Genomic DNA, 66,436 nt, shown 5'->3' on the forward strand with positions numbered 1-66,436 from the left:
GTAAAAATGACGCTTTGAGTGGGAGGGTTTTAGGGTGTCTCCCAGCCCTGCTCCATCCTTGGCATGCTGGAGAGTCCCAGGCAGGGACACCAAGCCAGGGATGTGTCTGTAGGTTTTTGGGGAGTGGTACAAAGCACCCCATCCTTCATTGTTGCCTTGGGGAGCAATGTTGAGCTAAGTGCCAGGTTTGTCCCCAAGCGAGGGCACGGTGACCGTGCTGTGTGACTAAGGAGATTCTTGGCATCTGCTGCGGGAGCAGGATGATGGATAAAACAGATGAATCAGGAGTAGACTGGGGTTTAGGAAATCTTGGTTAATTTGCTGCAGCGAGGGCTTGCTACGCTCACAGGAATTAAAGTGAGAGCGCTCGCAGGGACAGAGGAGGCGCCGGGGGAATACGGGATCAGTCGGAAGTGGGGCCGTCCATAAATCAGCTCTGGTGCTTTCAATAATTCAACCACGCTGGAAGATCCAGCAGTCCACAGAGAGGTGATGTCCATGGCAAGATGCTCAGCCTGCATGATCCACTGGGATCCAGCCCCCAAGTGTCCAAGGCCAGGTTGGGTGGGGCTTGGAGCAACCTGGGCTGCTGGAAGGTGTCCCTGCCTACGGCAGGGGGGTGGAACTGGGTGGGATTTAAGGTCCCTTCTGTCCTATCCCACATTCCCTGTGATTACTGTGAGCCTGAGTTGTATCAACTGTGCTTTTTGCCAAAAGAAGTGAAGATAAGTCTGATTTACTCCTGTACACATCACAAACCTGCCTCTTTAACCAGAGCCAAGATCTGGGAAGAGAGTTGGCCACAGTTTGTACAGCCCATGGAATCTGCCCAGAGAAATGCAAAAGATATTTTGCAAGCCCTGTCAAGGAAATCAGAAGCAGTGGCTTGAGTCAAAATGTTATTCACAATAAACTAGGAAATAATTGCAATGATGATGATGATGATGATGATGATGATGATGATGATGATAACAATAATAATAAATGAATCAACAATTTCTAAGCTTTTTCCAGATCCACAAATAAAATTTGCCCAATGATCCTGTTTCAGAGGAAGAATTTCTCTGTTATGGATGTTTTGTCATCACTGTTGACATCCAGACAGAATAAACGCAGTGAGAGGGGGACTAAAAGTCAATGGAAAATTACCAGGCAAATTTTGTTTGCTCTGCCTGATTTGAAAACAGAGGAGGAAATTTCTAGGAGTATACATGGAAACAGTGTTGATCCTCCATGTGCATTTAGAGCTGATGATCATCTCATTTCATTCTGCAGTGCAGGACAAAGGGCCTCATCATCTGCAGCCATGGGAGAAACATGGATGGGGATCAAATAATGGGAATAATACCTTGCTTGTAGGTAAGCTCTTTCAAGTAATCATCTCTCGAGTGCTTTTGAAAGAACATCACTGGAATAAATTATATTATCTGCCCCTTAGAGCTGTAAACACCTAAACAGGCTGCCAATATTTTCACTTCCCGGGCTGTCCTGGCAGATGGGAGAGCTACAGTCACCAAATCCTGGTAGAGGAGAGGATCACAGAATGGAATTGTTTAGGTTGGAAAAGATCTTTAAGATCATCGAGTCCAACCATTACCAACCATATTTCAACCAACAAGAGAGTTTGTGAGGAAGAAACAGCCTCAGGGAGAATATTTTGTAAAACTCTTAATAATTGAGGATGATTTAGCAAAAATATCCTCTTTATACCCCCTGGTTCCTGGGAGAAAAGCTTTGAGCAGCTTCCTGAGAAAAGCTCTTCAGAATCAGCCTTCAAACATGTTTTCTTTCCTCATTTATCTGATTAATTTACTTTCATTAAGAAAACCAACCGTGTTCTCCTTTATATATCCAGTTTCTGTGAATCACAGACTGCAGCTCCGGGATTTCTGTGTTTATTCTCAGAAGTCACTCGGCTTTTAGCTCATCCTCCCAGAATAGTGTTTTCCCTTTTCCCGCAGATAATTTGGGGAATGAGCAAAACATCTCAACAGAGGGACCTGAGGGTGGGGATTTTCTTTCCCAGTGCTCAATAGCTGCAAATTCTAGTCTGGTCTGGAAACATGGAAGAGGAAACATCATCCTCTTTGTGGATCAGTTCTCCGGGATGGATATATGGATTTTAAATGGTCCTGCAGATAAATGCACTGATGGGAATGAGTGGGTGGTAGAGCTGGGGGGAGAAAAAGGTTAAGAAGAGTAATTTAGGGTAATTTAGGGGTTTTAATTTTGAGTGAATTAATAGAGATTGTGTTGGGATGAAATGAAAAGAGAAGGAATCAACACCAGCAGTGACAGGACAAGGGGAAATGGCTTCAGTCAGACAGAGGGCAGTGTTAAATGGGATACTGGGAATAAATTCTTGGCTCTGAGGATGGTGAGGCCCTGGCACAGGCTGCCCAAAGGAGCTGTGGCTGCTCCATCCCTGGAAGTGTCCAAAGCCAGGCTGAACACTTGGATGCGGCTTGGTGCAACCTGGTCCAGCACTAATCCCAGGACAGAACTAACCATATCCAAGCTGGCATTCTCCTGGGAAATGAGTGAGCTGCAGTGAGAGGTTTCTGGGATTTGTGGGATTCACATCAATGCACACACACAGCCCAAGCTCTTGAAGCCTTTATTACAGGAAGGACAGAGAGGGACCTTCTGCCTTGGTTGGCCCCTCTGGGATGAGCAGCCCCGGGAAGCTGCAGGAAGCCGAGGAGGGATCTGCTCTGTGGGAATGAGGCAGAGGCCACCAGCACTGCGTGGGACGGGTCCCTGTCTCTGCTGCCACCCCACAGAAGGTCACAAGTCCTTCTAGGGCCACCATGAGGGCCTCAGGCAGGTGAGCAAGCTCGTGTGTGGGCATAAGGGCAGTGGATTAGGGACCCTGTTGGGGTCCAGGATGTGCCTGGATGCTCCCGAGCTGCTGGCAGAGGTGGGAATGCTGGCCAGTGCCATGGGCAGGTGTCTGCAGGGCTGAGGAGCCTGGGGGCTTGGAGGTGCTGTCCCTGGGCATGAGGAGCAGTGGGGGTCACGGCTTGGCCCCACAGAGCAGAGCATGGGAGCTGCCATGGCCCTGAGCTGTGGGGCCTATGGGCTGTTCCCAGGGTTTCTCCTGGGAAATCAAGAGGTGAAAACTCAGATGGGAATTGGGTGTAAGGAGATGCTGCCTTCTGCATGTGCTGCTTGCACAGAGCAGCCTGAGAGGCCACAGGGGCACCTCAGACCCTAAGGAGCACAAGTGAACCCAGCCTTCATCTGGCAGCTCCTGGGATAGAACAGCCTGGCACTGGGATTCCCACCTCCACTGCAGGACCCTGAACGTGGACACACACTGAGCTAAACTTCCCTGGGAGCAGAATTTGAGACATCACTCCCAGAAAACTCATCGCTTGAGATCTTTGGAGTCCTACTTGGCCATGAAGAGCAGCGATGACTTCGTGGATGTGCCCGTCTGCACCTTGGGAGAAACTGGGATGCCCTGCCTGGTTACAGGGGCAGCTTCTCCAGCAGGCAAAGCAGGTTATGAGAGTCATTCCCATTCCAAACATGTCCCCATCTGCACCTGCAGAATGCATTTCTCTGAGCCTGCATTGTCCCTTCACCAATAAGGTGAATTTTAAAGGATAAATGCGCAGCAATTTCACGGCTCCCCGTGCAGGTCGACCTCTTCCCGTGGCACAAAGTGCTGCCTGTTGCTTAGGAACAATCTATATCCTACAAAATGAAGATGTGCTCTCTCCAAAGAGTTTTTTACACAATGGGTGCTCGCCTTGCTGATGCACCTCCTGCATAAACCATGGGGTGAAGTCTTGGTGCTCCAAATGCAGCACTACAGCCAGCCGTGATTTGGGATATAGGGATGTGTCCCAGCAGGGTTTGGGATCCAGGGCCACGCAAACCCAACCCCTCAGGTGCTCTGGCTAAGGTAACCTGGACTGCAGAGCTATCTTGTCCGAGGCCCCGGTGGGAGCATCTGCCAGGGTGGAGCAGGTGTTGAAGCGGGAAGCCTTGCAGGACGTGCTCCTGGAGCTCCGCTTCTTGCGGTAGAAGCAGCTGCTGAGGTGGAACCAGAATTTGTCGTGGAGGGAGGCGTAGATGAAGGGGTTGTAGCAGGCGGAGCTCATGGCGACCAGGTGGCACGAGACCTGGACGACGTTGACGTACCTCTTGTCCAGGATGGTGAACTCCTCGTCCACGTCCCGGATGAAGTTGACCACCTGCAGGGGCAGCCAGCACACGGCGAAGCAGACCACGGAGACGGTGAGCACCCGGAAGGTTTTGTGCTTGGTCCTGGCCCACTTGTGGCGGCAGTGCGGGGCGGCGCCCGGCACGCTCCTCCTGCGCAGGCGGTGGGCGATGGCGCAGAAGGACACGGACACGGCCAGCAGCGGCAGCATGTAGGACAGCAGCAGCATCAGGCACGAGTAGAGCAGCCGCTCCCGCTCCTCGTGCCTCCAGAACTCCTCGCAGATGATCATGTCGTGGCCGATGGCGTTGAGGTCCAGGTAGTGGGTGTGCAGCGAGGTGGGCACCGCGGCGGCCAGGGACAGCAGCCAGATGGCGGCCACCAGCCCCAGGCAGGCCCTGCGGCCCAGGCGCCGGCGGATCGGGTACGCCACCACCACGTAGCGGTCGATGGCGATGGCCGTGAGCGACAGCACCGACACGAAGACGGTGGCGGCCTGCAGCAGGCTGACAAAGTGGCACATGAACACGCCGAAGAGCCAGCCCCGCTCCTCGAAGGCGTAGGAGGCCGTCAGGGGCACGCAGGCCAGGCACATGACGAAGTCGGCCACCGCCAGGTTCCCGATCAGGAAGTTGGTGGTGCAGTGCAGCTTCTTGGTGAGGGCGATGAGGAGGATGAGGAAGAGGTTCCCCACGCACGCCACCGTCACCAGCGTGGCGTAGAGCGGGATGAAGAGCGGCTTCAGCTCCAGCAGCAGGTCCAGCCCCGCGAAGATCAGGGCGGAGTTGTTGTGCCAGGAGTCATTGGGCAGCTGAGCCATGGGAGCCCCTGTGGCTCAAAGCCAAGCACAGAGGAGCCTGCGAGCTCTGGAGGGGACATAAACACATTTGGTTGAACATCTGGGCAGAGGGACCTGTCCCCAGAGCCAGGGCCTTTTGCACTGCTCTGTGCTGAGGCACTGCTGGTTTAAATGACTTGCTTAAGAGTGAAGATGCCCTGTGACAGACACAGAGGAGCGCCGGTGTGGAGGAAAGTTGGGAAGCTGGCTGTGAAATAGTTAAGCAGCCAGCACAGATCTGTGGGGAGATGCCAGCTTGGGGCAGCAGGACCCAGAAATCGGCTCGAAAAACCTCATGGAGAGTGATCTAGGAGATGCTCTGATGTAAGGCAAACAATATAATAAAAAAAAGACACTCCTGCATTTCTTACTTTTTATTTTTCCCAGTTAATTCCACCCTGACCCACCAGCCCCATGCCACCTGGCTGGGCAGGAGCATCCTTCCCACCCCCTGCACTCCTGTGTCTCCCCCACCCCAACCCATCCCATGGGGCTCTTTTATCCCCTTGGTTTTATCTTCACCACCCATGGAGCTTTGCCTTCTCCTGTCTTTCCCCGTGGCAGCTGTGATGGGAGGGAGGGAAAGAGGGAGTGCCTGGCTCCCTGGGCACCTCCACGAACCCCCTCAGAGTAGCTCAGGGGAACGAGGTAAAATATATTCCAGCAGAAAGTGTATGGAAATTAAAAGTTTCCCTCCAGGACCCTCCTTTCAAGCCCCAAGCTCTCAAAATTACTGTTTGATCCCCCTTACCAGGATCTGGACAGTCTTTTCCCCCCAGTGGAGAGTCAAATCAGCATTAATTAAGAAACCCTTGTAATTAACCGAGGGATATTGTGGTTTTCTACATCCCAGCTGCACTCACAGGGCGCACGCTGAGATACCACAGCTCCCGGTCCCCGTGCCCTGCCTCGGGCAGGAGCACAAAACCCATCAGGAAACTTGCAGCTGAGGAGCCAAAATGCTCATTAACTTACAGAATGAAAATTCTGAGGCTCAATTAAATTCTTTAATTCTGCTTCGTGTACCCACGAGAGTCAAACCAGCCCTTCTGTGCATCGCCGGGGTCCAGCTCCCTCTCCGAAAACCACTGAACTCTGGCTGGGGTTTGGGGGTCCCGGGTGTGGCTGCGGGACCCCCAGTCCCGGTCCGGAGCGCTCTTACCTGCCGAGGGCTCCGGGGTGCTCCGGGCTGCGAGCCGCCCGCTGCCCACCGATGTTCCTTCCCGTGAGGATGAGGAGGAGCGTTCCCTTCGCGGGGTGTTCACAGCCGCTCTCAGCCGGGCTTTTATGCTGTGAGGTTTTTTTGTCGTGCTTTGTCTTCCTTTATTTTTTTTTTTTTTTTTCCCCGCTGCCTGAGCTTTTCAGTCCCGGAGGAACAGGACGTTCCCACCCCCGGCGCTCGGCGTTCCTCGCACATCCCGGCGCCCCGCACCGCAGGTGGAGCCGCATCCCGCCCCCCGGCCCGGCGGGGAGCACCGGGGGGCTGCGGGAGCCCCTCCCTCGCCCTCGGGGCCGGATCCAGGCGCATTCTCCCGGCGGGGAAGGACGGGAAGGCGCGGAGAGGACGCGGGGACCGCGCGGAGCTCCCGGAGCCGGCGGCGCCCGCCCCGTCGGGGTCCCGGGCCGGGGGCGAGGGAGGAGCGGGGAAAATGGGGAAGGGGCAGAACAGGGAGAGGGTGACCCAGCCGTAGGGCGATGGGCACCCAGCCCGGGGTGCTGGCGGCCCAGCTGGAGGGGCAAGTGTAGGATGGGGTGAGCCATTGTGAATTGCCCCTAATGGGAAAGGGTACCAGGGTGAGCCGTGCTTAAATAAGGGGAGGTGATAAATAATGATCATCCGCTGGAATTTTGGGAGGATAACAGGAATGGGAATTGTCAGAGCCGTCACAGAAGTTCTGCAAAATGGAGAGTTTTGGTGTAAGATGGTGATTAATTTATCCCAATCTGATGGAGCTGGGCTGGCTATTAAAGCTGGCTGAGCTGATCCACGGGAGAGTGCTCACCCCTGCCGAATAATCAACAGGAAAAAATCATCTTTGTCTCCGTATCAGCGCCTGACGAGAGCTGCTGTTAATTTTAAAGAGCAGAACAATCAGATAAGGAGAGCCAGAGGCTGGTTGGAGAGCAGAGCTGGGCTTTGGAGCCGACAGCGGGATGATGACTCCACCCCAAGGCAGTCACAGGCCAGAGGGCGACCCGGCTGCAGCACTGGGAGCTCTCCCTCTGCACGGGCTCATCCTGGAAAAACCTTCCTTGACATCACCTTTGCTGCTTCCAGAGCATGCAGAATAAATCACTGTTATCCCCAGAGCTCGTATTGCCCCACCCCAGGTCCCGGCTCAGGGGCACAAGGATGGGTTTGGAAGCTGCAGCCCACCCTGTGGCATCCTGCTGCCCCTCCCATCCCGTATGGATCACGGACAGGAATCACTTTGCTGTGATTTTTATTCTTTTCCATGTCACCAGGGTGGTTCGTAGAAATAACCAGAGATCCTTGAGACCCTGTCAATTCCAAAGGAGGATGGAATATTTAATGGCCCTAAGCTGAAGGAGGGAAGGTTTGGAGTGGGTATCAGGAAGAAATCCTTCCCTGTGAAGGTGCTGAGGCCCTGACACAGGTTGCCCAGAGAAGCTGTGGCTGCCCCTGGATCCCTGGCAGTGTCCAAGGCCAGGCTGGACAGGGCTTGGAGCAACCTGGCATGGTGGAACTTGTCCTTGCCCACGGCACAGGGTGGAACTGGATGAGCTTTGAGGTCCCTTCCAACCCAAATTATCCTGGAATTCAGCATCACCGCAGGGTGCTGCCAGCTCATGCTTTTGTGGGATTGATTCCTTTGGTCCAAGCTTGTGGAGAACCACATTTTCTTCCCGTTTGGATGGGTGAGAGCCTTTCCTTGCTGCCCAAAGTGCTCTGCCAGCCCTGCCCTCCCCTTGCTCTGACAAGAGCAGCAGGTGAATTTTGTTAGACACAATTTTATTTTGCCCCATTTTGAAAGCAAACCCCTGCCAGGCCGGGGCTGTGCCACCACATGGGGTCTCCACTGGCTTTCAGGGGTACAGAAATAATGTCTCATGCAGAGAAAAAGTTAAAATATTGTTTTTAAAAGGTACAAAGGGAAGGGGGGGATGCTGTTTCCTTTGTGATCTACTCATTTATCCTGCTTGAAAGTCACTCCCTGTATCTGCTGGCTGGTTTGTGCCTGTGCAAAAATTTGGGTTAAATTGTTAAAAGCAGGCTGCCCAGGGCAAGGGTAGAGTCCCCAGCCCTGGGGGGATTTAAAAGCCATGTGGTTTTTGTGGCACTTGGGGACAGGGGTGGGCTCAGCTGTGCTGGGCTTGGATTCGATGATCCCAGAGGGTTTTTCCAGCCTCAACAGTTCTCCCTCTGTGGGAGTTATTTCCACACATAGGAAGACTGGTGTTGCTGTAGAAGTAAAAACCACCCCCAGTGAGGCTGCTGCTTTTACCAGCAAGAGTTTGTTTGGTGGAGAGGAGCTCAGCAGCCTGTTTTTCCCAAAAAAAACCCCAACATTGGGAGGTAAAGCCCTTGCTACTCAAATGATGCATGGCATCACTAACAGCACTGCTCAGACACATCACACTCCTATTCAGTTTCAGTGATTTTGTAAAGAAGTTTTAAAGGGCTTTTTTAATGGAGATTTAAGTGCCGACCCACCCCAAGTCTATACTCCCTGTTATAATTTAATTACAAATAATTATATGTATTTAGCTGTATTTATTATATATGGGAGGGGGAAAAAGTTAACTCTACATAAAGGATTAGTTTAAGGAAATTATTGGTCCATCTCTGAAATGGTCAGTTGGATTTTCTTTTGCCCCACATGTTTCCACAGAGCAGGTCAGAGAATCTTGGAATGGTTTTTATTTTTACAAGTGAAATAATAAGAGCTTTTCCCTCAGGTCCCCTCTCCAAAGGAAATGCTTGGTGATGTGGATGTGGAATTATTTCAGCACAGCTCTTTTGGGTACATTTCTTCCTCAAACATGTTTAAGAACAGGTAAGATAATATAAAGCATCCTCACAGTGCTTGCTACCCATAAGAAGGATTTTATTGACTGGGAAATAGGCTGGGGACAGAGAAATTGATGCTTCCTCTCTCTGCACAAACCATTTCTGGGAACAGCTCAGAGTTCTGCACATTTGTCACAGCTTTGTTACATCAGGTAAGAGATCTGCACAAGGACACAGACTTCATATAATAAAGGACAGTTAAAGGATGAATTAAAAGGGACATTTAATGACCAAACCAGCAAGACACGAGGCTTGTGCCCCACTGGCACTCAGGTGATTCACCCCATTTCTCTAGGTTTAAAACACAAGGGGTTGTTTTACTGGAGAATTCTGAGGGGGACTTTTTTGGGAGGTGAGAATGGGGTGGGAGTTACACCAGGAAAGCTGACGGTGGTGCCTCTATTTGGGTACAGAGACAGGAAACTGGGAGGCTCCGGCAAGAATTTACTCCTAAAAAAGTATTTTCCAACAGATACATAAATGAACACGGTATTAATCTGGTGTGGATTAACTCTTAGAACCACAGTTTCCCCCAGGGAGCTCTGACAGACTGTGCTGCTTCCCTCTACCGACCTCCAGTGTTGGTGCTGAGGCAGAACACACAGATCAGCGAAAATTCCGCACAAAATCAGATTCTTGGATTAGTAAAAGGGAATGACCCTTTGAAGAGTTAAGCAGGGTGAAAAAAACCAATTAAATGCTAAATATATTTCAAGTCAGAGAATTCTATGCAATTCTGTGATGAAAAAAAGTTGTTTGTAGCCTCCCTGGCTACCCCTCTTGGTTTCCCAATACAGAATCTCATCTGATCTTTTTCTGGAGAGGCTGAAGGAATAAAGAACAGGTACAAAATGACCAACCAGAGGAAAAATACTCCCCCTACAGTCTATAATACAGAGTTTGGGCAATAAAGTGGGATATTAGGGGGTACATTACAGAGAGGAATGTAAAATAGTTACAATGTCAATGACATCATCAATTTATTGACTGCAGTGAGAGCTTCCTTCAAGGTCCCAAATTCAGAGGTGAGAAACATCTGTCTTCTTCCTGGCACAGCCTGGGGCCAAGTCAGACTGAAACAGTGAAGATCTGGAGAAAACACCAAAGTGGATTTGGCAGGAAAGGAAGAAAATGCCCAACTGAGTAATGAAAAGGTAAAAGACAGGAACAAAGTGATTTAGTGGTTTCTCTGCTCTCTTCTAGACCGTGATGTTTTCTGGTGTTTCCCAACAACTGCTTTTGTTGTTGCTGCTGTTTAACGTGTCTCCTGATGGATTCCAAGCAATCCACATCCAGGCTGGAATGATGAGGTGGCTGCAGGCTGGAGAAGATCAGTGTGAGGTTTTGGTTCAGCCGTTCCCTCCCGTCCCCACCAGTGCCAGTCGCTGCCTGCGGAGCTCCAGAGCTGGAATTTGGTGTGTTGAGGGCTCTTCCTTTTACAGATTACTTTTCCAATCACTGAGAATTTGCTCTGTGCCCCACTTCCTGCTATTCCTATACATCTTCCTGGGGGCTGGGTCAAGAGGCAGCCCTGGGCAGGGCTGGGGGCTCTCACTGCTCCGCAGCCGGAGGCTCCTCCTCGCTCTCCGGCTTCTCCGGCCGCGATTCTGGCGGGATGAGGCACTGCACCTCCTCGGAGCTGATGGCCACCTTGTCAGGCTGCAGCCAGCGCTTCAGGTGCTCCAGCGTGCTGGGGACAGCAAAGGGACAGCTTGGTGAGAGCAGGGAGTGACAGAGCTGCCCAGGAACACACAGGAGAAGCGACAGGAAAAGCCTCCACGGGCATTTCCTAACGCGTTTTATGCTCTGATTTCCCTCAGGGTAAAGGCCCTGCACAGGATCCCTTTCAGCCTTTTGCACACCTCAAGTTCTCCTGTGTCTCTGCAGCTAGACTCTAACTCAATCAGACAGAGGACAGGGTTAGATGGGATATTGGGAAGAAATTATTCCCTGTGAGGGTGCTGAGGACCTGGCACAGGTTGCCCAGAGAAGCTGTGGCTGCCCCTGGATACCTGGAAGTGTTCAAAGCCAGGCTGGATGGTGTTTGGAGCAACCTGGGATAGTGGAAGGTGTCCCTGCCCAGGGCAGGTGGGTGGAACTGGATGGGCCTAAAGGTCCCTTCCAACCCAAACCAATCTGTGATTCCAGGAGCTTCCAGCTTTCTGGGCTGGAAGTAAAAAACCTCTTGTTCAAACAAACCAAACCACCAAGTGCCTCTCTGTGATGAAGATCAGGAAATATGGGGGGAAAGAGAAGGGAACAAAACCAAAGCAGGAAGAATATCTCAAAATGTGTGAGCATTAATAGCACTGAAAGGTTAAAAAACCTTTACAGCCATTACAGTCTAACACCATAATTCAGTGGACTTAAAAATTAAGGCTTCTTTAATTACATCAGTGGGCAAGACTCAAAACTTCATCACCATTCAGGAGTGACCTCTAACTTCATAGTCAAGTTCTAGGGACTGAAATTCTTCTGTGGATAACATCCCCACTCTAAAAACAGCAGAAAGCACATAAAGGCTTGGTTTTAAATACAAATCACATTGAAGTTAACTGGGGACCAAAGGAACCATCTGAAACCTCCTTATAAACAGGGATTACTTTTCATAGTTCTGGCTTAAGCAGATTTTCTTCAAGGGAGAGAAATAATCTTCTTGTCATCCAGAAGCAATCATGGAAAATGTCAGCTGAGAAATGAGGAATTTGGAGAGTGTTCCATGTGATTGGGAATGGGAGATTGCTTAGGAAAAGGGCTCCCACCTTACTTCTGACATCATCTGTGAGAGGGCAATGGGGAGGAGAGCAGAAGCACTGTAAGAGAGGCAGGGAAGGGAAATCTGATCCCAGGACTGGCACCAACCCCAAATGCCCATCTGAGACCCACTGGACATTCCCTCCTCTGCTCCATTCCTTCCCTACCCAATGTGTGAAGAGGTAAATCACTGAGTAGGTCCCAACTGCTCCCATGCAGTCTGAGGGGTGCAAGGATCAGAAAGCAGCACTGGAAGCTCAAACCCTACGTGCTCTGTGCTCCCTCTAGCCCAACCCCAATGGGCATTCCCAAAATGCTGCAGGAATCCCGTGGCAGCCTCTCCGAGCTGCAGGGAGACAGAATCCCCATGTAATGCCCTGGCAAAACCTTGTTCTAGTTTTTAAGGGTAAGTGGTGACCCTTCCCACTGACTGGCTCGTTACCTCTCATCAGCATCGTGGCCCTCAACGTAACATTCCGCCTCGAACTTCTCCTGCAGGAACCTGTCCCAGCATTCCTTCTTGGCCTGGGACAGCGTGCGCAGCATGTCCTTGGAGGTCACCTCCTGGGACAGGCCCTTGATCCTCATCAGTCTTCTCTCTGTGAGGAGAACAGGGGATATTGTTACCTTGGTTATGCTGGGTATTTTTTTCTGGAAGGAGAGAAGGATCTGGACATGTATATCCAGAAGTAAGTTAAATTAAGTTTTCAAGACTAATTTCAATTTTAAAAGTAATTTTCCCCCTGTATTTCAAACCTGCATGGCTCTCTTTCTAATAGATGCACAAGATGATGTTTTTCAGGTGATGCTGCTGAAGGAAATAAGGTTTGTGCAATCAGCCAACTGAGCCCATTTGGGGTTTTAATAACTTTCACACTTACTGCTCACTTTCCATGAAATCACACGGGAGGGCACAGATCTTGCAGGCACCGAGTTCCCACAATTTCCATGCAAATTGGAATATAAATCACTCTCATTGCACTACTTGGTGCGCTGTGAAACAGCAACAAAGCCATGATGAAAGTTCTGGCAGAAATAAAAGCTTAAAAAGCCACTTCTGCCACCTGTTCTGTTGCTGTGTGCAGCCTCTACTTATTGTGGAGGGTAAGAACCAGTTTATTCAGCCTTTACTTTATAAAAAGTTCCTTTAAGTGGCAGAGATGAAGAAGCTCTGGCTGAGCTCCACCTTTCCACTGCTGCACTTGAAGAAAAGGAGTCAGATTCTGTGCTAAGCAGCTGGGAGACTTTTTGACCACTAAATAAACAGAGCTGTGACCAGGCACCTCGGCAGCGGGAGACACTCACCCAGGGATGCTAAATACACCTCTGAGTCGTTCAGGGGAGCCCAGGGCTTCAGGGCAGGTTGGGAAGAGCCACCCGATCCGCTGTCCTGGGCGTAGGAATCCAGGAAGGAGTCTGTGAAAGCATCGCCGGCGTCCTTGTGCTCGGGATGCGGCAGACAGGAGCAGATCTCAGCCCAGAGGTCCTCGCTGGACCGCGTCACCACAGAGTCCACGCTCTCGATCATCCTCATCCTGGGATCCTGGCATGGGGGAATAAACGGTGAGCACCGAGCCGATCCGCCCGCCAGGCCTCCGCCACCTCCCTCCCTCCCTCCCTCCCTCCCTCTGCCCAAGCCACGCCAGCGGACATCCCGGGAATTCTCATCCCACCAGGACGCCCGGCCGTCCTCCAGCAGAGATGTTCCCTCCGTGAGGCGGAGGGGCCGCCCCGCTCCCGCACCCACCGCCCCGCGCTCCGGGCACCGCGGCAGCTCCGCCCGCGCCTCGCCGGCCCCGGGTCTGACCAATCACCGCCGCCATCGCCGCCGGGTCCGACCAATCATCGCCGCCACTGCCGCCGGGTCTGACCAACCACCGCGCGCCGCCGGCGGAGCGAGGGCGCCCATTGGTCCGCAGCGTGAGGGGCGCTGAGGCCGCCGCGCCGCCACGTTGACAGAGGGCGGAAGTTGTCCCGGGCGGCGCAGGCGAGTGCGGTGTGACATCCTTGAGCCCGTGTCACGCTTGCCATGGCTCAGTGAGGGCGGGATGCGTTTCAGCGGGACACGGGGAGCTCTGCCGTGGCTCTGAAGCCCCTCTGTCCGCAGGCCGCTGCCGTGTCCGTGGGATGAGCCAGCTGCCGTCCGGCGCCGTGCTGGCACTCATGGGGCTGCTCTTCGCCAGGACCATGGCCTGGACATCCAGCGGGAAAACGCACGCGGAGCTGGTCAACAACCTCTACAGTGAGTCCCGGCAGCATCCGTTGGAATGTCGGTGTACGGATATTTAATGTCTGCGTATGGATATTTAGTGTCACACCGTGTGACACTGCCCACTCGGAAGGGCTGGGGTTAATGTTCCTGAATTTCGGCATTTGCCCCAGCCTGAACTCTTCTATTTATAGCTGGAAACAAGCTGTTATGCCAAAAGGGGCAGGAAAGCCTCTCCACACCTTCCTTCCCTGCCTCTGGGAGTGTGTGGCGCCCTGCAAAGTGCTGCAGCTCGGTGTTCCGAGCCCGAGTGTCCCGGACATCCATGCTGGAGACATCCCGGGGGCTGGAATGGTGCCCGGTGCTCCCGCTCCGCTCAGGACAGCGAGCTGGAACACACATAGAAACAGCTGTAAACTTACCAGCATTCCCGCAGAAAGGTGTGAAGGGATGTTGGATGTCTCTGCAGTCGTGGCCCTTGAGTTCAGTGCTGAAACCTGAACCGGAGTCTCCGTTTCCTGCCGTGAAAAGTGACTCCATTTCACTCCCTTGCACTTGGCAGTGCCAGAGGTGTTGTGGATGCTGGTGGCCACACTCTGGAGATGGGCTGGTGGCTGGGCCCCTAGCGGGAATGGGAAAGGATGTGCTTCCATCAGCCTTTGGTTTGCTGTCTCTCTCAGATCCCTCATTAATTCCCCCAGATCCACAAACTCCTTAAAGTGTGCTTCCCCTTTCTAATCTCTTCTTGCTGGAATTGAGGATTTCAGTCCTGCCTGTCTCCCTTTTCCCTCTTTCCCAGAAAAAGGGATCATTAAGTCTCAGCGAGTCTTTGATGTGCTGTTGGCTACGGACAGAGGTCACTACATCAAGTATTTCCCATACATGGATTCTCCTCAATCCATTGGTGAGTCACCTCTGGCAAAACATCTGCTGTCAGCAGGGCATAGGGTGCCTTGGCAGGTGCTCCATGGTCTAGTTGTAGAATCCCTATGCCTGGAAGTGTCCAAGCTCAGGTTAGATGGGCCTTGGAGCGACCTGTCCTAAGGGAAGGTGTCCCCCCCCATGGCAGGGACTGGGAATGGATGAGCTTTAGGGTCCCTTCCAACCCAAATCATCCTGTGATTGTGTGAAAGGAGACAAGTGTTTTCCTGTTTTTAGGGGATGGTGGGGGAGAAATGAGGACTGTTCCTATTGAGAATTTTATTCCTTATGAAATAACTTGTGTCACCCTTTTCTTTTCAGGCTACAAGGCTACAATCAGCGCCCCGCACATGGTAAGGTGAAAACTCCTCACTTTCAACAGAAATGGAGGGAATTGCTTATTTATCTTTTTATATTTAATTTTTCTTCAAGTAGAAAACTGAATCCTCCCATGGACATGATTATCCTGCTTGTTTCTTTAGAGATTTTCATTTTAAGAGGAGTTTCCCCTATACTCTTTGAGTTGCTTTAAAAGTGTGCTTCGATATTAATTCCATGTTGTCCCTTTTTTTGCATGAGACCTTTTTTCCTGCTGTTTCACATCTAATTCCTGAGCTTCTGCCTAAATGATGTCCTGCAAAAGATCTTCCAGGTCTGACACTTGAGTTTTGCTCTGGAAGTGTCAGGCACAAGGCCAGGTGTGCTGTGATTAAATCAGAAAACAAGGAAAAGTGTTGGAAGAGGAGACTAACCCCGGGATGTTTCCCACTTTCCTTGTGCTGGGTGACCCTGCAGCACGCCCACGCACTGGAGCTGCTCAAGGATCAGCTGGTGGAAGGTGCCAAGGCGCTGGATGTGGGATCTGGGAGCGGATACCTTACCGCGTGCTTCGCCAGGATGGTGAGCTCATGGCATTCTATTCCCAGCCTGCAAAGCACATCCCTTAATTAGCTGATATAACTGGGACTGCTCAGCCTTAAAAACAAGGAAGGGGCACAGCGCTTGCACCTCTTCTTCAGAACCTCTGCTCTGCAGTTTCTTCCTGGAAATTCCCCTATTCCCACTGAAACCTGCCCTGCCTCTTCCATAGCGGAGGCATCAGGTGTCAGACTGATGTTCTTTCCAGATTGGCCCGACAGGAAAAGCTGTGGGTGTGGAGCACATCAAGGAGCTGGTGCACGAATCCATCCGGAACGTCCAAGAGGATGATCCCACACTGCTCAGCTCTGGCCGTGTGAAGCTTGTGGGTGAGCTCCCTGCAATCCCAGGGGTTTTCCCTCGGCTCTGCTCCTCAAAGTCCTTCCAGTCTGTGTTGATGCCTTGAGTTTTTATGACAACCAAAGTCTTCCCTGCGTGTTTTCTCTCTAGTTGGAGATGGCAGGCAGGGATACCCCGAGGAGGCTCCTTACGATGCCATCCATGTGGGAGCTGCTGCAGCCACCGTCCCCAAGGAGGTGAGTGGCCATGCTGGCTGTCCTTTGAGAAAATGAGGGAACTGCTGTGTCCTGGTTTGAAGGACAGGTGTCTGCCAATAAAGGCAGAAGCTTCTCTTTGATATGCAGAATGTAAACCCCCTTCCTCCAAATTATCATTATAATTTTGAAATTAAGGGGCTCTCAGACAAAGATAGGGGAATTAGGAATAACAGTTCTTTATTAGGAAAATCAAAATAGAAATGCAGTATTACAAAGAACAATCCCAACCCTGACAGAGTCAGAATACAAGGTGACACCCTGTCAGTCAGGGTGTTGGTAGCAGTCCCATTAAATGGTGGCTGCATCCTCCTGCAGTGGCAGATGTGGTTCAGCTGAAGCAGTGCTCCTGTAGAAGGGTGCAGATTTCCTCTGAAGGTCCAGGGACGATGTGGAAAGGTCCAGTTTTCCTTTGGAATCCAGCAGAGAAATGGTATCTTGTTGTCCAAAATCTCAGTTTTATATCTAGGTAGGAAAGGCTTGGCTCCTCCCCCTGGCTGGATCATATTTCCATGGGATGATGTAATTTTATCAGTCATACAGTGGGACTCAATGGCTCACCAGCAGATGATATCTTCCTGAAGGGAGGATGGGTTGTGGAAAAGAGAAAGATGATTGCCCCACCTGGTCTTAAAGATGGCCCATGAGCAGATGGTATGTGCCATGGAGATAAGGAATCACTGCCCCACCCGGCTTCAACAGATGGCGATAGAATACACATTTCTGGCCACATCAACCCAACACATGCTCGAAATTAATTTTCTTTCGTGGCCTTCACATCACTCTAATTCCATTGTGGGGTTGTTTTTGCCTCTGCTGAGCGGGATTTCCCCGTCTGCAGCTGCTGAAGGAGCTGAAGCCGGGCGGGCGGCTGATCGTGCCCGTGGGGCCCGAGGGAGCGAACCAGGTGCTGATGCAGTACGACAAGACCAGCGACGGGCACATCGTGGAGACGCAGCTCATGGGCGTCATCTACGTCCCTCTCACGGACAAGGAGAAGCAGTGGCCTCGGTAAAATCTGCTCTTCCCTGAGGAACACTCCTTCCTCTTCTTCTGAGCTTGCTCTCCTTGGCTTTGCTGACCAAGTCCTGGATCCTTGGCAGATGCTGTTTGTGGAAAAAAAAAAAAAAAAACCCAGGAGAGAACAGCTTGGCAAAGCAAGGGGGTATTTTCTGTTTGATAGAGCTTGCAGAGTTTTATTTCCTCTTTCTCTGGAGCCTGTGTGTGTTTTTAAATTCCACAGAAGTGAGGGAGTAGTAACTGTTGGTTTTCCTTTGCCTCAGGGATGACCTCTGACGCACGGATGGATATCTCTAAAGGCACCTCAGAAAGCTCATGAGAGGGACTTAGGCCTGTAGATGGTCGGTGTGGTTTTGCTTTTTAATGGAAATTTCACCAGTGGATAAAGGGAAGTTCTGCTTCAGAGGAGCTCATTCCTGAGGGATGGAGAACAGGGACAGGACCAGGGGAGGCTTTTGGAGGCCGTGGCAGCTTCCAGGGAGCGGATCCAGACAACTGCAGATAAACTCTCTGATAAACTCTAGATAACATCAATTGACAGAGAATTCTGAAAATAGACAGGAATACCTAAAGCTTCACTAAAACCACTTTAACATAGACTACTCTGCCTAATGCTTGGCGAAAATAAGTCACAATTAGTGTCTTGGAGCAGCAATGTACCCTGATTTGTTGATTTTTAAAATATGGGAGCGTGTTCTCTTCCTGCCTATACCAGCTAATTCAATGATGGGCATCAACACTGGATTTTGAGGTTATGAAAAATGCTCGTTTCTCAGAGTTCTTTTTTTTTCTGGTCGAGATTTTGAAAAAATGCTTGTTTCTGGACTTTTCTCTCTACGGGGTTACGAAAAATGCGCATTTCTTGGCTTTTCTGATCGGGGTTATAAACAAATGCTCATGTTTCAGCTCTTCCCTGACGTGTCGCTCCCGCAAGGGGTTGACTGAGGAGGTTGTCATGGGGCAGGCGGTGACTGAGGAGGCTCGCATGGGGCAGGCGGGCTGCGGGGAGGCTCGAGGGTCATTTGTGGAGCAGTTCTGAGGGGAGAAACTGCTCGGAAGTTAAATAAATAAAGGCGCTCTCGCTTCTCCATCGCCTCCTTCCCCCGCGCCCTCACGGTACGGAGTACGGGGGGAGGGGGGAGCCGGGAACGGGACGGGGCGTGGCCTGGCGGAGCCGCTCCGCGCTGATTGGCTGCGGCGCCCGGCGCAGCGCGATGCGTCACGGCGTGCGGCTCGCGGTGGGGCCGGCGTGGGTGCGCGCGGCGCGCAGTGGGGTCCGGCCACCGCCGCCGCCCCGCGGGGACATGGCCGAGCCGGCAGCCGGCCCCAGCCGAGCCCGGGAGGAGGAGCCGGGCCCCGCCGGCAAGGAGGAGGAGGAGGCGGCGCCGGCCCCCAAGAAGCGGCGGCTGGCGGGCGGCGAGCGGTACGTGCCGCCGCCGCGGAAGCTGAACACCGGCGTGAGCTTCGGCGCCGAGCACTTCGCCGAGACCTCGTACTACTTCGAGGGCGGCCTGCGCAAGGTGCGCCCCTACTACTTCGACTTCCGCACGTACTGCAAGGGGCGCTGGGTGGGCCGCAGCCTCCTGCACGTCTTCGGCACCGAGTTCCGAGCGCAGCCCCTCGCCTATTACCGCGCCGCCGCCCGCGCCGGCCGCCTGCGCCTCAACGAGGAGCCCGTGCGCGACCTGGACATCGTGCTCAAGGTGGGCGGGCCCCGGGTGGGCAGAGCCCGGCCTGCCCCAGGCCGTGAGCGTCACCCCGTGAGCTGCGTGCTCGCATAACGCAGGGCCCGGAGTTGGGCTCGATCATCCTGATGGGTTCCTTTCAGTTCTGCAGATTCTGCGATTCTGTGGAGGGGCTGAAGGGGAAATTCGAGGTCCTGGGGGATCCCTGCCCCGTTGGGTTCGGGAATGTGGATGCTACATCCCCACATGTGTCCCACAGCTTCCTTGGCCCTTGGGGGCGGACAAGTTATTGGATTTTTGCGTGGTGTCGCACACACTTATTATCCTAAATCCGGGTGCCAGGAGAAAGGGGCTTTAATTCTTCTCCCACAATGTCAAGTCCCTGTTGTTTGTGGCCGGGTGGGTGGTTGCACGAGCTGGATTGGGGCTGACTGTCCGTATCCCTTCCAGAACAACGACTTCCTCAGGAACACGGTGCATCGGCACGAGCCGCCGGTCACGGCGCAGCCCATCCGCATCCTGGCGGAGGACGAGGAGGTGGTGGTGGTGGACAAGCCCTCGTCCCTGCCCGTGCACCCGTGCGGCAGGTTCCGGCACAACACGGTCATCTTCATCCTGGGCAAGGAGCACGGCCTGCGGGAGCTGCACACCCTGCACCGCCTGGACCGCATGACCTCGGGCGTGCTCATGTTCGCCAAGAGCGCCGCCGTGTCCAAGCGCATCGACGAGCAGGTCCGGCAGCGCCAGGTGAGGGCTTGGAGCTGCTGCTGGTGTGCTCCAGATTTGGGCTCCAGATGAGCTCGAGCTCCCCAGACAACTCGTGGTTGTGTTGCTGTTCTTACCTGTTGGTGCTTCGCTAATAAGAGATGGAGTAAAAGTTGAGTTTGGTAATACTGGATTGGAAGGGAGCTCCGAAAAAATTTAGTTGATAATATTACATTGAAAACCCTGAAAATTTAACTGCATTTGCTGAGAGCAGATTGGAAGTGATCTCCAAAAAATTTAGTTCATTGTGGTAGTTTAATTTATTATAGTAATACTGGACTGAAAGGGGTCTCCTACAAATTTAATTGAGTTTGGTAATATTAAACTGAAAAGGGTCTCCTAAAACTTTAATTGAGTTTGGTAATTTAGGTTGAAATGATCGCCTAAAAATTGAAATTATTTTGGTAATATTGGGTTGAAGGGGATCTTCTTCCCTAAGGGATTGTGCAAACTTACTGGGACCATGCAAACCAGTTACAGATGAGATTTATTTGTGAGTGGACGTATGTCAGCTATCCATTACTTTTGTAATTTTAAAATTCCCATTTTTCCAGAGTCTTTTGATCCAAACTGAACTTTTTCCAGGATTGGCTTCAGGGCTGTAAACCAGATTCTGTGGAGAGATGGCTCCTGAATTTACTAGAAGGCAAATAGGCCAGGCCTTTCTGGTTTTGATTTCCCAAGTAGCTGGGGAAAATGTGAGAGGAAATTTGACTTTAAGTAGCTGCTTTAATTTTTTTCCCTTTCGTGTTGTACTAAATTGTGTTTTATTGAGGGGAGAGGGAGGAGGAGCAAGGCTGGAGCTTGGGTGTGTTTCCCACTGTGTTTCCTGAGCCTTCCTGTCGTGTTTCCCGGCAGCTGGAGAAGGAGTACGTCTGCCGGGTGGTGGGGGAGTTCCCAGAGCACGAGGTGGTGTGTGAGGAGCCCATCCTGGTGGTTTCCTACAAGGTGGGCGTGTGCCGCGTGGATCCCAGGGGGAAGCCCTGCCAGACCCTCTTCCAGAGGCTCAGCTACAACGGCAGCAGCAGCGTGGTGAGGTGCCTGCCGCGCACGGGCCGCACGCACCAGATCCGCGTCCACCTGCAGTTCCTGGGCCACCCCATCGTCAACGACCCCATCTACAACATGGAGGCCTGGGGCCCCCACAGGGGCAAGGGCGGCAACATCGGGAAGACGGATGAGGAGCTCCTGAAGGACTTGGTGGAGGAGCATCGTTCCAAACAGAGCCTGGAGGTCTTGGGTATCGGGGAGGAGGACTTGAACCCCATCGAAAGCAAAGACTGTGGGAATTCAGGTGACTGCACAAAGTCTGCAGAGGCTGATCCTATAAATGGGAGTTCCTGCCTTGCTGAGGACAAGAAGGATCTGGAGAGGAACGACATAGCAGCTTGTCCACTGAACTCTGATGTCAACCTGGAAATGCTTGATAAGGACAAAGAGCTGAGTTTGTGTGGGAATCAGGATGGGCAAGCGGGGGAGAAGGGTTGGGAAGAGAAGGACCCTTTGTGTGTGGAGTGCAGGACGAGCAGGCGGGACCCGTCTCCCAAGGAGCTGGTGATGTTCCTGCACGCCCTGCGCTACAAGGGCACGGACTTTGAGTACTGCTCCAGCATGCCCGAGTGGGCCATGGAGAACTGGGAGGAATGACCAGGACACCCAGCACCTGCAGCACTGCTGGTGTGCACAGACCAAAGATTGACTTTCCATTGTGGCTGGGGTGAAGAGTGTGCCTTGAGCCGGGGTGGGAGGGATCAGTGGGGCTGGAGAACTGTCCCGCTTCCCACAGGTAAAAATCAGTGGGGAAGCGAGGCTAAAACAGGAGTTTTGTGTTGCCTTTCAGTGAACTGGCGCTTGAGGGCAGCAAGGACCAAACTGTGCTCGGCACAGGCAGCTTTGCCTTCACCTCAATGGGTTCTGGATCAGTTATCCACATGGATAATGAAGTGCATGCACTAAAAATTGAAAACTGATTTTTCTTGCTGTGTTCCTGTGTCTTACAGTAAGAGCTGCTGGATGTCATGTCATAAAAAACCTGGTTTTACTGTATTTTATTGTCAGATTGATTTCAAAATTACAAGATTACTCCTGAGAACGCTGTGAGGTAAAACCAGAACACTGTGATCTGTTTTGTGCCTGCTGTTTGTCAGCAAGATCCACTTGCCTTTGAAATTACCAATATTCATTCAAATAATTACTTAATTTAGTAGCTCAGGGTGCAGGTATTGGTTTTGGAGGTACTGTTCCCCAGATTTTATCTTGAAGAGATTTTTTAATATCATGTCAGTATGACAGTCAGCTTTCAAGAAAAACAAAAGCAGTTTTATGAAGCAGAAGACTTTTTAAAAAATAATTTTATGTGAATGGTAAATCTCACCAGAGTTCTTATTTTCATCAGTGTTTACACGGTTGACTCTTGGTTTCTGGGAGGGTTTTTGTATTAATTCTGGAGATCTCAGGTTGGCCGGCCCACAGGAATTAGTATCTTCCCCCTAAAATCACTTGATGATGTCACCAGCATCAGGACATGGCTACTAAATCACAATAAACTGTTACTTGCTTCCAGTAGCCCAAAAGATCCAAGTGATGTCTTTCTCTGCTGGATAATCCAAGTGATGATGAGCATTTCCATAAAAAATTCACTCAGGTTTGAGCTTTGCTCTTCCACATCCTGTCAAGGGTTTCATGATTCTAATTCAATTCCAGATATTTGGAGAGGTGATGCTAAAAATCTGTGTTACCCAAATTTTTGATGCATTGGAATACACCTTTCTTGGAAATAAATGGAACTTGGGCACCTTCAGTATAAAAAAGGGTGGCTGGAGCTGTTACTGGATTTGGGTGCAAGGGAAAGGGGCTAGATTTCGGGATGACGGTTAAATTAGACTTTCATGTGTCCCAAGTTATCCTGGCAGGTTTTTTGGTAAGAAATTTCTGTTACAAAAAAAAGGCTCTGTCAGGGATTTTCCTGACTAAGATTGGGGCCAGAAGGCCTGATGAGGAGCTGGAGCTCAGCACTGCTTTTCCCCTTTTTTTCTGGAATAATGGCTGCAGTTGGCAACTTTTAGTTTCCTGGTCAATAAACCTGTGGGCTTCTGTTTCCAAGACTCTTTGAACAATGAAAATTTAGGATTAATTTCACAAAGATCCTACCTCCAATTACATTTTATTTTATTTTATTTTATTTTATTTTATTTTATTTTATTTTATTTTATTTTATTTTATTTTATTTTATTTTATTTTATTTATTTTATTTTATTTTATTTTATTTTATTTTATTTTATTTTATGCCAAAACAGTGTTTGATGTTTTGTTAGCTGGGAAAATGTTGCTGTTGGAGATGCTCTGATAAATTCCCGTCTGAGATTGGGTCTGAGGTGAATACTGGGTCCTTGTTGTGGGCATAAAGTTTTCCATACAAAGTGTAGGTCCTGGAAGAATTCCTTTCTTTAGTACACCATTACCTTGACATGCCTTAACAGTGCTGGGTTAGGTTTGGACTTAATCTTCAAGGTCTTTTTCATCCTAGACAATCTTACATTTCTGTCTTTATCAGGAGAGTGTCTGTCTCACTGTGCTAGAGCACTTTTCCATAAAAATACACCCTCCTGGCAAACTTCCCTGTGTTCCCCAGGACTGACTGGAATTGGCCCCTAAACACTCACCTTCCACACAGTAAATCATGTCCAGTTGTGTTTTAACCCGTACATTGTGGTTGGGAACCTTTGGTGAGGCTGCACCCTTGTGATCTGGCCACTCTCTGCCCAGGATTTGGTATGATCTAATTTCCAGAAGGATTTAAGTGTCGTTAAAACTGTGGCAGCATGTGCAGGGTGGGCTCAGAGCTGTCACAGCAGAAATGAGAGATGTCCTTTCCTCTGGAAGCTCTGCATCTCATTAACTTCTACTTCCAGACGTCTAATTCTAGACCTTTTTTAAAGTGGACCATGGATGGCCTAGGCAGAGAGGAAAAGTTTTCCTCTATCTTGTCAATACACTCATTTATGTTTTTTTAAATTGCCATAACTTGATGAAAGGCAAAGCCAAGTGCAGTAATTATTTATCTGAAGAGAACTTGATGTATTTCCAGTGAGTGGCTGGGAACTTAAAGTTCATCCAGTTCTATCCCCTGCCATGGACAGGGACACCTTCCACTGTCCCAGGTTGTTCCAAGCCCTGACCGAGCTGGCCTTGGACGGTTCCAGGGATCCAGGAGCAGCCTCAGCTTCTCTGGGCAACCTGAGGCCAATCCCCAGGACTGATTTCTTCCCAATATCCTATCTAAATCTCCCCTTTTCCAGGTCAGAGCCATTATCCCTTATCCAAAGTCCATCTCTGTAGGCACTAGAAGGGGCTTTAAGGGTTCCCTGGAGCCTTCTCTTTTCCAGGCTGAACAATCCCAGCTCTCTCAGCCTTTCCTCATCTTCAATCCCTCTAATTCTTACGAAGGACGCAGCCAGCCCTAATAGGACGTTTTGTTGGGATTCCAGAGGAGGTTGAGATTAAAAGGGATTTGTTCCCAGTGTCACAGCTGGAGGCTCTGCAGCAGAGCCGTGCTCTAAGGAAAGGAGGTAAGCCAGGCTGTCCCATGGAGAGGCACCACAGGAAGCAGGATACTGGGTGAGACCCTTCAATCCCTTGGGACTGTGTCCTGGCTGTGACCCCGAAATTCCTTGGGACACTATCCTGGGTGACCCTTAGATCCCTCGTGACACTTCCTCCTGGCTGCAGCCCGTGGTGTCTTTGGGACACTGTCTTTGTCTTGTGACCCTAAATCCCTCAGGATGCAGTCCTGTCTGTTCGGGGGGCCACCTCCACTCTTCCTTCTCCCCATAAGGATCGAAAGGAGAGGCGGGAGGGAGAGGTACCCTTGGAAGTGCCGAGGAACAAAGAAAAATTTTGGGTGGGAGGGAAAAAGTTTTGATTCCCGACGAGGATGGGATTCGAACCCACGCGTGCAGAGCACAATGGATTAGCAGTCCATCGCCTTAACCACTCGGCCACCTCGTCACATCGGCTGCTGCTGAACCGGATCTATAAGGAAGTGTACAGCCCCTACCGTCTCCTCCCACCGGCCGCTCCCCTGCGCGGCAGCGCCGCTTACGCGGCCCTGCACAGGCACAGAGCTGAGTGAGGCCACCGCGCTGCGACCGAGCACCCCGCAGAGCCCGTGCAGTACCGCGCCACCCCCATCACCGCCCCGGCGGGCGTGCGGGCCGCGGGAGACACCGAAATGGCAGCAACGAGGCGACCTGTGGAGGCCGCCATGTTGTACGGCACAAGGGGGCGCCATGTTGTACGGAGCTGGGGGCAGCAGTCCTGCACGGCGCCAATGTGTCGTCACGGGCGCGGGGCGGGCCGTTGGATTTGAACGGGGCGGCGGCGCCGGGGAGCGGGAACCTGGAGCAGGGACCCGGAAACCGGGATTCGGGAGCGGGGGGGGCCCGGAGCTGGAGGTAAGAGCGGCCGAGGGGCCCCCGCGGAGGAGGAGGCGGCGCCGGGGCAGCGCGGGAGCGGCGGCCGCTGCCGGGGCCCGGGGCGGGAGCGCGGGAGAAGGCGGGGGGAGAAGGTCGGCGCTGCCCCGGGAGCGGCCTCGGGAGCGGCTGGATGGAAGGAGGGCTGAGGCGGTGCCGGCTGCCGTGGGCGCGGAGCGTGTGGGGAGCCCCCCGGTAAGGGCGGCGCGGATCCAGCCGAGGTAATTCCCGTCTGGGGAAGGTTAACGTGGTGTAATTAGTGACGGGGGTGATTAATGCGGGGGTTGTGATCCATGAGCGATAAAGCGACGGCTCGGGGACAAAAAGAGGCGGAAAAAAGGGATTATATCGACTAATCCTAGCGGGGAAAAGGCCGAGGAGGGCGGGATGGGCGGCAGGGATGGACTGAGGTGCTGTGGAGCGATTCCCGTGCTCGCAGAGTCGGACGGGGGATAAAACGGGAGATGTTGATCAGCACAAGGACTCAGCTCGTCCCTCAAGGATTGTGGAGGACTTCCAAACAGGATTGGAGAAGAGCAGTTAAGGAAGGTGGTTGGGAAGGGATTTTGGATGAATATCCCCAATAGCAGAGTGATCAGGGCTTTTATGGCTCCAGGCTTATCTCCCACAGATCTTCCCTTCTTCGTGTGTTCAGCCTGGCCGAGAGTGGGTTTAGATGGGATATTGGGAATAAATTAGTCCCTGTATTGGGAAAATTAATTCACGACGCTGGAGGTTTATGTCCAAAAGGAGACGCAGGAGTCTCGTATTTATTCATGAATAAAGGGAGAGGCCGTGGGGCATTTTCCATGGGGTCTCTCAAATTACTGGGGGATGCAGCCTCCTTTTTTATCCTAATTTACTTTTCTCCGTTGGCTGAGGTACTTGAGAGATACAGACTTCCCGAATTGCCTAACACAGACCCTCTTCTAATGTGCCTCCCTCCCGTGCCCTCTTTTTCTTTGTGTCATTGTTCTTTTCCCTCAAGTCCAGGAATTTAGCGGGGCCTTGGATAAGCAACAGTTTATGTCCATTTAAGTAATGTTGTCCTGTTCATTAACTCCCCCATTAGTCTCTGGCTTAGGCAGACTCATAGTTTGTAAAAATACATTCCTCTTACTACTTTCAGGAGGGTTTTAAGAAAACTGAGCCATGCTCTTCTGTTTGTATCTAGAGAAGGAACAGTAACAACAGGCACAAGGTGAAATATCAGAAATTCAGTTTAGAGCGAGAGAGAAAATGTCTTGGATGTGTGAGAGCAAACATTGTCTTGGATAAAGTTTGATCTCATTTATCCCCCAGCATTTACCAGAGTCTTAACTTTAAATAAAAGATCAGTTAACCAGTAATAGTTGAATTGTTAGCACAGCTGGTTTTTAAATATGATATACAATAGGAAATCTATGTCTAGTGTGAATATAACAGGAGAACATCGACTTGAGAGGTGTGTTGTACTTCAGAGAATTTCTGTGACTAGAGAAGGGTGGAGAGGAAAAAACACAGCATCAAAAAGCTAATTGCCAGTTGTGGGTTTATGCAGTTTTCCTACTGAGGCTCATTAATTGTTTTGAATTTTGGTGCTGTATTCTATAGGAAAAGCACATCCTTCAGCAATGGACAAGATTTACACAGACCCTAACATGGAAAAGTGAGTTGAAACCCTCTAAGAATTTCACTGTGGTATAAATATTATAAATATTGCTCTTTTTAGAGGCAAAACTTTTCATAATGCAACATCCCTTGAATGAAATGTGTTATCCATTGTGGAGAAGACCAGGGAGTTTCTTTGGTGTTTGGTGAGGGGATTTCATGGTGATGGACTGTCAGGAGATGAACTGACTATGGGATTGGGGGTGCCATTTGCTGAGTTTTCCAAAGTTTATTCTGGCAACCAGTGCTGAATTGATCAATCTGTTCCAAGCACGTTGTTTATTTAATTTCACACTTGTAAAAGTAACAGAGAAATCAATTTATTAACCTCAAAACCGTGGCAGGACCATTCAGGAAACATACCTTGGTGCAATTTTGTGCCTTCATACTGATGCCTGGAAATAGAATACAAACTTTTCCAGGCTATACAATGATAATATGAAAGCAAACCTTTACTTGAAAGCTTTCAGGTATACAATATGGCAAAAAACAGTGCTCAGAATTTGATCCTTACAGTTGATGGGATTGGGCAATTAGAATATCTGGCCAATGTTGTCCAATGAGGGGAGCAGTTGGTTCGGTATAAGGTCTTCCCTGGGTTCTGCCCTCCTCCCCTACCTTTATTATACCAGTGATTACGTGGTGCAAAATAAAATATCCTTGGAGAAGTAACAGGCAAGACTAAAAAAGAATTATAGGAATGTGTCAATAAGTGCCTGTTCTCAGTAGAAAAGAAAGGTGGGAAAGTAGTGGAAGTTACACTGAGGCATTTAACAGTCTACAGAACTACAAATACATGAAGAAGACATAAAAGCTGAAAACTTCAGGTATTGATACCTGTTTCCCTTTTTCCCCTACAGTGATAACACAGAACACATTAGAGGGAAGCGTCTGTCCTCTGTGAGTAACCTGCAACATTCCTTGAAATAAAACTGTGTGAGGGGGGAAAGGAGCCAAGGGAAGCTGAAAAAGGGACTTGCTTGCTCCTGGGAGTTGAAGAAAAGCATTCCAAAAGAGCCTGTTACACTGAGAGGATTCATTGGGGCACTGCTGGCTCTTAGACACTCTCTTCAGCCAAGAAACCAGCTCTTGGAGCTGCAGCTGAACTCTGTGCTATTGTCATTTCTTTCAGATTTTAAAGGCTCCACGAAATCCTCTCGATGATCTGGGAAATGGGAATGAAATTACCCAGGTAGGTCTGTCAAGCCCTTTCCTACCAATCCTCCTCCGTGTTTTGTCATTGGAATAACAAGGGTGCTTTTAATGCACCATTTTTGATAACAGTATTCACACACCACTTTTGTTTGGGTTTGTGTTTCTTGGAGAGCTGTGCAAACCCGTTGTGTTTGTGGTTTTTTTTGGCAGGACATCCACACGGAGAGACGCAGGAGGAGCTCGCGCAGGGTCAGCTTCGCCAACACCATCGAGTGAGGGAGCTGAGGGGTGCACACCTCCCCCCTTCCTTAGCCAAAAAATGCAGGGAGTAATCCTTCCCCCTGGAGTGTCCTCACTGGGCAGTCACAAAGGACTGCAAGCAGCAGGAAGATTGTTTTATTGAGTTGGGTTGAACCCCTGAGAGCCATTATTCAATTTTCTCTTCCCCGCTGAAAAAAAACGCCCAGTTCAGTGAAATTAATAGAGTTAGGAATTTTTGTTTTCCATACATACATCTTAAATGTCATAATCTTCTCCCTGGAAAATACAGCTGGGTTCAGTACTCTTCTGGCTTTTCATACCTCTTTTTAGAACATGCAGAAAATATTTAAACTAGTGCTGGTTTTTTTTTTTTTAATTTGCTTTTAGAGATGTTTTTGTGTTTTTTAAAAACTGGTGGTTTTGTTCTCAGCTGCAGAGTCTTCCAAAGAGATCTTAAGAGCAGCACATCAGAGACAAAAAATACAGGTAGAACTCCTTTTTCTTTTTCTGATAAAGTCATTTTCCTTTTCCCAGACTATTAGCAACAAGATTTTAGCTTGAATTTAAGAAATCAGAACTTTTCTGTTTGGGGAAGGAACAATGTGGTAAGCTCTTCATTCTGGCGTGGCTGAAAAGTCCTTAGTCACAGAGTTTTTTCCACAAGAAGACACATCAAGAGTGAGAACTTCAGAACATTGTTTTCTGTGGACTTCACTCTTGTCTCAATGTTTTATTGAGTCAGAATCGTGTGGCTTGAGCAAAACCTTTAAGATAATCAAATAACAATGTGATAATGCTTCTCACATTGTAATGTTGTAATTTTCTTATGTTTAGGGTGTTCAGCAGATGGGAAGGATGATACCTTGACTGATGAGTAAGTATCATGTCTGATAGATATTTGTTGTTATTCAGTGTTTATTACCAAACATTTTCCTCAGAAAAAGCTAAAGCTTTAGTCTGGCCTCAAAGTTCTTGTAGATAAAACACAGTGGTGGGATCTGTGAAATTAAAATGACTTGGTAATAAAATAACAGATAAGACACTTTGTATGTGAGAAGGGGAGTTTCACAGATCCATAGATTCTATGAAAAATAAAGAATTCATCTTTTCTTGTCATTCAAAAATTAAAATGTTGCTGTATGTTGAACAGTGGTTTGTGGTATAACCAATAGTTTCATGGGAAAAATAAGATTGTGACTCAAATTAGAATATATTGAAGGCAAATAAGCAGTGTCTGATATCTGCTGCCCAGACCCACATGAGCTGTGCCACAGAATAATTCTCTGCCTCTTCAGTTTATTGATCAAGGCTTCTCTTTGAAACCTTTTAACAAACTCAGTCCCACCTTTTGTAGGAATGAAGACCCTGGGGCTGTTTCATGTGAGATCACTGGTGAGTTTGAAAAGAGATTTAACAACTAAATGACTCTGTTCATTTAAAGCTACTGATTATGTTTGAGAAATTTTAATGTGCAATCTCCCTGCCTTGGGAGAACTCTCTCTGGATGGGCTTTGTCCCTTGAAGTTGTTTACAAGGATCCTTTTATGGAAGTCTGGGTGGCCCTTGGAAGGAGCAACAAAAATATTTTTCAGAATATATTTGGGTTTAATTGTATTTATTTACTCAGCACATCGAGCTTCAGCTCAGTGAATAAAATAATAAGCATACAGCACAAAAACTGGAGTATTCCCTCTCTTTCCACAGGGATGAGCACTTTGCTTCATGCCCCCATCCAGGCCTTGGGGCAGCAGACTGAGGTATGTGAAAGCTTTAATTTTTTGAAAATACCAGTGTCCAAAATACATCACAAGAATTTTGTAGTAAAGATTTAAAATATTAACTGCCTAAAAAAAAAAAAAAAAAAGCCTTTGTATTCACATAAAGTTCTCTTGAAAGTGAATATTCTGTATTTTGAAGCATGTCCTAATCTGATAGGTGTTAGACTGCAACATAAATAACTCTTGCTTCTGAAATTCCTTTATAACTTCTAGTAATGAACTGGTTCCTCCATTCTTGTCTTCTTTGCAAGCCTTCATGAGCCTCACTTACTTTTTTTTACTAATACAAGTTTTCAAGACAAGTATAATAATCACAATTATTCATATGATCACAGTTGTGTTATGCAAAAGTAAGGCAAACTAACCAGTGGGGCAAAATACAAATTCTTTAAATATTTTATTTAACTAGTTACTTTCTAATTCTGCCCTTAATTCTCTGCTAGATGCAACAACCAGTTCCTATCTTCTTTGATCATCTGCTTTAGCAGCCACATTTGGAATGTGCTCACAAGTATTGTTGTTTAAATTCAAATAACCACATATTCCATGTTTGTGTAACAGTAATAGGTTTAAAGCTAATCTGCTTTTTAAGGTCCCATATGTTACAGAAGTTTCATTCTGTAATTTGCCAAAATCTTGCTCTAACTTTAAGACTACATTTTTCTTCCCAGAAATTAAGAATATAGTTTCTATTATTATTATAAATATGTAATTATTTATAATTTTCATCTAGATCTTGTCTGTGCTGTGTTTAATGTGTGGTTGCTTGTTTTACCTGCATGTGGTGAACTCAGGGTTCAATTCCTTCCACTCTGAGTGCAGTCTAGGCCACCTGGGGGACTTGATATTTGACTTGGATATTATTGGTCCCTTCCACTTCTCTGGATTGGTCCAAGCTCCAGGTTCTATGAACACCAGATCTTCTGGTTTGAAAGGAGGTACGGGCGAGTCTGGTCCCAATTTGTTGGTAACAAGAGTTAATTTTAGTTAATTTTAATACTAATATATTAATATGTAGGCTTCCCTTGCCTTGTTGGTGTGGCATGGGAAAGTTTCTGGCCATCTAGGGAAGGTACCAAAATACTAAAAGGTAGCAGCCCCTCATTCTGCCTGGGCAGTTCTGCAAATTTAGTTTGCCAATAATTACCTGATGAATTCCTGTTTTCCTAGCCTTGGAGGTGGCCTTCCTTCCTTGACATTATTTTGCAAAACAAATTACTTATTTTTCAGTAACTTGTCTTAATTTCTGTCATTTTTGTGCTTACTATATTCCTTTATAAGTTAGTTACTATATTTTATATTTCCTGAAGTGTTTCTTGATGGTTTTATTTCTGTTATACATTAATTTGGGGGTACAATTGCTCACCTACATGAGTTTACTAATCATTTGCTGGGATTTTCTGTAGCTTCCAGTGGTGAGGTTAACTGCCTGTCCTGATTTGGTTTTTGTTCCCAGACATTCAACTTTTTGCTTCCCAAGCTTCTTTTTTTCCTGCAATATCTCAAAACTGAAATATCTTACTGCTTCTTTGCATATTTGTGCCATTTGCTTTGGCACCCTGTATCCAGATTGTTCTTACAGTAGCATTGAAACATTTGCTTTTAGTCTTGATTGCTGGCAGAATACTGTACAATTTTATGTGCTGTCTAGAGTGTGTACAGATTAGCTGCCACTGGATGAATATCAGGAACTTTTCATTTCTGTAACCTTAAATCTTTTACTAATCTATAACTGATAATATCGATGTGTTATATCCTGATTCATATTCTTTCAATATTCTAAAATTTTTTATAAGTTTCTCCAACTTCTTGCCTCAGACTAAATAGGATATTGGTTTTGCTTTACCAATCTGGCTTCAGGTTTGAGAGTAATCCTCACCAATTTTGGCCATAACATAAAAATTTTTGCCTTGATGGCTTTTGATTCTGGTGTTTCAAAATATTTCCCCATCCTAGAAAGTTATTTGAGCATCCAATTTTCCCAATGAATCTCTCCCCAACAAGGGGATTGAGCATTAAGGAGTATCCATACTGGAGCTTCCCCCCAGCAATAATGTAACCAGGGCTCAACTGAGGATGATCCCCTCTTCCTTTAGGGTTTTTTTTCATTATCACTTAAGGTCTGGATGCCTTGAAAAACCTGGTTTAGGTTCTTTGTTTGATTTGCCTGGCTTGGGGACACTCCCTTTTCACCGTCTCCTTTCTTTGCAAATTGCCAAATACATTTCAGCTATCAACTCTCACAACACAAAGTGCCAAATACATTTCAGACTCTAATTATCACAATACAAATTGCCAGTTCTACTTCAGCCACTAATTAATACAAATTACTAAAGTATACTTTAGTCACCAATTATTACAATAATCAACCAATTGTTTCTGAGTGAGGGAGGTCCTGATTCCTAATTATTGTTTCAAGCACTTTAACTACTCTGTCTGGATTTTCCCTTTAAACTCTTGCCACCTTTCTCCATGACATTAAATCCACTATTAAAAACAAGTTTTCTTTAAAAACTGGACCATAATTCCCAACCATCTGCTGGAGGGGAGCCATCAGAACTTCCCTGGCATCTCCCCCAGCATCTCCTTGCTGCCTTCTAGTGCATCCTGCAATTTGACCAAAATCCTCCTATCTCCTAGAACGTTCTAGTCACTTTTCCAAGGCTCATTTCTGTGTCTAACCACATTCCTTGTGATTCATGATTCACCCCCTTTATTCTTTGCCTCAGAGCAACCGTCAGCTCTAAATCATCCTCCTCTTCTTCTCACCTGTACTTTGAGCACCTGTGTCCCATGCTGCACACAAAACAATACCTCTTTCAACCCTTTGCCTTTCTTTTCCTTTTCAAGTGTACAAGGAATTTCATCCCACTTATTTTCCATTCTACAAAACAACATTAATTGCAATATATATTATACTGCAAGGTTCCATCCTTAGGCCACTTCTCTTCATCTTCCAGTGTGTAAAGTGGCCACCACTGATTACAAACTTCCCTAAGTTTTCCAGTTCTCCTTACACAATGGGCATTCAGCAGTTCCATAGGCTTGTAGTTTTTGTAGAGCATTGTGAAAACTCACCAGGCGCAGACAATTTATCATCTGGTAACAAATATATTCATTATGCTTGATAAAATACAATGTATCTAATTGCAATTTCCCCCCACAGCTATAAAATTGTAAGTGCTTTCTGTTAAAGAAACTAAAATTTCCGTTATCAGTGGTGAAAAAGTCTTTTGAAACATCTAGCATGGTGCTGCTGCTTTTGGCAGGTGGAAAATAAACTGGTGGAAATAAAAGGTGGAAATCATGTTGAAGAGAAATAGAAAATACTGATCCTTAAGCCTCAGTAATTGGTCTGTGCTTGCTAAGATGTGGCTAGATGTGAGGTGTAAGATGACACATTGTTTCATTAAAAGCCATTTAAATATTATATATTTGCATAATTTAGTTACTGTCCTCAAATATGTTATGCTTATCAGAGAGGCCTGAAATTAACAGGCTGTTGTTTTTTTAAAAAAAGACTTATAAGAGATAAAACCTTAGGATTTTACATTAGTTAACATTAGCTGAGTTCTGTTTTAAATAGAATAAACCATGGATTATTTGTTTTCAGTGTCAGTCACTAAATTCTCCTATTTTTTTGTTTTTCAGTGGCATGATGTGGACCATGGGGCTCCAAGGACGGACAGGATGGACACCACCCTCCTCTTCTCGGAGGAGAACGAGATGGAGATGACAGCCAGTCACACAGCCGTGATCTCACGGAACCTCAGAGCCCCCCAGCCTGACAGAACCGAGAAAATCGACTTCAACTCCTTCTTGGCTAAGCTCAACCCCAGCCAGGGGAAGGCAGAAACCAGCAAGGAGCTGAGTTTGCTCTCTGACCCCACAAACCATCCGGGCCCCTCTTCGGAACAGAAGGAAGAAGCCACTACTGTGAAAAAAATAGATTTTGGTGAATTTCTGCTGAGGCTGAAGTCAAACAATCCTGCTGAGACACCTGACAATGACAGTGTTTTCTGTGCCCCTTCCCAAGGCTCGGGAGACCTGACACAACTGTCTGGGGAATTTGGGTATTCCCACGAGCTGCCAGACACCTGCAATGTGACAAAAGTGTTCCGGGGCCGGGAAGGTGGGATGGAGATGACAAAATGTGAGGCAGCTGATGTTAAAATTCCATTTGCTGGCGTCAGGGAGGCTCCACCAGAGCAGTGGGAATGTGCAGATGTCACCCAGGCGTTTGCAGACGAGGGCATGGACGTGACAACCAGTCACACTGCAAAGGTGTCCTTTGCTCTCTCCACTGTTGGGAACCAAAGTCTCAACTTCCCAAAGGATTTCCCACCCACAGAGATAGATAGCTCTGTGTTCAGGAGAGCATCTAATCACAACTTAAATGTTCAGCAGGACCCTCAGCTTTGTGCAGACACAAAAACAGCAAATGCTGAAGGCAGAGGAGACCCCTCAGTGCTGCGAGCTGGGAAACAGGAGGGCAGGGCATTGACTGCCATCCAGGGATCTGTTTCATCCGAGACCGTCTTCAGAGGGGACAAAACTGTTGTGTTTTCCAAGTGTGATGACATGGAAATGACTGGGAATTACACAGACATCATCTATATGGCCAGCACCACAGAAGAGGACAGTTCATGCCATAAAGCCTGTGTAAAGCCAGTGAGCACCAACCCTCCACTCACAGGGAGCAGATCCCCGGCATATGGCAGCATCCCAAAGGGTCTGGCACCTGGAGATAATCCTGCTGCTGGGCCCTGTAAAATCAGTGCACTTGAACTGTCTTCAGCCTCAAGTGGACACATGGAAAACGTGTCCCAGGCTCGTGGTCCTGCTGCAGCCAGCACTGGGTTTGGCTCACATACGCAGTCGGTGGCTGGCAGTGTTCTGAAGAGCAGGTTTGATCCCTCTGCAAACCCCCAGCTTGTTTTTTCAGGTGAGAAGACAGTAATATTCGCAGGAGAAGACATGGACTTGGCTAAAACCTGTGTTAAGGATGGTGGAATAAGTGTTGATAATGAACATGACACTGTAGTGTTCACCTCTGTGACCTGCAAGCCTCATTTCCTGGGTAACAGATCCATGTCTTCCAATGTAACTGAGCAGGAAGAAATGGAAATAACAAGATGCCACACTGTTTTCTTTGATGGCCAAAGCAGTGGGATAACAGCAGAACCAAAACAAATGCCCTGTAAAACCATTCCAAGAAAGAACCAGAACAAAATTGTCACTGAGGGTGACATATCTGCATATTCTGTAGATATGGACAAGGAAAATGTTTATGTGAGGAATATTGATGGGAATATTAAAAAGAGCCAACCTATTGAAAGGAGTGCTCAAGATACTCAGGTGATAATGGCTGATGAGAAGCTTGGAAAAACCAACTTCCAGGCAAGTGATCTGAATTCCTGTGCCAAGAACACGTCTTTGTTACAAGAGCAAAACAGAGGAGTCCCCAAGAATGTTGTCACTAACACCAGTGCATCCCTGTTCCTGCAAAGCCAAGGAGTTGTATCACAGCCTCTGGAAAAAAGCCTTTCAGATTTCTGCACAAATGACACAACACACATGTTTCTAGGTGATCAAAGCATGGACATAACCAAAGCTCATCCTGCTGCCTTTGAGATTGCTCCTGTTAACACTGAACAAGAATCCAGTAATTATAATCAAAATGCTGCACTATCCAAGCAGCTGCAAAACCAGCCCTTCCCATTTTCCAGTCATCCTGGCGTGGATATTGTGAGTCAAACTGCAGCAATGGAATGTGAGGACTTGAAAATGAACACCAGTAAGCAAATTGTTACTGCTTTGGCTCCAAGTGGTTCATTTTCTTTCAGTAACAATCCTGCTCCCTCTGGAATGAGAGGAAATCAACAGTTTGGAACAGGAATAGGAATAAATGCAGACAGCCAAAACTCAGAGAGGCAAGAGGAACCTGTGAGAGCACTAAGCAAAACATTGCCAGCCGAAGGAGACTCTGACAGACATTTTTCCATGGGTGAAACATGTTCTTCAAGAGAGGATTTTAAAACTGCTCCCTCAGCTCATGGGCTGCTCCAGAGGGGTGAGGAAGAACCAGTGTGGGCCAGGACATCTGAGGCACCCAAGGGAAGTTCCCAGCTGTCTGTCTTTGGAGAAAAGTCTGTTGAGCATCCCTGTGGTGAAAACATGGACACGACTGGCAGGTGTGTGGTAATGGTTCCAGATAACACCATCAACGTTTTGTCACAAAGCAAAGCAGCACCTGGATGCTTTGATCAAGGTGGGAATGAAACAGTGTCCTTACAAAAAGAGGCCACGATGACAATGCCAGTGGAGCGGGGTGGGTGGGAGGCTGCAGGTGGCAGAACCATCAGTTTTGCTCCAGCTGAGGATATGGAGATCACCACCACTCACCCAGCACAGCAGAGACAGCCCATCCTAGCCATTCCTGCTGACAAAACCATCGTGTTTGCCCAAGGCCAGGAGGACATGGACATCACTGCATCCCACACCGTTGCTGTCAGTAAGAACATCCATGGGTTTGAGAGCCAGCAGCCACCACAGGACGTGCATGGTGGTTTGGTGCCCTGCAGAGGCGAAATGGATTCCTCACAGTATGCCACAGAACCTAAGGATAAGCCCAGCATTCCCTCTTCTGCTTCCTCAGACTCAGCATTTCCTAGTGAGAAAGGAGCTACCCAGGTTCCCAGTGGCACAAAAACTAATTCCATTTATTCTGTCTCTCTTCAGGAAAGTCCTGTGTGTGTGGGAGCACAGGATCATGACCTTCCCACAGATAATTCAGTCCTTGTAAGCAGGGAGCAGGATGTCACACCACCAGAAAAACTGCAATCAAAGGGAGTATCTTTCGAGTTCCAAAGTGAGGGCCCTGTGGATCACAGGGAAGAAAGTGGCAGTTTGGGATCCTGTGTTGCCTTTCCCATGCAGGGATCAAATCCTTGGAAGGATCATCCAGATGCCCCTGGTACTCAGAGAAACCAGTTAGTGGAAGAGGATTCACCTCACTGTGGAGATTCAGATTTGGGCTTGGCTGGAGCAAACCTCCTTCCAGCTGCTAACAAGGAATCCAAGAAAAATGAGGAGCTGTCAGCTGAAGGGGAGGTGCCTCCAAAAGACTTTCAAATAAACTCTGAACAAACTAGGCAACCTTTGATCAGTGATGGTTCAGGGGATCAGGCACATCCAACTCTTGCACCAGAAGCCTCACGTACTTTAGGTATTTGTTCAAAAGTGCTAGATATGACAAGGAAATCTGTTTCTGTTTCCAAAACTGCTTCTTCTGACCAATTGCCCAGTTTCTCAGCTCAGCCAGAGGATACCCTGAGGTTGGGAGAAAACACTGCCAGTGAAGCAAATAACTTACTTGATACCAAAAAGCAGGAGAACACAGGTCTGGAATCTGGAGCTGATCCCATAGGAATGGCACCTAAGGATAAATATCCAGGAATAAATATCCCTCTGGGTATTTTCCAGCCTAAATTACCAAACAAGAGGAATCGTGTTTCCAGTGCACAAGACATAAATACAAAATCAGACAGAGTAGAAGCCCCAGCTCCAACAAACACCAGTGAAACCCCAGGTAACAAGTCCAGCAGGCAGAACTTCAGTCCTTTTCAGTTCATAGCAGAAGAATTTCTCCCTGTGTGCCTGGAGGAAATGGATTCCAATGAATCTGTCAGCTCTGAACTCATGGAAAACGCTTGGGATGATAAAAATAAAAACCAAATCCCCCACTCTGAAAAGGATCCATTTGAAGAGACAAGAACTTGCAACATGAAAAGAGCTTTAGGACACACTGAGGAGGATCTACAAAGCCCAAAGAAGGCCAAGAGGGATCGAGATGTGGATGCTGGGGCCTCTCAAAACTTGGAGGTGAGCTTGGTCCCTCACTGTAAGGATACAGGAGCACCACCAGGGCTTAAGTTTCGGGGGTGTAAGTGGATCTCTTAGTAGGTTTTCTTGTTTTTCATAATCACCAGTTTGCTGTAATTTTCCTGTGTCATTCCCTGTGATTTTCATTGTTTTGCCAAGTTAGAAGAATCAGGTTGATGTGTGCAACAGTTCTGTACCAGGCAAAACAGGCAGAATGAGAGATTTGCCAATTTTAAACCAATCTCTGCGTAGTATCCCTTTAATCCTTTCAAAACACAGCTACAATAAACCATTGATCCAGTTAGGTTGTTTTATATAACTATATTAATTTATTTTTTAAAAAAATTGTTAATATTAGGTGACTTTTGATCTTGTGTCTCAGGACCAAGCAGAAGTTGATGCAGCTGGAGAACCTCTAAATCTCTCAGCTAAAAGTCCTGTGTGTCCTCAGGCCAGCACCAGCAGCTCCCTGGATTCTGTGAAGGCTGACGTAGAGTCAACAAGTAAGAGACCATTTGGGATAAGAGTCCCAAACCTTGTGTTCTTTCCCTGTGAGAATGTTACTAACTCCACCAATACCTGCCCCTTTCTGTTTTGTTTGCCAGTCCAGCGCAGCAGTCAGATGCAGTCCCAGCTCCTCACAGACAGCATTTGTGAAGAAAATTTATGGGAGGTATGGACAGGGCTGGAAGACAGCAACTTCCTGTCCTAACAGGAAAAAAAACTCCTATGTTTATACAGCTTTGAGCATTTTGTCTTGAAAAATGGACTTACCTGTATGTTTTTCCTCAAATGTACAGAAATTTCAGAGTGGTACTATCACAGTTGGGGAGTTTTTTAGCCTCCTTCAAGTCCATGTCGTGATTCAGAAGCCCCGGCACAGCCAGCTTCCAGCCAGTGTGAGTGGAACAATATAATTGACCTTAAGTAACACTCCTTTGTTGGTTTGGGTTTTAATTTTTAGCAACTCGTCTTTAAACACAAACCAGAACAGATTTCCATCTCCTCACCAAAAACCATATATTCAGGATTATTGTTCTTGGATAAATATGCTAATTCTTGCTTTTTAAATTTGTTTTAAGGACAATAGATTTTAAAGAATTAAAAGCTCAGTCTGACCTTTTCACTTTATCTTCTCACTGAGTCCATCAGCCACTACTGCCTGCAGCTACTCTGAGCTCCTTTCCTGTTCTATTCTCTCCTTTAGAAATGCTTCACCATGATATTGCTACTCTTTTATTTCCACCTGAAGAAAGGAGGAGAAATACAGAAGTCTGCCTTCTAAATCCCTTCCATTTTTTATTTAAAATGCTCTCCCAGCTTAATTACACTTTACAAGTTTATTCATACTGAGTTGTCTTTAAATATTCATCAGGCTTAATAACGCTGCTACTGTGGACTATAGTGTTGGTAAAAAAGACACCAGCCCCACAAGCCTCTGAAAACTTTCTTTGGAGGAGTGCAAGTAATTAATGTCAGTTATTTAAGAGCTTTACTACACAGGGAGCTTGCTGAAATATCCTCCTTATATTTATTTGAGGAATAAAGCTCCATAAGGCTTCCCTAAGGCTTGGGTACTTTGATTATGAATTAAGCATAACTTTGAATGAAGCATTGTTTTATTGGGGAGCACTCTTGTTATCTGCATAACATGTACATGTTTTCAAATCTTTATCTAAAAGGGAGACCTCTTTCAGTAATACTTAATTTCACTTTTTTGAGCTCTAATGATGAGGCACATATCCCAAAAGGAAGCCTGTGCTCTGGTATGAGGAAACACAAGGCGTGAAAGGAGAATTGAAATGATTGGAAGTTGCTATTTCTGAAAAAGATGGATTTTTTTTTTCTTCCTACTTTTCCCTGTGTTTTTCCTCAGTGTGCAGTCAGTGCACCTCCCACTGCAGAGGCTCTCATCTACAGCCAGTACGTTCACCGGCCCAAGCTGAGGATTTATGAGGAGGATTGCCAGGACCTGTGTCAGAAAATTGAGGAGTGAGTGATTTTCCAGTCACACAGTTTATCAGTAATTCCATTTTTTCAGCTCTGGGTGCATGGAAATGGTCTGAAGACAGTTAGTACATTACATACAGGAAAAGTAAAAATATAGTTAATAGTTTATTACAGATTTAGAAATGAATTGTATAAATATCACTGTGCTGTTTTATGTGACCAGTGAAATTGCTGCAAGACTTTAAACTTTTTTTTTCCCCCATGTTTCAGGTTAAAACCACATGTGACTGTCCTGGATCAGCCCCTGGTGAATGTGATCAGGAGTTTGTGGGAAGTAATGAGAACCTGCACTGATGAAGAGGTAATGCATGGACAGAATGTTTGCATGTAATGAAGAAGGGAGATTAATTTATTTATTCACATCAAATAAGAACCAGAATGGTCACAAAATAACATCAGGTGAAACAAGGCAAGATATTTTCTCAATGGAAAACTGCTGAGAACTTCCAGTGTTCCAGTCAGGAGAATGCAAGGAAATGTGTCCTTTGGAATATATTGAAGGCGGAATGAAATGACCCACAGCTACTGCATAGAAAACCTAGAAAATTTATAAGAAATTATAGAAAATTTATATTAAAACCCCACAAGAACTGAGAAGATGGATCAATGGATTTTGTTTTCTGTGGTTTTAATTCTTTCAAGAATAAAGATCTATTCCTTGAAAATAAAGAGTCTAAATTGATTAGAGACACAGCATTTTTCATAATCCATCATTAGTTTGGCATAGGATATCACTGAGATTGAGTGCTGAGATGAGTCAGAAAGGATAATATTTCCATTCACTTTCTCTTCTGTATTTCCTATTCATCACAGCTGAGCATGTTTGGAGCAGAACTGAACAAGATGAAATCCTGTTTCACCAAGGAAGCTAAAATCTTGTCTCACAATGAGAAGGAGACATTGTACAGGAAACTGCTGCAGAGTGCTGAGGTGAGGAGCCACAGGGCTGCAGGCATTTACCTTTAAAAAAATCACTTCTACCACATTTCTTGTCTTTCAATGTGTGGGAGCTTAATTATTATAAGTGCACTCTCAAGTACTCTCATGAAGTTTCTTTCTTATAAGTGCACTTCCCTTTTATTTGTATGCAAATATAACATTGGGACAGTGACTTTCCTGCAGTTACACTGTAGGAACCTTCTGCCTAAGAGTTTTAGTGATGAACAGAGTGAAAAATGAGAGTATTAAAGGAAACACCACCAAAAATGACCTCTTTATACTGTAGCAATACCAGAGTTAGTAAGCAGGTAAGTAGTAGTAGCAAGTATTTAGGAACAAATTCTTCCCTGTGGGGGTGCTTAGGCCCTGGCACAGGTTTGCCCAGAGAAGCTGTAGCTGCCCCTGGATCCCTGGAAGTGTCCAAGGCCAGGTTGGATGGGGCTTGGAGCAAGAAGGGATAGTGGAAATTGTCCTTACCTATGGTAGGGATTGGAATTGGATGGTCTTTAAAATACTTTCCAATCCAAACCATTCTGGGGTCCTCTGATAAATAACAACGAAGTGCACAAGCAATACATTGTGACAGGAATCAAAGATGTGTATGTATTAAAGCTCTAGATTCAGTAAACATTTAGTAATTTCTTATTATTGGTTATTCCATGGTTTGTCAGTTGCCTTTTCAGTAGCTGCTTTAATTAATTACCAAGCAAAGAGCCCCATGGTGATCCCAGAAGAAAATTTCAACTTTTAAAATAATATCGCTGACTCAAGTACAATTTTTCCATCTTAGGAGCAATACAAAAAGCTCCAATCAAGAATACAAAAGGTGGATGACTGGATGAAGGAGGCAGAGAGCTCCGTGGTTACTCTGGAATCAGGTATGTGTTTCCAGAGAGGTGGCCAATATGCTGCTTTCTCTTTTTTTTTGCAGAGCTGCTGTTTAAAAGGTCAGTTCAGGATTCTGTGTTTGTGGTTGTTTGATACAAGCTGCAGTCAGAACTTGGCATTGCTGTGTAATGATGCTCTGTAGTTCCAATTATTTTTCTCCAGCATCTTGAGTAGAAATCAAATTGCACAGAAGCAGTGCAACAAAATGAGTTTTGCTTGTGGTTATCACTTTTTGAGGTTTTTGGTAGATAATTTTCTATGGTTTTGTGGGGTTTTTTTTAGTTAACTTGGAAGTGCTGAGATTTCTAGAGCCCACAAACAAACAAAAGTGACTCCAAGTATTGAGTCTGAGAGTTCTGCACACACCTAACACTTCTTTTCCACAGATTCCTTTTGGGATGAAGAGGAAGCTGGCTGCAGTGCTGGAACAGCAGGAGGGCAGAACATACAGGAAGGTAATGGAAGCAGCTGAATGCACTTCTTGCCAGGTGTTCTAGAACCTGGAGATGGTGATACTCAGCCCCCACCCTGATGCATTAACTCTGAGAGGGATGTAGATACTGCTTCATGTCTTTCCTGCATTGCACATAGCTAATTACATGGGTGTTAAAGAATGAAAAGGACTGTTTTTTCCCTGGAAAAAGGGAATTTAGAACTTGCTACCTGAAGAATGTGTGCTGGTTGTCATATTCAGCATTTTATTGTCCAATAATTATAACCTTTAACTCCGTAAGAACAATGAGTGCACAGCAAATTAGGGCTGCCAGTGCTGCTCTTTCATTTTTTTCATTTTCTCCCATTTTTTCTCTTTGCTTCAGAATTGCAAAGCATCACAGCCCAAGAAGAGGAACTTCTGAGGTAAGATGTCAGACGATTTCAGAATCAGGTGCACACTGAGATTTTAGAGAGTTGGTCTGTTTTTAACTGTGCCACATCCCATGAGATTGGTTTATCCTTGCAGAGAACTGTCAGAGATGGATGCTGAGGATGAGCTTGATTTGGCTGAGATGGAGAAGCTCAAGAAGAATGAAAGGGCCTGCCTGGAAATCCTGAAGAAATATGAGTAAGAAAAAACTTCCAGGTTTTATTTTTTAATAGCTATTTCTGGGGACTTATATTTGTAGATGAATGCGTTGGATTTGGTTTTCCTTGTTATTTGATGTGGGAAATCTTGGAATGCCCATCTCCTTGCAGCCTAAGGTAGGCAACAGAATCTTGGAGAACTTCCATGTGTGAGGTAGTTATTCCATTAGCAGCTTTGCAGTGGTACTCTGTGTTCAGGGTTTCTACATCCAACTCTCCTTCAATCACCAAATTGACATTTAGATAAAATTTATAGTAATATGATTGCACTCCCAGCAGATTTTTTAATATTCTGTTGGAATGACACTCTGTTTTGCTTTAGAAAATTTCATTGCTGTATAATGTTTTAAGAGCTGCAAGTGCATTTAATACACTGATGTGTGTCCCTCAGGAAGTTGTTTGGGTTGGTTGGTTGAAACTTGCACTGATGGTGAGATTTTTTTTCCCCTTTTCAGCTTCACTGAGTGGGAGTTGGTGGAATGGAGTGAGCAGCAAGCTGTCTTTAATTTTCTCTATGATTCTGTGACACTCACAGTCGTGTTTGGACCCCCAATAGGTGAGTCACAAAATTGGTAGGTTTGTGTTTTATGAATATGCAATGTTAGAGAATAGAAACCTAAAATGTCCATATTTGTAAAGATCTACTGAAAGGAAGTAGGAAATAGAAAATATACTACAGTGTGTAACCTGAGAGAAGTGGCTTTAAATACGTTTTTCATATGAAAATTGATGTAATGCATGGCTGCTTCTGGAGATGGAGGGCTGTAACTCCAGGACCAAGCATGGAAATAGCTTTTAACTTTTTTTAATAGCTTTTAACTTTTCTTTAACTCTCTTTCTCAGATGGTGAATTTTTTGCCGCACGTCCTTCCAGAAGCATCGTTAGCCTGGACTTTGAATCTTTCCTGGATGGTGAGATTGTGTGAAATATTGTGAAAGTAGCAGCCCTGCTTTTTTTTTGTTGGGAAGACTAAATGCGTGCTTGATCTTCTAATGCTTTATGAAATGGCTTTTCAAAGCTTTCTGGGGTTTGATTTTTTTTTGTTTTGTTTTTTTTTTTTTGTGTGTGTTGCAGAGGAACAAGCTCCACCCTCCTCGTGTTTAGTCCAAAAACTCATCTTCCAGTTTATTGAAAGTCGGGGAAGCTGGCAGGAAAAGTGTCCCACACTGTGCAACTTGCCTCAGGTAACATTCCAGGGAAACTTAGAAGACTCTGGGAAAAAAAATCCAATTATTATTTTCTGCAACAGAGAAAACAGAGCTGAGCTGAGAACCAAATCATCTTAGTGAAAGCTTCAGGAATGCAAACCAAAATCTGCTTCAGGAATATTCTGAGGTGTGAGGGGAAATACCTGTCTCTGAAGGCAGGATCCTGGAAGCTGAAGTTTATTAAAAAACCTCTTATTTTTTGCCTGAAGAAAAAGAAAAATTGAGCTGAAGGCCATTCTGCCTGCTAAAAATGTATGTTTAAATTGCCCAGCCAAACTTTTGTGTTCCTGCATGGCTGTTGGCAAAGCTGAAAGGACAAATTTAAAGCAAAAAAATGTACATTTGTTGTACTTGTACAATTTCATTTTTCCATCCAGACTGAGGTAGGGTTTATTTTTTGTACTTTCTAGGATGAGCTGTGTGTTCTAGCATCACATAGTCACCCCCTGAGTGCTGATGTTGCTTTTCTGATTGCCCCCCCAGGCTCTCTTTGACATCTCCTTGGTGGTGAATCGCTGCAAAATCTTGGGAGAGGAGTTGGAATTTCTGCAGAGGTGGGGTGCAAAATTCCATCTCCTGGAGACAGATATCAAAGGCACAGAGTGAGTAAATTCAGATAGTCATGATGGGATTGTTGGGGTGCCCTGTGCAGGGCCAGGAGCTGGACTTTGATGATCTTTGTGTGGGTCCCTTCTGACTCAGGATGTTCCGTGATTCTGTAAGATGGAGTTCACAGAAGCCTTAAGAGGGAGTTTCTAGATAATCAGAAGCAAAACTCTGAAATAGTTTCAATTTGGTTTTCTTAAAAGTGACATATTATGCAGCCATTTTTAAGAACAATTTAATTTATTTTCATACACTTGCACTGTAGTGTCCCAGTGTATGGAAATTAGGCTGTTCATGGATTCATTGTGTTTATGGCTGTCAGACAGCCTCTCCTTCCTTGCTGTTTTCCTGCTTGACTTGCCTTTTTTAAATATTTAGGCTAAATTGTAGCAATGCAAAGGAAACAGAGCCAAGAGTTTACCTGTGGCTTAGGACTTTATTTCCTTTCATCTTGTGTGTTTTCCTCAGCCAAGCAGAATCAGTCATGGAAGGAGGGATGCACTGAAACTGAAGTTTGCTTTCTTTGCTTTCCATTTTCCCTTGCTACTTCCCAATTTTGTGGCATGTCCCAGTGGTACAGCACAAATACAGTTTCACCTCATCCTTCCATTATTGATGAATATCTTTAATTAATAAGTGCCCAGTTACTGACTTGCTCAGCCCACCTTGGTGCTGTTCCAGAGGTTATTCTAATTTTGTAGCTCCTTTTGCAAGAATGCCAAAAATCCCATGGAACTGGAGGCAAATCAGTCCTACCTAAAGCATTAGAAAACCCTAACTGCCTGTGAATGTTTTATGTTAATTAGAAATCATATTTTTTATCTCTATTCTCCCATAATTTCTGGATGGTTCTGTGAATTATGTGTACATTAGCTTTTTCTGTGGGGGAAGTTGGGGGTTTGTATTCTGAAGTGTTGATAAAGTGTGAAAGGGCCTTTTTTTATTTTATTCCTGAAGTTCCTGTGGGTCTGTGCTGGAGCTCTAGAAGTTACTGTGCTTGTTGCATCAGTGACATCACTTATTTCTGCTCCTGGCACTAATTGCAAGGTGGAAGCAGCCCATTTGAATGTTTTGCATGGATCTTTGTGTTTATTTCCACAGGGTGAAGCTTCTGTTCTCCTCTTCGGTGGCTTTTGCAAAGTTTGAGTTGACTCTGGCTCTCTCTCATGATTATCCATCTGCTGTACTTCCCTTTGGGGTCCAAACCCACATTGGGAATATCGGGTGAGCTGCCAAAGCGCCGCTACATGTGACTCCATTCCAAAGGAGGGATGGGGGATTGAATCCTTGGGATCCTCTCCAACATGTGATAATTTTATCTTCCCCAGGGAAAAGGAAATTGCTGCTGTTCTCTCCAGAGTTCCAGCTGGACACCACTATCTGCAGAGAATAGTCATCTCCATCCATCAGAATCTGCTCCAGGGTCCCAGATGATCTGCTCCATCCACAGGCAGGACTGAAGCAGTCAAAATGGGTAGTCTGTGAGTTTAGTCTTATGAGAATTCCAGCTGTGTCTCCCTGAAACAGGAATGCTGTCACCCACTCAGCTCTAGTATTCCTGCCTGTTTAGTATCCTTGTGGCTTAGACCAAGTAGAATGTTTGGTGTAGGCTACAAGTTTTACAAAAGCAGGGTGTCTAAAGAGAAGAAGGAAATTCCTAGATCCCTTGTAAATTCAAGGTGCCTTTTATCTTCTGTGAGTCACTGGTGGTCATTCCTGGCACACAGTCATGATTGGATACTCATTCCAAGCATGGATATTCTTCTGCCATTGCCCATAAATTTTGTCACTTACAGAGCTCTTTGACAAAGCAATGATGAGTGTGCTCTAAATTATTACAACTGGAATTTACTTTTGCTGTTATTTCACTACCACGTACAGTTTAACAGATCCCACCACATCTGGTGTTTATCCATTGCCTGGCACCTCTCCCAGGCCAGACACTATATCCCAGCATCTAATTAATTAACCAGTTAACCTATAGCAATTAACCCCAGTCACCAAAGTCAGAAACATTTTTGGAATTAAGGCTAAAAATCCCTGTGCTTGCCCACAGACTTTGGGATGCAGCAGCCTCAAAGCCATCACTGTGATTCTCTGGCTGAATTTCCTTCTTTGCCTTAGTCCAGCACTATCTCTGGGTGCTGGGGCGCTGTCTCAGTTTGGAATGCCATGGAATTTCAGCAAGGAGACTGAACTCCTTAAACCTGGGAGTATCTGTGGGCTCTAGCCTGGTTTTGTGTATAATTTTGTGTATTATGTGAGTCTTGCTGTTGGAACTTGCCCTGACTGTGTTGCTGAGCCAAAGCACCAACCCTGGCTCAGCTCTCAGTTCTGCAGCTGCAAATCTTTGTGCCCTGTAAAATATGTTGAATTTAAAAATGTTTTCCTGTATTGTAGTGTTTATATATTTTGTCTTTTTATGGAGTTTGTGTCTGTTTGAAAAGTGGAAGTTTAATAAAGATTGGATTTATCACTCTTCCTGTTTAAAACGGGGATTATGGGCCACTCTATGATTGAAAATTCAGTACTAAATTCAATTCAAAATATTGAAATAATTGTGTTAAATACTTGGGAAGACTTTTCATAGTATGATTTTTTTCCCTTGCATTTTCTAATGCTTGTTTTCTATATCCTGGCTTTTCACAAGAATTTATTGTATTTTAATTAGGAAGATAACATCCGAATCATTCTCAACTTTGGTACTATACCTGGAATTTTGAATTTCCCCAGGCCCTTATCTGTGCATTACTAACTAGCAGAGGGTGCTATGGCAGTTCTCCAGGAGCATTATCCATCTCTTTTTTGTCCCTTTGGCTGGTTTTCTTTCAGTGGATTTACTCACTAAAGCATCAGTAACTGTAAAGACTCAAGTGGGTTTTTGGTGGTCTATTACATTGATTCAATATTTGGAGCAAAGTAGCAGGTGAAGCCACACATTTGTAGTAGGAAAAGGAGCTTGGGCAGAAATTATTCCATTATCCAGCGTTAAAAAATCATGGAAAACTTCACTTCCGTGTGCCAAGCATCTGTGGCTCCAGTCTGTGCCCAGCAAGGCCTCAAGACAAAGGAATTCCGTCAAAGGCTGGGGCCTCTGCTCCAGATGTGTCTGGATCTCCAGCTGTTTGTTCTTGGGTTTTGCTCAGGAATTGCTACTGCTCAGGAATTGCGTGGGCTGCTGGATTTACTGGGGCACAGGGTTGTGCTCCAAGAAGGAAAAGAAAGAAAAAAGGGAAAATAAGAGAAAATCCTGGAAAGGAGGGAGAAGCGAAAGGAAAAGCGAAAAAAAGAAAGGAGGGGGGAGAGAAGGAAAAGCGGGGTAGGGAGGGAAGAAAAGGAAAGAGGGAAAAGAGAAAAGGAGGCCAAAAAGGAGAGAAGGAAAAGGAAAAAAGGGGTGGGGAAAGAAGAAGGGTAAAAGAAAACAAGGAAGATGAGAGGAAGGAAAGGTCCCGCTGTCCATGACGCCGTTCCCGTTCCCGCGCTCCCCCTCAGGCGCCGCCGGGGGCGGGGCTGCGCCTGCGCGGGCGCGCGCGGTCACGTGAGGCGGCGGCGGGAGCGCCCGAACGGCCGGAGCGGGACCGCGGTGAGAGACGGGAACGGGAACGGGAATGGGAGTGGGAACGGGGACAGGGATCGGCATCAACACCGACACCGGGATCGGCTGAGGCGGGCGGGACCGGCCCGGGGCCGCGGGACTCCCCCGGTGCCTCCCCGGTGCGGGGAGCGGCCGCGGGAGCCTGAGGGGCGTTGGCGGAGGCGGTGGGAAGGCCGACACCTGTGGGTGGAGGGCGTTAAACAAAGGGCTGGAGCTGGGCAAAATGAGGGGATACGGGGTCCAAGGAGGTCCAGATCGCCGGGAGGTGCTGCTGGCCCGGCCCCCGTGAAGCTGGAATCGTGGAATGCCGGAATGGCCATGGAGTGCCACCCCCTGCCATGGACAGGGACACCTTCCACTATCCCAGCTTGCTCCAAGCCCCACCTGGCCTTGGTCACTTCCAGGGATCCAGGGGCATCCACAGTTTCTCTGTGCCAAAGCCTCAGCATCCTCAGAGGGAAGAAATTCTTCCCCGTATTCAAAGTAAATTTCCCCTCTGTCAGTTTGAATCCATTCCCCCTTGTCCTGTCATTATAATATTCAAATTGTGCGTTGTATCCCAAGTGTGTGAATTCCCTTGTATTCTTCAGTTTCCCATGACAGCTCCTGCCTGCTATCCTGCTCAGCAATCCCAGGGGTGGTACAGATCCTCTGCAGGGTCTTCCAGCTTTTTCCAAGGTGTTTGTGGCAGTCCCGATGGCAGGCTCTGGGGCATAGCCCAGCCCCAACATCAGGGACCAGTTCAGAGGACTTTTCCAGCTCTAATAACTCCATTATTCTGATTCATGTGAGCACATAATTTATTGCTGAAAGGGAACACTGAAATGTTTGGTTCCTTCCAGGGTGTCCTGGGCCGTGGCTGCCATGGCCATGCAGATGCAGCTCGAGGCCAGCGCAGACACCTCAGCAGAGGAGGAGAGCTTTGGGCCACAGCTCATATCCAGGCTGGAGGTAGGTGAGGAGTTACCTCTGCAGGAAGTTTTCCATAGATGCACTCACTGCTTTTTCCTAGAATGGAATCCTATGCGGGATTGGGTCGGAAGGAACCCTAAAACCTCATCCTGCCATGGGGATGGAATCTTTGACTATCCCAGGTTGCTCCAAGCCCTGTCCATCCTGGGCTTGAGCATTTCCACGCTCTCCACCAGGGCCTCACCACCTCCACAGGGAAGAATTCCTTACTAATATCCAAGCTAAGCCTTTTTCTCTAAAAGCAAGGTGAAACTGAAAACTGTTGCTAAATTCTTACTTGTGTCCTCTTAAACAAAAACAAAAAACAAAACAGCCAAACAAAAAAACCTAGAAATACCCCAAAATACAAACGTGTCATTTTTCCTCTCTCCCTTCCAGCAATGTGGCATAAATGCCAATGATGTGAAGAAGCTGGAAGAAGCTGGATTTCACACAGTGGAGGCTGTGGCTTATGCACCAAAGAAGGAGCTCCTGAACATTAAAGGCATCAGTGAAGCCAAAGCCGACAAAATCTTGGTAAGGATGTTCTGCAACCAAAGATATTTCACAGTTTTATTTCTGCTGGCTGAAAGCATTGTGGAGAATTTGAAAGGTCTCCAAAGGACAGTAAGGGTGATTAGAGGTGTGACATGACTTGTGATGGGAAAAGGCAAAACACACCAGGACAGGACTGAACTAAACAGGTGGGGGACAAGGGGAGGATATTTCCTTAAAACACCAAAAAGGGATGTTGGAGCTTTTTCTTGGTGCAGAATTTCAGTTCTGTTCAGAGGTACGAGCTGGTGCAAGGCCTATGAAATGTGCATGGAATGATAGAGGCACCGTTCCACTAGGCAGAAAATGCTAATTACTGGGGGCATGAACTGCCCTGGCACTGCTCACTTGGGTTTTCCCTCAGGCTGAGGCAGCCAAACTGGTTCCCATGGGCTTCACCACAGCCACAGAATTCCACCAGCGGCGGTCAGAGATCATCCAGATCACCACTGGCTCCAAAGAGCTGGATAAGCTGCTTCAAGGTCAGCATTTTATTATTTCTCTTTTCTCTGTTATTGGGGTGGGGTTTTCCCATGAGTGTGATCCTCGCACAGAACCGTGTAAGGCAAGTCCTGGTTGGATGAAAAACCTCTAGGACTACTCTTGAATAATTGCTTTTATTTTAAAAGCTGCAGAAATAGCATTTAGTCATGATGCAAGACCCAGAGCTGTCAATTTTTGTATGTTTCTGGTTTATTTAAGTCCATGATGCGTTTAGGGAAAACAAAACCAGGCATCACCATCTCACCATTCCTCTGGCAATCCAAAAATGAAAACGTAATTTCAGCTCTTCAGCATCTTCAAAAACACCCATGAACTTCTTAACCACAGCAAGAACAAACCTCATGATGACAAGCAGTTTTCCCTCTTAGCTTTGAAACTTTCAGCCAAATTCAGTGTTTAACAGAGTTTGTGTGAATGTAATATTTTATATGTGAGATAGATTCATAGATCATACGTGTAGCATGTGACCTTTTAAGTTTTATTAGTAATTATTGTTGTTATTTTCTCTTCAGGAGGAATAGAAACAGGGTCCATAACAGAATTATTTGGGGAATTCCGTACTGGGAAGACGCAGCTGTGTCACACCTTGGCTGTCACCTGTCAGGTGGGGTGTTCACCTCATTACAATCCAATATTCAGACCCCACAGCCTTGGGATATTTCCTGATTTGGGCACTCTGTAAATGTTTATTCCTGTCTGGAGGTTGCTGTTCCCTAAAATATTAGAGGCTTGGACTTAGTTTGATCATTCAGTTGACTCCTTAAATTTCCCAGCTCAAAGCTGAGCACCTGTCATTTTGTGTAGAGTCATGGAATGCTGGAAGGGTTTGGGTGGGAAGGGACCTTAAAGCCCATCCAGTTCCGTGACCAGGGACACCTTCCACTATCCCAGCTTGCTCCAAGCGCTGTCCAGCCTGGTCTTGGACACTTCCAGGGATCCAGGGGCAGCCACAGCTTCTCTGGGTACCCTGTGCCAGGGCCTCAGCACCCTCCCAGGGAAGAATTTCTTCCCAATATCCCATCTATCCCTGCCCTGTGTTAGTGGGAAGCTATTCCCTCTTGTCCTGGCACTCCAGGGTGACAGGTACTACAAAAGGAAGGTGTCGCAGTGGGAGCCAGCTAAATGGGGCTTTAATCACAATAACTTGGGGTATTATTTGTTGAGTGAGCTCAGTGAGGGCATATGGCAATACCTGCTGTATTTATGGATGCTTTATTCCCTGTTCATTCCTTCCCTTCTCCTCTAGCTCCCCATAGACCGCGGGGGCGGCGAGGGAAAAGCCATGTACATCGACACAGAGGGGACCTTCCGTCCAGAGCGGCTCCTGGCTGTGGCTGAAAGGTCTGTGAGTGAAGACAGGAATAGACTGACTCACAGCTCAGTTGGGAAACATTTTTCCACAGGTCCTGGAGGTTCATTTGGCAGGTGTTCCCTTTGGAAGGCTCTGGTGTTGCCCTTCCTCTCCTGTCCCTGCCGCTCTCTCCCCACTGCTCTCGTGTCATTGTCCCTCAGCACGAGGTGATTTCCCTCTCTTGCTACTGGAAGGGACTGGGAGCTTCCCAGGCAGCTGGGACAGGACTGGCTGGGTCCTGTTAGTTCTTTCTGAAGGGAATTTGATCTAATCCTGTTGGCTTCTCCTGCAGTAAGGACTGCTCCCATGTTCCCTGCCACCAGGGAATATTTAGCAGCCAAGCGAAGGAGAGGAAGTGAAATGATGTTTGCAGCAGGCACAGACAGGCGTGTCTGTGCTGGCTGTGTACAGAGTCCTTGGGATCATGGAATCGTTCAGGTTGGAGGAGCCCTGGGAGATCCCTGTGTTCCCCAGTGCTGCTGAGGCCACCACTGTCCATGTCCCCAAGTGCCACATCCACATGGCTTTAAATCCCTCCAGGGTGGAGCCTCCACCACTGCCCTGGGCAGCTGTGCAGGGCTGGACAGCCTTTCCTCTAAGAGACTTCCCAATATCCAGCCTAAGCCTCCCCTGGGATCATTCCTCTTATCCATTTCAAATGGTTCCAGTCATTTAGTTCTCTTTTCATCACCACGGGTTGCGTTTTTTCCATTTGTGTTTATCTCTGCTAGAAATGTGAATTTTTCTTCCAGTCTTTTGGCAAAGCTTCTGGCTAACTACTATGGATGAAGGTTCATCCCTTTATTTTCCCTGGTTTTGCAGGTATGGCCTGTCTGGCAGTGATGTCCTGGACAACGTGGCCTATGCTCGGGGCTTTAACACTGACCACCAGACCCAGCTGCTGTACCAGGCCTCGGCCATGATGGCTGAGTCACGGTAATTACACTGATTTAATGGATTCTGTTCCCACCTGCGATTAGCCTTTGGCTTTTCCAGGGAGCCAGCTTGCTCCATGGGCAGTCAGGTGTCAGCAGCACATCTTGCTGCTGGAATTCTGGCTGTCAGCAATTGTCTCCAGCTGATGTGGCTCTACAAACACAGGGAATTCATGGTGCCAGCCTGGAAGCTTAGTGTAGAGCTGTGGTTAGAAACAGTGCTGATGGTTTCCAAGCTCCCAGGAGAGCTGTGCAGGGATTGGAGCCGAGCCTTAGAGGCCTGCCTGCCCTTCCCAGGTACGCCCTGCTGATCGTGGACAGCGCCACGGCCCTGTACCGCACGGACTACTCGGGAAGGGGGGAGCTCTCCGCCAGGCAGATGCACCTGGCCAGGTTCCTGAGGATGCTGCTGCGCCTGGCAGATGAGGTGAGCACCCACTGGGCTTCCTGTCGTGGGTTGATGCTGGCCAAACCCCAGGCACCCTTCTCTGCAACTGGGCAGAGGGGAGAAAATGTAACAAAGGGTTTGTGAGTTGAGGTAGGGACTGGAGAAAACACTCACCAGTTACCATCAAGGGAAAAACAGGCTCAGTTTAGAGATTTGAAGTGACTTCGTTACTAGCAAACTCAGAGCAGGATAATAAGAAGTAAAATAAGCTCTTAAAAACACCTTACCCCCACTTCTCCCTCCTTCCCAGCTCTACCTCCTGTGCCAGTGGTGCAGTGAGATGGGAATGGGGGGTTTGGTCAGTTCATCCACCCAAGGCTTCTCCCACTGCTGAGGGAGAAGAGTCCTTCCCCTGCTGTCTCCCATAGGAGACAGTTCACTAATTTCTCCGGTGTGGTTCCACCTCACAAGCAGCAGCTCCTTGTGAACTGCTGCAATGTGAGTCCATCCCACAGGCAGCTGTGCCCCTCAAACTGCTGCAGTGTGGGTCACTCTTCCACGGGGTCAGTCCTTCCAGGACAGGCTGCTCCAGCCTGGGAGCAGGGCCCCTCTCTCCACTGGATCACAGCCTCCTCCAGGCATCCAGCTGCTTCAGCATGGGCACCTTCCCCAGGGGCTGTTCATGGATCTCTGCATCCCCCGTGGATCCCCATGGGCTGCAGCAAGGATCACCATGGTCCTCACCACACCCTGCAAAGGAATCTCAACTTGGCACCTGGAGCACCTCCTCCCCTTCCTTCTTCACTCTCCTTGGTGTCTGCATCTTGTTCTCATATTCTCACTCCAACTCTTCTCTAGCTGGAACTGAAGCTGCACCACAAATTTTGTTTTGATTTCTTTTGAAATCTGTTATCGCAGAGGTGTTACCACCATTTCTAATTGGCCCAGCCTTGGCCAGCAGCATGTTCCTCTTGGAGCCATCAGGGATTGGCTCTGTCAGACATGGTGGAAGCTTCCAGCAGCTTTTCACAGAAGCCATGTGGTCCCATGCTACCAAACCCAGGCCATACATGCCCAATACGATTGCCAAAGTAAAACTCATTGGTTTTCTTACAAACCCCAACAATTTGGTCCCAAGAGCTTTGTCTCCACCTCTGCTCCCATTGGTTTGGAGAGGCTGGATCCCACAGTTATGGACACCAAGAGTGCCCTTGTGTGTCCTTTTCCCTGCTTTTCTGTTCTGATTGTGGGAAATAATTGGGTTTGGGTTGTTTCTCCTGCAGTTTGGCGTGGCTGTTGTCATCACAAACCAGGTGGTGGCACAGGTAGACGGAGCTGCCATGTTTGCTGCAGATCCCAAAAAGCCCATTGGAGGCAATATCATCGCTCATGCTTCCACCACCAGGTGAGACAAGAGATGGTCACATCCCAGGAGCCTGGGTTGGGAATGTTTTATGGAATTGGCCAAGTGGCTTTTACTTCTGGGGTTTCCATAGTCTGACCATGGCAGGCCCAGCCTGTGCTTCAGCTCAGTGCCACTCTGGGCCCTCAGTCCTCAAGGAAATGAATGTCTCAGGCAGTTCGCACAGCTCTGTTTGCTCCTCTGTGGATTAGGATGATTTTCTGTCCCTCCTGACCTCTTCCCTTCCCTCTCCCTGCCAGGCTGTACCTGCGGAAAGGCCGAGGTGAGACCAGGATCTGTAAAATCTATGACTCTCCGTGTCTCCCCGAGGCTGAAGCCATGTTTGCTATCAATGCTGACGGAGTGGGAGATGCTAAAGACTGAAAACTCCTTTTCTTCCCCTGAATCCCAAGACTCTGTGTCTGTAAGAGCTCCTTTCCTGGTGGCACCTTAGGGACATTCCCAGGGCAGTGGGCAGAGGGAGCTGTGCTGTGCCAGCGTGGGAACTCGGGACACAGCGAGCGCAGCCGGAGCTTTGGGAAGAACCTCCCTGTGCTGCAGCACAGCTGAGCTCAGTGTGCTGCCTGGGCAGCATTCCCATGGGAGCAGAGCCTGTGTGTGTCCCTGCATCCCCCTGACACGGGGCATCAGAATCCTGGTGGCCACAGTTGGGAACTTGGTGAACTGGAAGCAAAGCTGAAGGGTTTGTCCACTAAGAGAAGTGGTGGTTTATAAACCAGAGCAGAGTGCTGTTCCACACGAGGGATTTGGCATTGGTGATCATCCCAATCCATCATCTTTCTGTTCATTTTCTTTTGGATGCTGCAGCCTGCTGGGCTGGGGGAGCTGTTCCTTTACATTTCTGGTTAATTTTCTGGTTTTTTGTTAATTCTCTGTGGAAATCTGCTTTTAATAAAAAGCCCCTGAGGATACTGATGATGTCCCGGGTTCCTGGGATTCACAGGTGTGTGTTCAGCCCAGGGATTGTTCTGGCTGGCAGAAGCTGCACCAATCCCCTGGGAATCTCAGTCTGGGATTGTCTTTTCTCCCAATTCTCCTCAGTTTGGGGCTGCAGTGCAGCCCTGCCCTGTGGATCTCCTAGAAGAGTTTTGGGGTTAAAAATATTATTTTCTATTCTGCAGTATTTCTCTAGAACTCAATTAAAAAGAATAAAACTGTATCAATGTGGTTTTAATTAGTTCATTTGCATTGTTCAATTAAAGCAAATAATTGAGAAGGGGCTTGAGCACCCCTTGGTTGGAGCTGGCAGCTCTTCTTTATTTTCTCTTCATTCTTTGAGTTTAATTATCTCTTAAGCAGTTACTGCAATTAAGATACACAGTGAGAACAGCATTGCTGCCCTGCTGGATTGGGAAATCCAAGTGCAATTCCTTGGAGAGATTGAGGGGATGGGGAGCTGAGCCTCAGGCTGGGTTTTGGCAGCAGGAATGGGGTGAGGAGGGGAGAGGGAAGATCCCCCAGAACTGGTTACAGTCAATTCTGCTGGGTTTGGGTGCCCCCACCCCAAAAAAGGACCCTGGTTAAAGGGGGCTTGAGGAAGCAGTGGGATGTGCTGGGGGGGCTGTGCTGGAACCCCAAACCCTGGCCAGGGATGGTGGGCAGTGCCAGGTGCACAGGGACACCATGGAGAGGCTGTGCTGGGATCCCCAAATTCCAGAATTCCAGAATGCTGGGCACTGCCAGACCTTTGGGACACTGCCTGATCCAGAGAGATTTCCCATTATGTTCTCTCAGGATCAACAACAGCCCAGGAGAGTAAACGAGCTCTTCCACAGATTTATTTTCCCAATGTGTTTTAATTTAAAGCAGAACATTGCCTGCCCATATCCTTTATTTTTGGGGTTTCGCTATGAGAATTATCTGCCTATGTTGAATAAAAAATTCCAAAAATATTCCTCCAGTGCTGTGGGGACCGGTGGGGTTTGGAGGGTTCCAGGGTATCCAAACCAGCCAGGTGAGACCTGATGCTCTCCTTTCCCCCCTCCACTTTCCCTGTGGCTCACGCTCTCCAATGGGAAAAACTCTGTGTTCAAAAAGCCAGTGAAAACTGCTTATTCTTTATATCCGGAGCACAGGATACTCTGAGTTGGAAAGAGCCACAAGAATCAAGTCAAATGATGATAAGTCATTGGCCCATCTGGGCATTGTCCTGGTCAGGGTGTAAGACCTTAAACTGCACGTTGATCTGGGGGGCTGTGACTGGGATTCCAGCAGGGAATTAATCGTGTCACAAATAAAAGCTATTGCAGGGAGCAGCACTGACAAGGTTGGGAGCTGCTGCTTCACCACACGGTGTCAGCAACAGAGAGAAAACACAAAATGTGTATCCAAAAGCAAGGATAAAATGACTCCTCCTGCTTTTAGTTGGACCATGGTTAATTCTGCCCTGGAATAACAAAGAATTTCTCTCTCAGACCCTCAGAGAGCCCTTGAAAAGCCAAAGTGCAGCAGGGAAGGAAGGAAAGGCATCTCTGCTGGGAACAGCACAGGTCCTGCTGCTCCTGGGCACTGGGAATGAGTAGGGAGACAAAAGCACCTTCCCAGGCTGGAGGAGCTTTCCTAAAGCACCACCTCTGGGAAGCAAAGGGAAGACATGGAGTGGGAATTTACAATAATAATCATAATATTGGGAAAGAGCAACAATGGAAGCAAGCCTAACTCCAAGGGAGCAGGAGGAATGCTGAGCTTTAAACGAGGTTTGAGTGAAGCAGCATCCCCTGGGATCTCTGAAGCACAGTTCCAGGTCTGGGATTCCAGCACCAGTGCAAACTCCCACTGCCCAGTCCCTGGATTTGCCTCCTGCCAGCACTCAGCACCTCAGGCACACTTGGCTCCAGTGCTCCAGTGCTGCTGCCTCCAGGGACTGGGAAATGGGCACTAAACCCCTTCCCACAGGGCTGGCTCTGAGCTCTGGCTGGGGAAAGCATTTGGCACCTCTGGCATTCCAATGAAATCAGTTTCCATCGTTTTGAAGATACACTGAATAAACCCAGGGCACATAAATAAACCCCTCTCCACAAGGACAGCCCCAGGAAATACACAATCATTCCCATGCCTGGTCAAACAAACCAGCAGCCAGTTTTTTGGGAGAGACCCTGGACTCCTGTCTCCCTCCCTGGCTGTAAAACACTTGCAGAGGCTTTGGAGTTCATGCAGGATTGTCAGGAATTGGATATTTCATTTAAATTCCATTCACATACTAAGGAATTGGAAGTGTCCTAAAGGCACCTCCGCTCATACTCTAATTTTGAGCCCTCTAGCACCGATGAATTTGGAATTCTTTTGCTAGGAACACCCCACCTCTGCTTCTTTAGGCATCTCCATGTGGGAGATAAAATAAACGTGGACAAAAGTTTGGAATGCAGCTTCCAAGTCAAGTCCCTGTTAGGAAATTACTCCAGCTGTAGGAAGCTACCGTGACACAGATCAGTCAGAGAAACATCTTGAAAAGAAACGCGCATTCCGCAGCAGCCAAAACAAAACAAAAAACAAGAGCTCCCAACAGCCGTTCCCATTCCGGGCAGCGCTACGGAAGGTACTGAGCCATGTCCGTGCGGCCGAGGAATTCGTTTTGGACGCGTTCTTTGCTGCAGAATCGGAAAGCAAGAGTTTGGATGGGCTTTGCGGTCCCTTTTGAACAGAATTCCATTCCAGAAACATCTTCCCGCTGATCCAGGGCGCCTCGGCATTCCCGGCGGACGGGGCCTGCAGTGCCGGGCGCTGCCACAGGGCGGCAGCACGGGGACACAAAGGGGGGGGGGGGGGGGGCGGGCACGGCCGGAGTGCGCATGCGCAATGCCCTGTGTGCAGTTCCGCGCTCCGCCCGCAGAGGGCGCCACGTGCGCGCTGAGCCCCGGGAGGAGCCCCTGGAAAAGGGAATATTTGGGGCATAAAAGAGGGAAATACCTCACCGGGATAGCGAATAATTCAGTTGCAAGGCTTCTTCTTAGTGCTCCTCCAGTCTTTCATATATGGAAGTCCACGATTTTCCCAGCAGCTCCTGGAAAAATGAAAATATTCCTCTTCTTCTGTGTGTTCCCTGTCCAGCCTGAGGATTTGAGGAATAAATACCTGCTCCCCATGTCCCAGGAACAGCTTTGCTAGGGGAAAGCCATAAGAGTAAGAGCTGGGCTTTGTTTCACCTCACTACGCTCTAGCTGTGATTCTTCCTTTGGAGATAAAAGATAAATTCAGGCTCCGTCTTGCTGCTCACCAGGGAGAGATCAACAGCTCCTAAAATCCCACCCTGTGACAGATAGAATAAATAAACATCGATTTTTCTCCTGGATAACATTAATCATGGCTTGACAGAGTTACACCAAGGGTAGGCACCGCAGGCAAACGGATCCAAACCTAAAAATCATCCTTATTGGATGAACCTTGGCTGAAGGCTGGGTTCCATCCCCAGAAGCTGACACCCCGGTTCAGAAGTCCCAGAAGCGATGTGTCTGCTCTCCTGCTGCTCTAATGAGGATTTAGAGCTGCTTTTCATCACCCACGAGGAGATGCCGGAGGCGAGGCGGCGCCGGGACACCGGGACGGTGCTGGAGATGTTACAGATAATGGAAATTAATGAAATTTAATGAAAAAAACGATTTAGGGGCAGTCTTCCCCTGGGGCAGCATCCACCTGTCTGCACCTGGAAATCTGCCCCTGTCAGAGAACTGACCTCGATTTCTTGATTAATCCAAGCTCAGCCTCGCTTTTCCTTACTCAACAAACCATCTTTGCTTGGTGTGAAGGATCCAAGGCATAGAATGGAAATGAATTCAGTGTAAAAGCAGGGATTAGATTTCACCCCTGCTGGGAGGCAGGTGCTTGGTCTGTGCTCCGTGTGGAATATTCACCCTTGTCCTCCCGGGGTAAGGATTTCCATTGTGGCACCTGCTTTCCTGCTCAAATTCCACAAGATCCTTGTGCAAGGCAGTAGAGGATGTTCCAACAGGCTGTCCTAGGATTCACCCAAATTTTGGCTCCTTTTTCCTCCCAGATGCAGCTGAAGCAGGTTTTCATATCCTGTGATATCTCAGGTAGAATTGGATGGATCAACTCCCTCAGGGAGCCCAGAAAGGGATGTGCCGTGTCCCAGTGAGAGCCACACACAGAATCCTGGAATGGTTTGGGACTTTGGAAGCAGCTCTTAAGAGGAGACCTGCACTGATAAATAAACACAACTATTTCTATGAATTCAATCTGTTTCAGAAAGTCAAATGGAAACTAGAGGATTGATTTCCTACTTCTATATACATATATAAAGTATATATAATTTTTATATTATTTTATCTGTTAATAAACCTACATAAAAATAATTTCAATATATTAATTTATTTTAATATATAAAGAAAAATTTTAGATGTAATTTCTTAATATATAGAGAGCATTTTTTCTTATAAATACATTTGTAGGCATATAATTATGTATCTCTTGGAATATCTAACTGATCTATTGGCATCATAAGGAATTAAAAAGAATTGAAGTTGGAAATCAAGATTCAGGAGTTGGGAGCCAGGCCGGATTTGGAGAAGTGTTCTAACTGCAATCTGGGATAAAGGGAAAACCCTTCAGGATCTCTCCTGCTACAAATTATTTTTACACTTCCTGATGATGATCATAGCCTGAATTTAAGCCCTTGAGGCTCAAACTGACTCTTCAGCCTGTGCCTGCTCTGAATAAATCCTGCATTTCCCACGTGCCTGTGTCACCCTGCCACCCTTCACCACCAGGCAGCAAGTGGAGAAATCCATGCCATTTTTCCATTTTAAAATGTTTAAAATAGATCAGATGAGTCAAAGCCCCCAAACACATCGTTGTCCCCATCAGGGGAACCTGTGGTGACTCATTCAAAGCCTACAAGGAGAGAGGATGAATCCTGGGCTCAGATGACTCAAGTCCTGAAACCTGGAAGCAGGAATAATCAGAAAACTGCAGCTGGGTGGAATATCATCCTTGCCTGGGTGGAAAGGGACACACTGGAGAGGAGAGGAGAGGAGAGGAGAGGAGAGGAGAGGAGAGGAGAGGAGAGGAGAGGAGAGGAGAGGAGAGGAGAGGAGAGGAGAGGAGAGGAGAGGAGAGGAGAGGAGAGGAGAGGAGAGGAGAGGAGAGGAGAGGAGAGGAGAGGAGAGGAGAGGAGAGGAGAGGAGAGGAGAGGAGAGGAGAGGAGAGGAGAGGAGAGGAGAGGAGAGGAGAGGAGAGGAGAGGAGAGGAGAGGAGAGGAGAGGGTGCAGGAGGTTTGGAGGCATCCAACGAGCCGGGTCTGAACACAACACACAGAATTGTGGAATCCTGGAATGGGTTGGGTGGGAAGGGATCCTAAAGCTGATCTCATTCCATGCCATGGGCAGGGACACCTCCCACTATCCCAGGTTGCTCCAAGCCCTGCCCAGCCTGGCCTTGGACACCTGTGCCAGGGCCAGAGAAGTTGTGGATGTCGTTTTGCAGGGAAGGAGGGAGATGTTCTTATTTAGGGATAAATAAATACAATAACAAATACAATAACATCAAGCCTTAATTTTCCACGGTAATTAGTGTTGCATTAAATTGACAACAAACACCGTTGAAGTGATTTCCAACCAATTTGGGTGAATTAAAATGAGACCAGCATTCCTGACTGCAAGTTCATCCAGGTGCAGCTTCAAGGGAAAACCACCCCCTCCTGATCCAATTTATGACTGTTCCCATCCAGCAACAAATTGTCCCAAATCCACTTAAAATTCCACATTTACTTAATGGCAGCTTGAGTCAAGATATTCACAACTTCTTGAATTGAAGTCCTCAAGTTCCACTGCTCTTGCTGAAACCAGGAATCTTTTCCTAATCCATCCTCTCACATGGCTGGAAGGTTTTAACATTTGCACCTTCCCCATGTGAAAGGTTGCCAAAGGGTCTCTAAAGCACCTGAAAACAGAATGAGCCTTCCCCAGAGGCCTTGGGATCCATCCCAAGGTTTCTCCCTTGGGTTTTTAGGGATGGGATCCCCATGGCACATGGCAATGGATGCCTGCAGAGCTGGAGCAATGACATTCTTGGACACAATGGTGTCAGGAGGAGAGAAACAAAATCAAAGGGCTTTGTTGAAGACTTGAGTTTGAAAGACTTTTAAAATTATTCTCTGTTTCTATATTACCTTTTAATTATACATAATTATATTTTTATAATATATATTTTATTTATTATATACAGGAGGAACAAAAACTATTAAGTAATGGATATAATTAAGGAAATTATTGCTTTGTCGTTGCAATTATCAATTTTCTTTTGCCCTACACATTCCCTAGAGCAGATCCTAGAACCTGGATCCCAGCCCCTGCCATGGACACCTTTTACTAGACCAAGGTGCTCCAAGCTCTGACCAGTCTGGCCTTGGACATTTCCAGGGTATAACTCTACCTGCTAAAATTCTCTTCCTCTCTTTTCAATCAGGGTTTTAAAAATTAAAGGCAAAACTTAAAAATTAATAAATAAAATCAATAAAGAGCCAGCTGCTGCTCGAGTTGCCCACTCTGACCTAACAGATATGAGCATTTCTGGTTGAGAAATGAGAATTTCCACTTCCTGCCCTCTCACTTCCCTCTTGGCCCTGCCGTGTGAAACAGGGTCAATTCCTCTTCTCCCCTCACTGCCCCCCAAGCAGCTTTTACTTCCCTATTCCAGCTGAGTCAGAGGCTCATTGCAGGGAGTCATCTGACCATCTGCCAGAGCTCTTCTGCTTCATCTTGGTGTCCACCCCACCCTCCATAGCTCTGCCCAGCCTGTCCTGCTGTCCGGGGCAATTATTCCCGGTGGGAAAGATGCGCTGTTTTCCTTTTTTTGAAGTTTTTTCTGGCTCCCTTTTGCCCGTTTGGGACCAGAAAGGTTCATTTTGAAAAGCCACTTTGTATCATGTGCTTCAGCACGGGTTGAGGAGACCCACCTGTGGTTATCTACACTGCCAGAGAATCCTGGAATGGCTCGTGTTGGAGTCAGTGAGTCAGGGGCCTCTCTGAATTCTTCAGCGAGAAATCAGAGTGCAGGGATTGAATTAAAGCCTTTGGATGGATTGAAGTATATTAAGCCACTCACACATAAAGTAGATATTTAAGTAAAACTAAGTTAGTAAGTTTTAGGGTGAGTTCTAATGCTTTTAGCAAGTGAAAGGTTTCAAATGCCAGAGTAGCAGACTGAGTTCTAGTGAAGGTAGAAACATACTGATATCTTCAGTGGAGCCTCCAGGCCCACAGCTGTAGACAGTGCTCAGACATAATAGAGCTATAGTAAGAATATTGCTTACATTTTTCAGATAGAACAAGATAGGTTGTGTGAGTAGCTTATACATAACCAGGTGTGTTAAGAAACTAGAATTCTAATAGGTCAAGGAGTGGTGGTCTGAGCTTGTGTCTTAGCTTGTTAGAAAAATCCTGTATAAGAGTATGAATTGGGGAGAGTTGTTGCTTTTAGCCATTGGCTTTTGCCAGGGCTTTTAGCCATTCACTTACTGCCACTGCATTTGCCATTGTCACTGCATTTGCCATTGCTTATCTGCGTGCATGTTGAGACTGATGTGCTTTGCAGCAAGATGTGCTTTGTAATAAATAACCTTTTTAACTATTAGCTGCTTTGCTTATTTAAGATAACCCGACGAAGTAGCAGCCAAGAGCTCAGAGTCGGTGCCATAGAGCACTGGAGGTCTGAGAACCTCACAGCTCGGGGTGGAAAGGGTCTTAAAGCTCCTGCACTTGCACGCAGGAGCTGCAGACGAGCCGTGGCAGGATGGATCCTGCCGGGGCCGAGCCCCCTCCGCGCCCTGCCCGCTGTCAGCGCTGCCTCTCGCACCTCCTCATCCGGCGCTCGATGCCGCCCCGCTCCCAGCCCGCCTGACAGCGGAGATGGATGGGGCTGATCAGGCTCCGCGGGGCACGGACGCGTGTGCGGGATGCGGGGGGAACTGGGAGGTGCTTCCTCCCCGCTTCTCATCAGCCCTGCTCACAAATGCTGCCCCCTCGGCTGCCCCACAGTGCGCGGGGTCCCCTCTCTGTCACGATGGACGCGGGAAGGATTCAAGTTCTGAACCCAAGGCAGGACAGAAGGGTTGGTCCCAGCTGGGAGAAAATGTCCAGCTCTGCGGAGGGCTGGGAGGGAGTTCAGGCCAGCGCCGCCACCACTGGGACACCAAAAGGCACAGAAAGCCACCAGCATCCCCACAAGGACATCCCCTGGTCCTCCAGAGGCTCTCCCCCACTCTAAGCATCCCTCATCCCTCTAGAATACACTCACGGTGTGCTATGAGACAGTGTCCATGGCCCCAGAGCGGTTTGGAGGGGAGCAGGGGGGCTCTGGAGTAACCCCCCTGCTTTTCCCCATCCCGGTGTCCATCACCTCCCAGAAAGAGCCCGCGGCGCCCGCTTGTCCCCATCCATCTCCCGCTGTCACTGCAGTGAGGGGCACAGGGGGTCCCAGGCACCAGGGCAGAGACTGGACCCACCCTGGGGGGGTTTTGGGGAGGGGGAAGCTCGTTCCTGCCTCCGGAGCCGCAGAGGCTCGGCTGGAGCAGTGGATCTTCGCCAGTGCCTCAGCACCTCTCCGTGGTTTTCAATATCAGGTGGCGACGGCCTCGTACCGAGAGGGGCTTTGCCTGGGGGAGCCCCACCTGTCCCCGCTCGCATCTGTGATATGAAAGGACAAGGAGACCCCAAGAAAGATGTCCCTGCCCAGCCCGGGGCATCCCAAGCCCTGTTTGGGGACTGGTGGTGGTCCCAGCGGTGCCACCGCTCGCCTCCCGTCCATCAACGCCACGTCAAGGCGCGAAGGCAGGCTGGGGAAGGGGGCCGTGCTCCAGCCCCCGAGGACCACCTCGGCTCCAGCCCACGCCTCTGCAGCCCCGAGCTGGGGCATAAAACCCCCGGCAGGCTGCAGGGACACTGCGGAGCCGGCGCTGCACCGGGAGGGAGCTGGCGGGTCCCGCTGCCGCCATGCCGGGGAACGGAAACACGGACACCTCCTGCCCTGCCACCACACCCATGGCAGGTAAAACCCACCCATGACAGCGCAGTGCTGGGGTCCTGCGGGCGTTTTGGGGTGTGGCGGGGATGGGGATGAAACCCTTGCTGTGGGGGACAGGACGCCCTGATCCTGCCACCATCTCCATGGAGGGAGGGTTTGATGGGATGGCCCCGCACGGGGTCTGCTCCCCCAAACCAGCGCGCCTTCAACCCTCTGCAGCATTCCTGGCGGGCCCGAGTGAGGGGTCTCTGTGCACCCCTGGCCTCGGGTGGGCGGGCGAGGGGCCGGGGGCCGGCGGCAAGAACCGGCGCGTGTGCCACGCCGCGGCACGGCTGGAGATGGGCAGCCTCTGGGAGGAGTTCAACCGCCTGGGCACCGAGATGATCGTCACCAAGGCGGGCAGGTGGGCACTGGGGCGGCCTGGGGGGCTGCAAAGGCGGGGAGGCACCCCCTTCCCACCCCCCTCTCTGTGTGCAGGAGGATGTTCCCCACCTTCCAGGTGAAGCTGTCGGGGTTGGATCCATTGGCCGACTACGTCCTGCTCATGGATTTCATCCCACTGGACGACAAGAGATACAGGTGGGGATGGGGCAATGGGGGCAGGGGACCAGATCTGGGTGAGCTGAGCCCCTCCCTGCCCTGCAGATACGCCTTCCACAGCTCGTCCTGGCTGGCGGCGGGCCGAGCCGAGCCGGCCGCTCCTGGCCGCGTCCACTTCCACCCCGACTCCCCGGCCAAGGGCGCGCAGTGGATGCGGCAGATCGTGTCCTTCGACAAGCTCAAGCTGACCAACAACCTCCTGGATGACAACGGCCACGTGAGGACCCCGCTGGGGGTGGGTGATGGGGGGGACGCGGTGCATCCCTGCCCGGGGGAGGTCCGGCCACCTCCTCTTTCCCTCCCCCAGATCATCCTCAACTCCATGCACCGCTACCAGCCCCGCTTCCACGTCGTCTTCGTGGACCCGCGGCGCGACAGCGAGCGCTTCGCCCACCAGAACTTCAAGTCCTTCAGCTTCCCCGAGACCCAGTTCATGGCAGTGACAGCCTACCAGAATCACCGGGTGAGCACCAGCAGAAGGGGATCGGGGCACGCTCCCAGGGACTCCCTGACCCCGCTCCCCTCCGCAGATCACCCAGCTGAAGATCGCCAGCAACCCCTTCGCCAAGGGGTTTCGGGACGGCGACCCCGAGCCGTGGTAAGGCACCCCTGGGCATCACCCCCACACCAGGGGGAGGATGTCGAGCCACCCCTGAGCCCCCACCCCACCTCTCTTGCAGGTGTGGGGCGCCGGCAGGGTCCCTGCTGGGTGCGGTGCCCCGCGCCCGGGCCACCCCGCTGCCCCCCCGCCCCGAGAAGCAGGGGAAAGGTAGGGGGGCTGCAGGGGGGGCTGCAGGGGGGGCTGAGCCCCTGCTGCTGCCTCTCCCCACTGCAGGGGCTCCACGCAGCCACGGGGCTCTGGCTGCTGCCCCCCAACAACCAGCAGCACCCCCCAGTTTCCCTGAGCTCGCTGCACCCACCTTCCAGCCCCTCACCTGCCCCCCTGGTGTTTATGTGGGAGCCAAACCCCACACCCTGCCCTACCCCCTGCCTGCCTTCTCCCCACTCAGCACCTATGGCCCCACCACAGCCCCCACATTTGGCTATGGCCAGCAGTGACGGGGGGCACCCCCAAACTCCTCCTGCACCTCCTACCCAAGCAATGGCAACACACAGCTGGGGGGAGACACAGGGACAGCTTTATTCACTGCCAAGGAGGCTCCAGGGGTCCAGTGGGGGGAATTTGATGTTCCATGCCCCTGGAATCCTCGCGGCCAGCTAATCCCAGGTGTCCGGGGCGAAGGCGAAGGGGCACAGCTTGTATCCAGCACCCACGTAGAACTTATTCTGGAACTCCACCCTGGCAAGGAGAGGGGGTTCAGGAGTGCTCTGGGGGGTCCATCACCCCCCCAGA

At 48.2% G+C, this 66,436-nt stretch overlaps 8 protein-coding genes and 1 non-coding gene across 13 annotated transcripts in view; 5 read left to right on the forward strand and 4 right to left on the reverse strand.

The window, feature by feature from the left end:
* Positions 1-2,600: 2,600 nt before the first annotated feature.
* LOC130254504 (prolactin-releasing peptide receptor-like) lies at positions 2,601-6,301 on the reverse strand. The gene is made up of 2 exons (XM_056494117.1): positions 6,175-6,301; positions 2,601-5,040 (listed from the first exon to the last, which is right to left on the reverse strand). Exon 2 carries the CDS (start codon positions 4,992-4,994, stop codon positions 3,909-3,911), a length of 1,086 nt encoding a protein of 361 aa, XP_056350092.1. The 5' UTR covers positions 4,995-5,040; positions 6,175-6,301; the 3' UTR covers positions 2,601-3,908.
* Positions 6,302-9,061: 2,760 nt separating this feature from the next.
* On the reverse strand, positions 9,062-13,626 carry CCDC32 (coiled-coil domain containing 32). Of its 3 annotated transcripts, none has more exons than XM_056494126.1 (4): positions 13,547-13,626; positions 13,105-13,342; positions 12,242-12,398; positions 9,062-10,735 (listed from the first exon to the last, which is right to left on the reverse strand). In XM_056494126.1, exons 2-4 carry the CDS (start codon positions 13,331-13,333, stop codon positions 10,597-10,599), a joined length of 525 nt encoding a protein of 174 aa, XP_056350101.1. In that variant the 5' UTR covers positions 13,334-13,342; positions 13,547-13,626; the 3' UTR covers positions 9,062-10,596. The 3 variants fall into 3 exon arrangements, with proteins under 3 accessions (XP_056350101.1, XP_056350102.1, XP_056350100.1); XM_056494127.1 differs by having other exon boundaries at positions 13,543-13,597; XM_056494125.1 differs by having other exon boundaries at positions 13,473-13,597.
* LOC130254507 (protein-L-isoaspartate(D-aspartate) O-methyltransferase-like) lies at positions 13,476-18,507 on the forward strand. 3 transcript variants are annotated; one of them, XM_056494122.1, is made up of 9 exons: positions 13,476-13,786; positions 13,907-14,041; positions 14,808-14,912; positions 15,251-15,282; positions 15,725-15,829; positions 16,056-16,176; positions 16,298-16,383; positions 17,243-17,412; positions 17,685-18,507. In XM_056494122.1, the coding sequence occupies exons 2-9, from the start codon at positions 13,927-13,929 to the stop codon at positions 17,695-17,697; spliced, it is 747 nt and encodes a 248-aa protein (XP_056350097.1). In that variant the 5' UTR covers positions 13,476-13,786; positions 13,907-13,926; the 3' UTR covers positions 17,698-18,507. The 3 variants fall into 3 exon arrangements, with proteins under 3 accessions (XP_056350097.1, XP_056350096.1, XP_056350098.1); XM_056494121.1 differs by having other exon boundaries at positions 13,733-14,041; XM_056494123.1 differs by having other exon boundaries at positions 13,765-14,448.
* Positions 18,508-18,637: 130 nt separating this feature from the next.
* RPUSD2 (RNA pseudouridine synthase domain containing 2) lies at positions 18,638-22,968 on the forward strand. The gene is made up of 3 exons (XM_056494113.1): positions 18,638-19,124; positions 19,557-19,853; positions 20,730-22,968. The coding sequence occupies exons 1-3, from the start codon at positions 18,726-18,728 to the stop codon at positions 21,516-21,518; spliced, it is 1,485 nt and encodes a 494-aa protein (XP_056350088.1). The 5' UTR covers positions 18,638-18,725; the 3' UTR covers positions 21,519-22,968.
* A 1,828-nt stretch (positions 22,969-24,796) lies between these two features.
* Positions 24,797-24,878, reverse strand: TRNAS-GCU (transfer RNA serine (anticodon GCU)). Its single transcript has one exon. It is a non-coding gene; the product is annotated as a tRNA-Ser (tRNA).
* Positions 24,879-25,101: 223 nt separating this feature from the next.
* On the forward strand, positions 25,102-47,284 carry KNL1 (kinetochore scaffold 1). Its single transcript, XM_056494105.1, is given in 29 exon segments — positions 25,102-25,186; positions 25,189-25,251; positions 25,254-25,303; positions 25,306-25,324; positions 26,936-26,990; positions 27,853-27,892; positions 28,125-28,184; positions 28,358-28,419; positions 28,839-28,894; positions 29,243-29,282; positions 29,763-29,800; positions 30,113-30,165; positions 33,838-38,070; positions 38,453-38,573; positions 38,676-38,743; positions 38,871-38,969; positions 39,947-40,062; positions 40,291-40,381; positions 40,894-41,010; positions 41,810-41,897; positions 42,294-42,362; positions 42,726-42,765; positions 42,869-42,970; positions 43,446-43,546; positions 43,834-43,902; positions 44,066-44,175; positions 44,683-44,801; positions 45,907-46,029; positions 46,134-47,284. Coding segments are annotated over 29 exon segments (6,393 nt in total). The 3' UTR covers positions 46,240-47,284.
* Positions 47,285-48,305: 1,021 nt separating this feature from the next.
* RAD51 (RAD51 recombinase) lies at positions 48,306-55,681 on the forward strand. Its single transcript, XM_056494119.1, has 10 exons — positions 48,306-48,388; positions 49,243-49,351; positions 49,751-49,888; positions 50,271-50,388; positions 50,923-51,014; positions 51,657-51,751; positions 52,584-52,697; positions 52,994-53,123; positions 54,368-54,489; positions 54,747-55,681. The coding sequence occupies exons 2-10, from the start codon at positions 49,265-49,267 to the stop codon at positions 54,868-54,870; spliced, it is 1,020 nt and encodes a 339-aa protein (XP_056350094.1). The 5' UTR covers positions 48,306-48,388; positions 49,243-49,264; the 3' UTR covers positions 54,871-55,681.
* Positions 55,682-64,451: 8,770 nt separating this feature from the next.
* On the forward strand, positions 64,452-66,141 carry TBX10 (T-box transcription factor 10). The gene is made up of 8 exons (XM_056492350.1): positions 64,452-64,506; positions 64,702-64,885; positions 64,960-65,061; positions 65,128-65,299; positions 65,390-65,545; positions 65,613-65,680; positions 65,763-65,851; positions 65,918-66,141. Exons 1-8 carry the CDS (start codon positions 64,452-64,454, stop codon positions 66,139-66,141), a joined length of 1,050 nt encoding a protein of 349 aa, XP_056348325.1.
* A 58-nt stretch (positions 66,142-66,199) lies between these two features.
* Positions 66,200-66,436, reverse strand: part of TCIRG1 (T cell immune regulator 1, ATPase H+ transporting V0 subunit a3) — a 5,302-nt gene continuing 5,065 nt past the window's right edge. The window contains exon 19 of the mRNA XM_056494130.1: positions 66,200-66,382. Coding sequence (XP_056350105.1) covers positions 66,301-66,382 — 82 coding nt within the window. The 3' untranslated portion in view covers positions 66,200-66,300. The remainder of the gene's footprint in view (positions 66,383-66,436) is intronic.

This window comes from Oenanthe melanoleuca, chromosome 5, assembly GCF_029582105.1.
Source record: "Oenanthe melanoleuca isolate GR-GAL-2019-014 chromosome 5, OMel1.0, whole genome shotgun sequence".
NCBI classification, from domain to species: Eukaryota; Metazoa; Chordata; class Aves; order Passeriformes; family Muscicapidae; genus Oenanthe; species Oenanthe melanoleuca.

Excerpts from the sequence above, each read along its gene's own strand:
- LOC130254504 (XM_056494117.1), bottom strand. The coding sequence starts at position 4,994 with ATGGCTCAGCTGCCCAATGACTCCTGGCACAACAACTCCGCCCTGATC.
- LOC130254507 (XM_056494122.1), top strand. The coding sequence starts at position 13,927 with ATGAGCCAGCTGCCGTCCGGCGCCGTGCTGGCACTCATGGGGCTGCTC. Across the intron at positions 14,042-14,807 it reads GCTGGTCAACAACCTCTACA|AAAAAGGGATCATTAAGTCT; the intron begins GTGAGTCCCGGC and ends CCTCTTTCCCAG. Across the intron at positions 16,384-17,242 it reads CAGCCACCGTCCCCAAGGAG|CTGCTGAAGGAGCTGAAGCC; the intron begins GTGAGTGGCCAT and ends CCCCGTCTGCAG.
- CCDC32 (XM_056494126.1), bottom strand. The coding sequence starts at position 13,333 with ATGAGGATGATCGAGAGCGTGGACTCTGTGGTGACGCGGTCCAGCGAG. Across the intron at positions 12,399-13,104 it reads GGTGTATTTAGCATCCCTGG|AGAGAAGACTGATGAGGATC; the intron begins GTGAGTGTCTCC and ends TTCTCCTCACAG. Across the intron at positions 10,736-12,241 it reads GGCCACGATGCTGATGAGAG|CACGCTGGAGCACCTGAAGC; the intron begins GTAACGAGCCAG and ends TGCTGTCCCCAG.
- RPUSD2 (XM_056494113.1), top strand. The coding sequence starts at position 18,726 with ATGGCCGAGCCGGCAGCCGGCCCCAGCCGAGCCCGGGAGGAGGAGCCG. Across the intron at positions 19,125-19,556 it reads ACCTGGACATCGTGCTCAAG|AACAACGACTTCCTCAGGAA; the intron begins GTGGGCGGGCCC and ends TATCCCTTCCAG. Across the intron at positions 19,854-20,729 it reads AGCAGGTCCGGCAGCGCCAG|CTGGAGAAGGAGTACGTCTG; the intron begins GTGAGGGCTTGG and ends GTTTCCCGGCAG.
- RAD51 (XM_056494119.1), top strand. The coding sequence starts at position 49,265 with ATGGCCATGCAGATGCAGCTCGAGGCCAGCGCAGACACCTCAGCAGAG. Across the intron at positions 49,889-50,270 it reads CCAAAGCCGACAAAATCTTG|GCTGAGGCAGCCAAACTGGT; the intron begins GTAAGGATGTTC and ends GTTTTCCCTCAG. Across the intron at positions 50,389-50,922 it reads GCTGGATAAGCTGCTTCAAG|GAGGAATAGAAACAGGGTCC; the intron begins GTCAGCATTTTA and ends TTTTCTCTTCAG.
- TBX10 (XM_056492350.1), top strand. The coding sequence starts at position 64,452 with ATGCCGGGGAACGGAAACACGGACACCTCCTGCCCTGCCACCACACCC. Across the intron at positions 64,507-64,701 it reads TGCCACCACACCCATGGCAG|CATTCCTGGCGGGCCCGAGT; the intron begins GTAAAACCCACC and ends AACCCTCTGCAG. Across the intron at positions 65,300-65,389 it reads TCCTGGATGACAACGGCCAC|ATCATCCTCAACTCCATGCA; the intron begins GTGAGGACCCCG and ends TCCCTCCCCCAG.